The 60,948-nt window shown below is 31.4% G+C and overlaps 4 protein-coding genes and 1 long non-coding RNA gene across 16 annotated transcripts; 1 reads left to right on the top strand and 4 right to left on the bottom strand.

Annotated features, from left to right (window-relative positions):
* Positions 1–3,416: 3,416 nt before the first annotated feature.
* On the bottom strand, positions 3,417–14,717 carry LOC129311047 (ubiquitin-like-specific protease 1D). Of its 8 annotated transcripts, XM_054952996.1 has the most exons (16): positions 13,962–14,704; positions 13,148–13,213; positions 12,939–12,990; positions 12,743–12,829; positions 12,430–12,521; positions 12,080–12,339; positions 10,939–10,987; positions 10,724–10,803; positions 10,592–10,624; positions 10,396–10,491; positions 9,524–9,626; positions 8,252–8,349; positions 5,876–5,998; positions 4,458–4,572; positions 4,192–4,299; positions 3,417–4,109 (listed from the first exon to the last, which is right to left on the bottom strand). In XM_054952996.1, exons 1-16 carry the CDS (start codon positions 14,304–14,306, stop codon positions 3,987–3,989), a joined length of 1,830 nt encoding a protein of 609 aa, XP_054808971.1. In that variant the 5' UTR covers positions 14,307–14,704; the 3' UTR covers positions 3,417–3,986. The 8 variants fall into 8 exon arrangements, 5 of the variants coding, with proteins under 5 accessions (XP_054808971.1, XP_054808973.1, XP_054808972.1 ...); XM_054952998.1 differs by lacking the exon at positions 12,743–12,829 and having other exon boundaries at positions 13,962–14,703; XM_054952997.1 differs by lacking the exon at positions 13,148–13,213 and having other exon boundaries at positions 13,962–14,702.
* A 5,096-nt stretch (positions 14,718–19,813) lies between these two features.
* On the bottom strand, positions 19,814–22,400 carry LOC129311593 (uncharacterized). 5 transcript variants are annotated; one of them, XM_054953937.1, is made up of 2 exons: positions 22,243–22,400; positions 19,814–20,837 (listed from the first exon to the last, which is right to left on the bottom strand). In XM_054953937.1, the coding sequence occupies exon 2, from the start codon at positions 20,789–20,791 to the stop codon at positions 20,129–20,131; it is 663 nt and encodes a 220-aa protein (XP_054809912.1). In that variant the 5' UTR covers positions 20,792–20,837; positions 22,243–22,400; the 3' UTR covers positions 19,814–20,128. The 5 variants fall into 5 exon arrangements, with proteins under 5 accessions (XP_054809912.1, XP_054809915.1, XP_054809914.1 ...); XM_054953940.1 differs by having other exon boundaries at positions 19,814–20,810; positions 22,243–22,395; XM_054953939.1 differs by having other exon boundaries at positions 19,814–20,936; positions 22,243–22,394.
* A 6,298-nt stretch (positions 22,401–28,698) lies between these two features.
* On the bottom strand, positions 28,699–30,164 carry LOC129311595 (uncharacterized). Its single transcript, XR_008593327.1, has 2 exons — positions 30,025–30,164; positions 28,699–29,638 (listed from the first exon to the last, which is right to left on the bottom strand). It is a non-coding gene; the product is annotated as an uncharacterized LOC129311595 (long non-coding RNA).
* On the top strand, positions 28,849–30,490 carry LOC129311592 (probable xyloglucan endotransglucosylase/hydrolase protein 33). Its single transcript, XM_054953936.1, has 4 exons — positions 28,849–29,206; positions 29,301–29,401; positions 29,585–29,793; positions 29,889–30,490. The coding sequence occupies exons 1-4, from the start codon at positions 28,975–28,977 to the stop codon at positions 30,310–30,312; spliced, it is 966 nt and encodes a 321-aa protein (XP_054809911.1). The 5' UTR covers positions 28,849–28,974; the 3' UTR covers positions 30,313–30,490.
* A 1,310-nt stretch (positions 30,491–31,800) lies between these two features.
* LOC129311591 (benzaldehyde dehydrogenase, mitochondrial) lies at positions 31,801–36,039 on the bottom strand. Its single transcript, XM_054953935.1, has 11 exons — positions 35,883–36,039; positions 35,088–35,225; positions 34,731–34,873; positions 34,460–34,613; positions 34,138–34,367; positions 33,896–33,985; positions 33,355–33,528; positions 33,114–33,251; positions 32,827–32,964; positions 32,676–32,737; positions 31,801–32,316 (listed from the first exon to the last, which is right to left on the bottom strand). Exons 1-11 carry the CDS (start codon positions 35,953–35,955, stop codon positions 32,043–32,045), a joined length of 1,614 nt encoding a protein of 537 aa, XP_054809910.1. The 5' UTR covers positions 35,956–36,039; the 3' UTR covers positions 31,801–32,042.
* Between the last annotated feature and the right edge of the window lie 24,909 nt (positions 36,040–60,948).

Raw genomic sequence — 60,948 nt, 5'->3', positions numbered from 1 at the left:
GACAACTGTATAATATTATTATAATTGTCTTTTTTGTACATTAATAAAATTTTTACTTTGAACCAAAAAAATTGTTGCCCCCTTAGACTAGAGGAAAATTGACATTAGACATGCAGCCTCCACTCCATAGCTAATTGTTTGTGAGAACGAGTTAAACGAGTTATACTCTTGCTCGCAGCAAGAATGTTCGTTTGCAATTTTTTTTTTTAATTGGGAATACAAGGTCACAAAAAAAAAACTGTGTAAAAAGATACAAAAATCAAATTATGTCAAAGTTCAAGAGGATTCTACATTTTGAAGGTAGATGATTAAAAATAATATCTAAATTGTCTTAAGATACTTGGTGTGCGAGTATATTAACACATTTATTAGATTCTCTGAATATGTGATTAGAAGTGATCATCTAATCTTTCACAGTGAAGCCCTAATTTTCTTAATAGTTTTTGATAGTGGATGACTATCAAAGAATTTACCTTAATTGAGCAAAAGATCTTCCATAGAGTTAGAATGAATATTTATTTTTGTGAATTTAGCATTCTAACAAAAATTATAACCTTTTAAAATGCCTAAAAGTTTAGCAATGATATTGGGGTGATAATTAAGATATTTTGAAAATCTCTTAATTCAATTTCCTTTCTTATCACGAAGAATGCTACCACAAGCTAAAGCCTTGTTAGAACTAGCTAATCCATCTATCTTGAGTCGAACCCATCCTACTTCTAAATAATTTTATTTAGCTTCAAATCTAAGCCTACCTTTATTTAAAAGATTCATTTTGGATTGGAGCCTCATATTATTAATTATTTGTTGGGTATAAGAGAAGGCAATGTCTTTGTCGTGGTTATCCTCTTTTGAAAAAATCATCTTGCATCTCGCTTTCTAGATATTCCAATAGATATATGCAAAAAGCATCTACCATGAAATTCTTCTTATGCTTAAGCTACTAGCCTCATTCTTTACATTTCAAGTTAACCAATACTGCATAAAAAAGGAAAAAAAAGTATTAAGTTTGAAGGATTTGACTAATTTTAGCCAAACCTCTTGAGCTTCCTTACAGTCTCTCAAAATATGAATTGAGAAATCAGGAGAGTTACAACTAAAAGTATAGGGTCTTTGAAAGGGAGCACTTCCTTTGATAGTTACAAAGTTGGTTTGTCGTCTATCCCAAGCAACTTTTTAAAGAAAACACTAAATTTTCTCATAAGTAGGCCACTTTTGAATCTTAGACTAGATATCAAAATTGGTTCGATCTTTTTAGACCTTCATAGTTTTATAGGTATATTTGATAGAAAAGTTGCCATTAGAGGAAGGCCTTTAAAAGAAAAAAAAAACATCTTCATCTCCATGTAAGTTGGGGGGGTTGCATTAGTAGTATCTATCAAATCACATTAGGGTAAAGGTGGTGACTTAAAAGATTGAAATTCCATCTACCTGTAGATGAGCGAAGATCTGAGACTCTTGCATGAAGAATAGGTTTAGCACTTGGAAGGGTGTATCTAGCAAGAGGTTTAGGGATGGGAGACTATTTGTCATACTAGAAGGATTTTTTGTCCGCTTCATTCACTTTTCATCCGATGTGGATCATGAATTTATTCTAGATTTTACATATATTACTCTATGTATAACAAGAAAAGCTTTGGTTTACGAACCTTAGGAATAATGGGCTTGGCGTAATTGTATTTGTCATGGTGGATTCGAACCCAAAGCCACTTGGGTTAAGTGATGAGACCCAGGCAAAGCTTCATGATGTAGGTGATGTTTTGATTCATGATATTTTTAAGGCCAAGGCTTCCATTCATTTTATCCTTAATAACACAATCCCAAGAAAGAAGATGAAATTTTTTTGGATTCATTTGAAGAATCCCAAAGGAATTTTCTCAAGCATTTTTCAAGTTCGATTAGTACATCATCAAGGATGAGCATAGTCTGCATGGCACAACTAGAAAGGGCCAAAAGAACAAAATTAATAAGGGCAAATTTTTTGGCAATGTTATGAAAACAAATCTTCTAAGTATTAAAAGCTTGTCAAGTAAAGGAGTAAAAGTAAGCTTGGTAGCTTACTCATGAATCAAAGGAATTTCAAGATATTTTGCTAAGATTTCTTGTAAGTGGAATGCTTAATTGATCACTGATTTGAGTTGCTCTATTTATATTGACATTTTTGAAATAGAAATGTTTAGATTTGGCAATATTAATTTTTTGTCCCAAGGCATTGCAAAAATTAGAGAGACATTGTTGAATTATTGTAGCTTGCATAAGAGATGCCTTTGCAAACAGTAACAATAACCTTGAGTTGTATTAGCATCAATGATATTGAGTTCAAGTCTTGTAATTACAAAAGTGTTCAATACTTGGTCGGAGAGCTTTGTTACTCTTTGTGGCATTGCTTAGTTTGATTGGAACTAACTTAGACCTTATTAAGTTTTCCTAGTAAAATGACGCAGATCTAAGATATTAGGTTGTGTAAAAAAAATTAAATAGTATTTTTACCCTTCAAGTATTCACTTAAGAGTGTCTAGTGTTTTAAATTTACATATGATGCAACTTTTTCCTTCAAAATTTGAAAATAATGTATCAAGCACTAATGTTTTAAAAACCAAATTAAACGATAAACTGGAGAAGTCAATGGGTTAGGATTCTCATGGTTTAACCAATTGAACCGGTGGTTAAACTGGTGAGATAATAATTAAACAAAAATAATATTTAAATGAAAAAAAAAAACATGTTAAAACAATCAAACCATTCTAAATCTCAAGTTTTTTTTTTTTTTAGTCTTCATGAACTGCTTGAGTCAAAACAAACCAACTCTAGTCAATTGCCAGAACAAGCTAAATGGTTGAACCAAATCACTTTCTTCTCTAGGCAATAGCCTGACCATTCAGGTCGGTCTAGGTCTAAAAATGTTATCAAGCACCTTGCCGTTAAAAAAAAATTAATTTTAATCATTAGTTGAGCCAACAAATTACAAAAAAACCTAAAAATTATATAAAAAGAGTAAAAGACACATAAAATTATAAGTGAGTACCTTATAAAAAAATGAATATCGATAAGTTCATAAAATAATATAATAATGTATAAGCATTCCTACAAATAGTGTTCATGCAAATAGTATTACATGTGAATAAACACATTTTTACCCTAGTTGTAAACTTTTCAAAATTTATAAATTTTAAAAGAAGACTTATAAATTATCACACTATTTCAAAGACTTAATTGAAATTTTTTATAAAATATTTATGTATATTTTTTGGATCATTTTCTATACATTTTAAAGTCTTTTTTTTTTTTTGCAACTTTCAAGTCCACTAACATTTTTTTTTATTTTAATAGCAAAGTGTTCAATGCATCAGTTTTAAATGTTAAAATATAAAATTACATCACATATAAATTTAAAATATTAAATACTCCTGAGCAAATAACTGAGAGAAAGATATTCTTTTACCCTTAAAAAGACAAGCATCCAATTGTAGATCATTAAAGTCATCTGGATTCTATCACCCCGAAAACAAAAGGTCGATCTTCTAGATTCCATCAGAGCAAGTGTTGTTGAGTGAAGCAGCTTTCTAATCTCAATGCAGAAAGTTATGGGGCCGAATGGCCAGGAATCTGTTTAATGTCTACACGTTGATATATGAAGTAACATGTACAGTATTACTGATTTGATGTTTCTACTTTACAAGCTTGCCATTTCTCGTTGTCAACCCTGTGGTTTCCTCTATACATTTGAAGAAAGCTCAGCCCAAAAAACTAGGTCATGAAGGGGACAAGTTAGCATGTCATACTCAGGCATAGCAGACATGACCAATTTTTGCATGCAATGCCGCTAACAGGTCACAGTACACTCTTGATTCCAAAAACAATTTGCAAAATAATTGCTGTGCGGTATCTACACCAGGAGGCTGAAAAAAGCTGCATCAACAATGTGAACTATGGACAAATTGCTCAACTAGTGGAGTGAAGATTGCAATGCAGGTTTCAAGACTAGGTCATGAATCATGGATGGTCACCACAGGGTGCTTGCGTGCTTTATGAAATTCGATCTTAAGCAAAGCACGTATTCTCACTCTCAAAGCAGATGCCTCTTCAGGTTGGAACCACTGCCTCCCAAACTGTAGATTGAAATGAATCAACCAATAAAATTCATTAATCCAAAATGAAAATACACGCAACATTATATATATTGTCAACTACCATGGCCAGATCTTTCTTCTTCAATCTTTTAGGAGCCTCTTCAATGAAACGCTTGATGAAGTACAGCACAAAAAGACCACAATCATAGTCATTCTTCTGTTGAGGGACCTGGTGCAAAACGTGGGTGTATATTTAAGATATATATATCACCTTCCAAGACTTCAATAATTACCATCGTAGATAGTACAAAGGCAAGGAATTTGTACCACCAAAAACCTGACTGGTGATTCGACTTTTTTGGTTAAAAAGGGGAAGGGGGGACTCACCGTGATGATTCTTTCTTCGATCTTAGAGTCAAGTTTCTTCCATATTCCATCTGCAATAGGAATATCTGAACACGAAGATTCTTGGTCCAAATATCTCCATTCTTCTATCAAATATCTACAGCGCATAAGTTCACATCTTCTCAAAGCTTGATATACACATCAAAGGCAAGTGCAAAACACAGCAATCGAGAGACTATAATAAGAGATATAGCAGAGACTAAATAATTGGAAGTTAGCAAAACTTTATAGAACTCATGTCATATTATCAAGTTGCACAACCAGAAAATTTTCATCAGACTTGACAACAATGTAAAAAACTCACCCCAAACTATGCCGGGTTTCTACTTTCTATAACATGTATAACAGGATAAGATGCCAAAAACAGTTATAGTTTCAGAAGTTACTCAGATTAGACAGTGCAGTTCTGTCAAGGTAAAATGATATATGGGCAGGCCAGAAGAATGATCATAGAAAAATCTAATTAAGTGATTTGAACTATGTCATTGAATCATTCATCTCATTCTTGAACATGAGAGATTAACATGATATATTAACTTATCTCACTTAATTTGTGATGGAACCCTCTACTTTATTAAGCTTAAAAACAAGCTAAACAAGAAAATACACTTCAAATGGAACTAAAAATACTATTGCTGAATAACAGGGTCGCATTACGAGCAAAATAAGGACTGAACTACAATCAAATGATGATTACATAGTACAAGGAACAGCACATAATGCACTCCACAGAACAGCAACACAAAATATAAATCACTCAAACACACCAAAACAGAAGGAAAAAATGATAAAGAAAGATGATCTTCCTCCACCCCAAACCTGGCATTCCAGATGCCAGAACTCTCCTCACCACTCTCAAATATTCAAAATACTCCACACCCTCCCTCTGCACGAAAGTACATATTTAAAGAGTCAAAAAATAGTCATTACCCCTACCAACACTACCCATATCACAGGCTACATGTAACTTGACTTTTCTTTTATCATTTTAATTTTACAATCATAAACCTTCGGATAAACCTCTAGACCATTGGTCTTAGTCTTCTCTAAATCACCTCCCTTCCTAGATCGTCTACTGTAGGCCTTAGAAAATGACATCCGAATCTTTCAGGAATCACAAGCTCTATCAATTTGTCGATGGCATAAATTTATTAAAATGATTCCCGGTACTTGCAATGCAAACTGTCAACCCAGGCATAACATGCTTCCAAACTGCAAAGACATAATCATAGTTACCTCCCACAAAAACAGGTATAAATCTTGCCAATGTCCAACAACCAACACTAAGATATTATAACACTATCACAATAGAGCAGAAGATATACTCAGCTGATAAATTGAGTATATAAGAGCTCAATATTTCATATTTTAAATGGATAGAAGTGCTTCATCTCTCTCACCTTCTTACATTATGAAAAACTGATATACTTGAGTGAAGAGCCAAAGAATCCAAATGCAGTATGATTGGCCCCGATTCATCTTCCTTGTCTGGTATACATATAATGACCAGGCTCCAATGAAGACTAAATAAATACAAAATCAAAGACAAGTCATAAATCCGGAAAAAGATTGGAATCGCTGGGGAATATCTTAACAATAATCATACATGAAATGATTAGAAAGAACATATACATGCAGCAAAATTGATCAACAGAACAAAAACTACAATTTCAGATCATGCCATCAAGACTCAAACATAAAATATTTGTAACAAAAATTTTAAATTTTTATATATCAACCTTTTAATTTACTCTTCACTTCAATTGCATGATTAATATGCTTTTTCTATAGGACAATTTCAAAATTAAATACAGGAGAAAAGAAAAGTATTTTTAAAAAAAAAATCAGAAAAGGGCATGACAATCACTTTCACAACCACAAGTTCACCCCAACAATATCATGAGCTAAACACCACAAAGAAGTATAGGAAGTGCATTCAAGGATAAATCTGATTTCAGCACTGAGTCCACTAAATGATAGCATTCTGTAACATTAAATTTCCATCATTCTCATCCTAATTCTTCATTCTCCGTTTATTTATATATTGTATTAAAACAGCATGGGTGGTTATGTTTTTACACTTTATTAAAATGGCATGGTGTGGACAAATGTAAACATCATACACGCCAATTTCTAATCATAATAACTAAACATGTTTTACTAGACTAGTAGAATTTTAACAAAAAGTAGATGTCTGGGACAGAAGACTAACTGACAAGATTTTATAAAAGAACTACAAAATAGAGTGCAGTACATTATCAGTTAAGTAGCAATAGCATTCACATGATAGGATTATTGGCAGCAGATGCTCAAGATCAATAACTTGTTATTGTGTTTATCCATCAGTAACAACTTAAGATTGATACAAAAGAATAATACAGAAAGGAGAGAGAAAGAGAGGAAAGAGAGAAGGAACAAAGAGATAAGAGGAAAAGAGAGAAGAATAGAACAGAGAAGAGAGAAAGAGAGACGAGAGATTCTGGGTAATATGATCAATCCATTGGAATAGCCAAAAGCATAAGGATTACAAAGGTATCTCTAGTATTTAAAGGCTCCTAATCTTGTAACCACCTGAGGGTTACTTCCCTTAACTAACTCTAATTAACTAACAGCATCTAACTTTTCAATGTTACAATTAGACAATACCCCCCTCCCAAAAGAACTTTGCCCTCAAAGGTCATGCACAGCAATTTGAGGGAACTTATGCTGAAATATTGAAAAGAGAGCATTAAACTTCTTAGAAGCTACTGTTAACTGTTCTTTGTCACTGTGCATTGCCATTAGTCACTGTTGATGCTGAATAAATGGAAATAATAAACACCATATTTGAGCCCAAAAGCATTTTTAGTAATCCTCCTCTGTACCATAGAAGAACAAACAAGTGGGTAGGGAGGAGTTAAAGACAAAGAAAAGCCCAATAAGACAGATTTTTCAATGGGCTGATTGTAATGTCTGAGTGACATTGAGCCCACGCAATTACCCCAATTCAGAAGTTGGTTCAGGTTCAGTAAAGATAAAAGGTACAGCTTCTGTGTCTAAAGTTTCCACCTACGTGACAGATTAGGTTTTGACTTTTCAACCTTTATAGGACCTGGCCACATGACTTTCTGAGCAGAAAAAATAGGGAGTTCCTTTTTCTTTATTGAAACTTGAACCCATGTATTGAGTATTGTTGATAGCTGGCATCCACTAAAACTCCACCCACTTGACATAGAGGATAGCTGTCTTTGACACATGCACCCACGTGTGCCGACCCCAATAAAAACCCACTGAAGCTCTAATGCCACTGATACGAAAGAAAAATACGGAAAGGAGAGAGAAAGAGAGGAAGAGAGAAGGAACAGAGAGATAAGATGGAAAGAGAAAAGAATAGAACAGAGAAGAGAGAAAGAGAGACGAGAGATTTTGGGTAATATGATCAATCCATTGGGATAGCCAAAAGCATAAGGATTACAAAGGTATCTAGTATTTATAGGCTCCTAATCCTTGTCACCACCCAAGGGTTATTTCCCTTAACTAACTCTAATTAACTAACAGTAACTAACTTTTCAATATTACAATCACACAACAAAGATGACCACTAATAATTAAATGGATGCTCATTACTGCAAAAAGGAAAATGTTTAGAAATGTGGCATTACAGAAGCTGCCATGCTCTAGGTCTATTCTATATTTACCATTGTAGAAGTATGCTCAAATATTGCTTTGAAATATTGGACAAAGACTCTTTAGTAATCACTTGAAAGTCATGTTGCCAGATTAATGGAGAAACTTACTCCTCATGTATTGGAATTAGAACATATGCCTTCTGAAAAATATTTACACCTTTCCACCACCTTCTGAACTTCACAAAGAATGTCTCTCTATCACTTTGCTACAAAGTAACAATGGCATTTGAGTTAGTAAATATTCTGAATAAAGGACAAAGAGAAAGGTAGCAAGTGGCAGGGGGAGTAATGAACTAGAATGACAATTATATTTATTACCAATGTTTAGAGTGATTGATTTCAATGTATGCTCCAAAATGTCTAAAAGCATTATTATCTATTCGATTGCTTCATAAATAAATTAATAAAAGCAAGACTAAAGAAATATACAAAAATCCCTTCAACTTTTATCCATGTGCCAACAATCCCCTCAACGTTTAAAGCTTGACAAAAAATCACCTAAACTTCCAAAATTTAGCATATAACCCCCCAGCTATTAATTAGCATGTCATATCACTAATGAAGAATGGTGCATAATTTCTATATACAGCTTAAAACTTTTTTCTTTGTGTAAATATCCCCTTACATATAAACCCCTTAAACTTTAAGTCATCTACAGATAAATCCTTCATCATTACATTCAATTAGTGAAATAACAGCTATATTAAGGGAGTTATATACATAAATCTAAGAGTTTGGAATAATTCATTATCAAGATTTAAAGATAAAGAAAATTATATGTACATAAGCCAGAGATCAGGGGGATGATATAAAATTAGGCCTGAAAGAAATGCATACACGGATGTAATCTAAGTCAGTTCATTTTAAATAATAAAACTCTTATTTTTCTCTTCACTCTGCTTTTTTTAAATATCTAATTATTCACTTTCTGTTCTCACTTCTCCTCCTCAAACGCATTCAATGGTAGCCACAATTATATGTGGTAATGAAGAAAGCACTTTGTCCTAAATAACAACAGAACTGGGGAAAAAACACCTGATATAAAACTAAAAGATAACTATGTGTATGATTTACTATCTTTCTGATTCACACAAAAACTGTTACTGGGTTAGCAATTTACATTTTAAGCTAGGCTAGAACTGCCTGGGTCTCAAAATTTACCACAAAACTAGCAATCAGAAAGCATATTTAAAAGGAAAGCATTCAAAGAAATAATCAATGACACCAAAAATTCATCAACCAGTAATCAGACTAGTAAAACAGAATCAGGTTGGCAAGTCTTGAAATGAATCAAAACATTTGATTCCAAGGGCGTAAGTAATGAATAATCTGGCTGCATGCATATAAGTACAGTTATTTATGCAGGGGGGGAAACACCACCTCGTAGGAAACAGCATCCTGGAGCTTCTTGTAGAAATATGTATTAAGAAAAAGATAGTCAGTCACTGATCTGTTTGTCAGAGATGCTTGCTGCTGTAGGTATCTAGCCAACTCAGATTGAGTAATAAGTACAGAGCTTAAATACTATGCATAATAAATCAGAAGGATAATTGCTACATAATAGTTAGATTCAAGTTTCCAACAAGAAAAAACCTGAAAGGTGTAAAAAATAGGTTTCTCACATAATAACCAGCACACTTATAGATGGTGATTTTATTTGCTTCTGTCCCTCTTTAATTGAGCTTTCACTTGTCAATTTATTATTATTTGGGCCTATTTGGATTATATTTTGATAAGTAGACAATTTTCCACTCTAATGTTAATTCTTGCACAAGTCTGGCTTTTAATTTCTTAATTTTGCAACATTTTATAGTGCACTTTTTCCCACATGGTTCTTCCTATTTTGAGCAGATTTTCAAATGGGAATGAATGCTTTTATACAAGCAAAACTTTAGAGGATTTTTCTTGGCCATTGGATGGGGTTTTATAGCTTAAATCTTGAAGATTCGTTCATTTCTATACTTAACAACTTAAACTGAAATTAATTTTTGAGGCAGTATCAAAACCTCTATGACCAATTAATCAACAGTTCAAACCTTGTTACCCCTTTGTCTTAAGTTTTGGTAAGAGGTTTAGCGAGTTGATACTTTATCAATGCTTTAAGCCCCAAAAAGCTTACATGTGAGGAAGCATAATGGAGATTATAATGAGAATCTACACATATTTGTGGGCCTTCATTTAACAGCTTATGCCTTAGAGTTGAAATGGCCCTTGACACAGAGAGCGGTGAGGAAAGACTAAATCACACTTACCGTATGTAAAAGTTCATAATAGTTGATGTTAAATAACCTCCAGGGGCAAGGCAATCCATATCTGTGCAACAAATTTCGACAGATTCTGGATCATCACTGAGACATCACAAAGTATAGTAGCAAAGTCAGGTGAACACATACTTGATTAGAGAATTGAGTTGAAAGGTAATTTTCTAGCATCACTCTTTTATTGTACCTCGATGGATAAAAAATCCTAGCTTCTTTCAGGCTGAAGAAAAGGCAAAGGTTAAGTGAGTTACTATTGCATAGACATATTCAACTATACGTAAATTAGACCAAACAAACGAACATAACAAAACTCCCTTACCATTCAGCAGGTTTTTCGTCTTCATCTATTTCCTCCAAATTATAAAGTTTGTCCTCGTCATCAAGAACAATGAGCTGATCCTGTTTAAATCATCTATATATCAGCTATCACTTAAAATTAACCAGTGATGCTAAAAGGCAGAACAGATCATCTACACACGAGTAATGAAATTGGGACTTACATCACAAAGAATTAAGAACATATTACATACATACCTTCCTAGACCTTGAGCCATCTGATCGAATTGCCTTAAAAGCATCCTTCCTGCCAATTGGGACAAGGAAAAAAAATTCAGAAAATCCACTTAAACCAAAAAATCACGACGAACTACATATTTGCCATCTTCAACTCAAGACAAAAGGGTGCAGGAGGAGGGAGATTTTGACAATTACTTTCTCTTGATAATGATAATATAGCTAAAGCAACAGTGGAGGGACAATAATAGCAAAAGTATAATTAAATATTAACATTCACTGCTTATGTGACAGAGCATAGATGTACTGAAATAACTACAAAGCATTATAACCAAAAATAAATATAAGAAAAATGATCTAACAGTTAGGAACAACAACAACAACAAGTCTTTATCCCACTAGGTGGGATCGGCTACATGAATTGCAAGACGCTATTATCCTCTATCATTTACCAAGCTTTTAGAAATATTATTAATTAAGAGATCGCGTCCCACAACTTCTAAGAGTGTTCTTTTAGGCCTTCCTCTACCCCTCTTAACAAAGCTCAAAGTTATATGTTTCACTCTTCTCACTAGTGCCTCTCGCGGTCTTTTTTGTACATGCTCAAACCATCTCAAATGATTTTCTACTATTTTTTCCTCAATAGGTGCTACCCTCACTTTTTCGCGTACGTGTTCATTTCAAATTTTATCTTTACGTGTATGTCCGCACATCCATTGTAACATTCTCATCCCTGCTACTCTAACTTTATGCTCTTGTCCCATTAAAGTCCAACATTCACTACTATATAACATAGCCGGTCTAATAATAGTATGATAAAACTTTCCTTTAAGTTTATTAAGCACCTTACGGTCGCCAATGAATCCTTTAGCTTTTTTCCAATTAAACTATCCCCACTGATTTCGCCATCATTTTGAATAATGGCTCCCAAATATCCAAACTTTTCCACAGAGGTATAATTTGATATCCCAATTTCACTTTCAAATTACTGTCGATTAGTCTATTACCAAATTTACAATATAAATATTTCGTCTAACAATTAGGAAAATAAAATAAAACAAAACAAAACCTAATTCCTTTAGGTGCACACATTCACGTCAAAATCACATAGAAATTAACACTCCAAGGGTTTAAAAAACCATAATCAAGGCATTTAACTCACAATTTTGGAAGGCAGCCAGATAGTTTTTCCCCAATTTTTTGCAAAGAGAATGAGGAAGCAGCTCTGTGACTTTTATCATCACTTGGGGTTTTAGATCTGGAAATATTGCTAGGGCATTGGAATGGCAATTGTCTTGAAGATGATTGATCTCTCTTTCTTTTCTTCAGCAAAAAGTCTTCATTATGTATCATCTTGTGATTGTCACAATGCTTGAAATGTGATAACTCTCTACTAAATGCGTTGGTTTTCTGACAATCAATCTGCATAACAAATTAAAGTTATATTAAAAAAGGCTGACAAGTTAAAAAGAAACAATCAAAAATAATTTTGAGAGATGTAAACAACCTTACATCTTCCAATTTATTATTAAAACAAGATGCAAACGCGGATGGCGGCTCTGCTTTTGATGATTCATTTTCTTGCCTAAAGCCAATAGACCCACCTAAAGAACACATTCAATTTCTTCAGATCAGAATTCCAAAAACAGACAAGTTGATCTTGTGCAGAAGCCAGCTTTACATATGAATCATGATTCATGCAACAGATATCTGGTGTCCAAGGTTTATAATCATAATCTGATAATTATTTTCTCCCCTCTTTTATGAAGATGAATAAGATCCAAACATTAACACTAAAAAGAGCCCTATGGATCAACATTAATACCTTTTAGCCACTTCCCAGACGACATCAAATCATCAGGTTCCTTATTGGAATCAAGCTTAACTTTCAGCCCATCAATTTCTGCTCTCTCTGTTTTAGTTAACACAGGTATACTTTAAATTATGACCTAGATACTCCAGTGCCTACAACTTAGTAGGAATTGCTAGTTGAATTTAAGCAATCAAAACCAGAACCTCACCAACAGCACTTGAGCTCGTAGCTGGTCTTGCCTTCTCATTCACATCAACTTCCTTTGCACAAAACAAAAGGAGGATAAAATTTAAGTAACTAAACAGAGAATAAGTCCTGCATAATTAAAGGAAAAATAAAATGCCTTGTTAATTTTCTTTCTTTTCCCAACTTTTTGGAAAGAAATCTACCAAGAAATCTGTAAATATGAAGGCTTACCATGTGCACTATTTGCTCATTGGGAAGAGAAAATGGAACGAACGAACATTCACCAAAGAGGGGGAACTATTGACAGGCATAGGAGTTTCATAAAAATAAAAGAAAGGTGACTAAGGAAGTTTTTATCAGAAGATATATGGCAGGTGTACTGTTACCTGGCCTGCAATTAAAAGACAAATCATGTGGCAAACTAACTAGAAAAGAGCCAGTTTAATGTTAAATAAAAATATACCACTAATTTGAGTTTTTTAGCAATATAAAAATAAAAACTACTTCTAAGTTTAAAAATTCCTCCTCTTCCTTTTCCTGCCCCCGTTATGAGCAAGAAATAAGCATGATGAACAGAGCATTGAATTGACTATCAGAGCCTGTGTTTGAAGCTCCCCCGGCAAATAAGGAAATTCAGAGACGCTTCAAGGAGCACGACAATTACATTATCCGAGGCAACATCTACTTGATAGGACAAAAGGCAAGGCACTGAAGTGAAATACTGAAAGGTAAGCACATAAAGAAGCGGTTCGTTTTTTTTTTTTTTTTTTTAAGTACCGTAAGACAGCTACTTCATTCCGACCCAAAAAATTTAAAAAAAATAAATAAATAAACAGCTGAACAATTATCTCAGTTGAGCACAATATCGCTATGCAATATGCAGCCAAATTATCATCGTGTCAGAATTCCACAAAACCAATAAAGCGTAAAACAGGACGCCTAACTCTTACATTTCTAACTCTATCCCCATGCTCTAGGCACGAGATAGACGATACATTTAGTATTTCTAACAGCAGCCGCTAACAAGGCAAAAAAAGAGCCAGACCTTATCAAGACGTCTCCTTTTCCTGCGAGCCAGCTCATCTTCATATTGCTTGATAAGAGCTCGAAGTTTTTCACCTTTGTCAGGCAATTTCGGGCCAGCCGTCTCCAGGGTGCGCTTTTTCCTCTGAAGTAAGTCCGTAAGATCACGATCACTTAACCGTTCTAGGTTATCAGCGACTAGAGATTGCTGATCGAGACCCGAGGCAGTCAATTTTGAGGGTGTAGAAAGAGAATCGGAGAAGGAAGGCTTAACGATGAGCGTGGGTGGGGGCTCATCGTCTCGCTCGGGCAAGAGTTGATCCCAGTCCAGTTGAAGTGGAACCTTGTTACCATCATCGTGCTCCATGCATTCAATTGATCCTCTGGGCCGTCACAGAAGAGGACTGAACAGTGACTGTTAATAGCGTCGCCTCCTAAAGAAAAAGGAGGGAAATGGAGGAAGAAGAAACCAGATGAGAGGCAGCTAAGCGTTGATTGACTCGCTTGGGTACGACGCGTGTTCTGAAGTGTGTGCCCAATTGTCCCGCCCTTTTCACCATTCCATGAGCAACGGATGAATGCGGGTCTCGACTCTGCTTTCTCATGAACTCGGCCAATTTTTTTTTTTTTTTTTTTTGACCAGCAGCTCGGCCAAGTTCAGTATCAGGAAAACTTTCTGTTAATTTCTACCCCAAAAAAAAAAAAAAACAACTTCCTGTTAATGAGTCGTTTAAGATTTTTTTTTTCTGGCTTCCTCTTATTTATTTTTTTCAGCTAATCTCGATCCAAGTTTAAAATTTATAAAAAAATATTTCATTTTATTTTTTATGCTCTCACCTTTTTAAATTATATGATACATTTAGATAAAATTACACACACCGATAAGATTTATTAAATATACTTTACAACTATTTTAAAAAATATATATAAAAATTTTCATAAATGCTGTTTATTTAATATTCTATTTATTGAAGAATATTAAGGAGAGAAAATATATGAGAATAACAATACTAAAAAATTATTAATAAAACTTATTTTTATCAAAGTATTTTATATTTTGAGATACTAAATCTTTTTTTAAAATATTTTATAATTTAAGATAGAAGTAATATTTATTAATTTAGCTTCTCATAACCTTCTTCTTGATTCCACTTATCATAAATTGAAATTAAAAACATTTTTATGAGAATAATAAGTTTATTAATATGCAAATTATTATTAAAAGACTACTTACATTTTGAACTAAATAAGGTATTGTATTAAAATTTATATTTTATTTTATTATAATGTTGATATAAGTTCTATAAAGTAATATTACTGGCTGGGGGGAAAAAGAAAATAATATTGTTGGACAAAATTAATAAATAAGGTTAGTAACTTATTGTGATATCTTGGCTCATTCCATTTTCTTTTTCCAATTGGATATGAAGCAACAGATACATAGAACTTTTTTTTTTTTTTTGCCAAATAAAAATTGTTGGGGCTAAAAAATTTAGCTCCAAACCAAACTATTTGGGCTAAAAAATGTTATTTTGCCCCAAAACTCACCTAAAGTTTTTAAAAAAGAAATAGTTGAATAAGAAACTGAGTTAAACAATGCATCATTTTTGAAAAGTAAGGATAGAAAAAGTCATGAAAAAAGCTACAACTAATGATTTAAAAAAAAAACAGAGCATGAAATTATGAAAAAACTGTCACTTTATACCTATAAAAAAAAAAGTTATCAGATGTGTAGGAGCTCTTCAACTTTTCATCACTACACAAAACTCTACAAACAATTCTATACACATTTTTTCAGACAATTTCTCTAAACAACTCAAAATTTACTCACTCAATACAAAAATCTTAACCCCGTGTTATCCTACACTTCACCCACCACAGTTACTTTTATTCTTAAGCAAATTCAATACATTGTCTTTAGCATACCACACATTCGGCAAAAAGTATTAAAGTTTTCTAGAAACTAATAGAATATTAGCTCTTAGAAGAATAACAGTAATAGCGTGCCAGTGCTTTTTCCTTTATTAATTATCAATATGATGGATGCTCTCTGCATGTAAGTCTGCAAAGTTTTTCCATCTTTATTTCTCTATTCTTTTTATTTTTAAGTACTTGTATTCAAAGAAATTATGCTTATGGATCCTGATAACTCAAGGTTTGATTTTAGAAGTTGGGAATATCGCACTTTTTGTTATTACTATGCACTAATATGCAATTAAAGTATTAAAAATCATTTTAACTACAATAGCAATTTCTTTTTTCTTTTTTTTAACCAAAAGGGCAATGCCAATTTCAAAGATGCATTTACACTTATGTAATATAAATATTAGAATTTTTATTGTATGATATGACTTGACAATAGATAACAAAGCTATAAGGATCATTAGAATTTTTATCGTATAATATCACTTGACAATGGACAACAAAGTTATAAGGATTTTAGGGATATCAGGTTGATAATCAACAATCTAAAATCAAAGAACAAGAAATGATAAGGATCAAACCAAGGACATCGATTAAAAGGGGAACTACATTATGGCCCTGAAAACACATGATATTGCACTTTGAGTTTGAAAAATTCTAATATTATACTATAGACCTAGGAGGCCATGTTGCAATTTTTCGTAAGAATTAAAGTACATTTTTTTCCTTAATGAAAAGGAAAGAAATGAACTAAAAGTAGTGAGACTGATGACAAATACGGGAAGGTTTCTTAGTCGAAGGAATTAAAGGTTTATCAACTCTGATGATGAGAAGTAACTTTTGAGATGCGTAAATTTAAAAATCAGCCTGTCTTAAGTAGTGTTTTTGGTTATGAAATTTTCTATTGGGCTTTGATTAAAGGTGTTATCACCATTTTTATGTTGAAACAATAAAGAGATGAAAGTTGGACAACAAGACTTGGTGAGCAACGTAAGTTTTTGGCGTGTACAAGGTAAATCTAGTTATTATCTTTTAGTGCACATGCCATGTAACTTTCTAGCATCATTCTTGTTTATTGGTGAAGTAGTGACAAAGGTGATCTTGACTTATTTAATATGTAGTAGTTTCATTTAATGGGAGGTCTTACATGAGGTAGTAAAGTACATATAAGATGAACCTTTTATTGTATAAATTGTACTGTGATGTTGTTAGAATTGAAATTTTACTTGTAATTTTACAGCTAATATAAGTTAAAGGTTGTTGAATTATGTAAGTTGGTTGTAAAAGTTTTAAAATAGATTAGTTGTTATATAATAATGATGGATGACTTGATATTCATATTGGACTCTGACATGCGTATTGAATATAACATGATTCCCAATATAAAGAAAATCTGATGTCAGAAATGTTGAAATATTTGTTATGTAAAAATAAACTTTGAATTATTAGTATTGAATGTTGAATTGTGTAAAATAAAAATTGAGTATTTGTATGTAGACATTTACTTAGATTAATTTGTTCACTGTAAGTTAATATAAGAGTTGTCAAGTAGCTCTAGAAAGAAATTGTTCTGTTTCTTTCATTATAGTGGTAAATTTGTGAGAAGTGTTAATAGTATCATGAAGTATAAGGATGGAAATGTAGTTGCTAGAACCATAACAGAAGGATTGATGCATACAAAGCTGAGATCATTGATATCATTTTAAGTTTGCCATAGTGATAATGAAAGTGACATAAAATTTACAATTGAGATTGATTCAAGCACATTGATAGATCTTTGTGATAGTGTTGGAATGGAACAATTGTTTGAGTATAATGGAAGAATTGCTCATGTGCATGTTGCTAGACAGGTTGCACTTGAAGATAATCCTCAATAGTAAATGTTGACATTTATGTCAATTAAGTTAGAAAATATCTTGTCAAAAATACTGGATTATATGTTGTGCAAACTTGAACATTTATTTGTTTATATTAAATGTTCAATTGTGTAAAATATAAGTTATTGATGCAGAGCACTAATAATGTGGCAATATTTGTAGATGCAGGATAGACCAATTTTTACCATTTTCATTTAGAAGTTCGCTATCTCTACAGCATTAGGATATTGATTTGGAAGGCTTCAGCTTGCCCAATTTTAGAGAAAGCATTCTACTACCTAGTGCAGAAGATAATTTAGCCATTCAATGCATTCCTACCCTTATCCTAGAAATGAATGTTGGCAAGTGGATGAATTGTTTTGTACATATCAGACTTGAGATATGATGTCAAATTTCATATGAGTATTTATTTTAATAGTTAGGCTAATACTAACATAAAATTCTCCATATCTGATATAATTGTAATTCTTATTTCAATGAAAGCTTGTTGATTATTATCGTTTGCATAACTTGTATGGTTTATTAAACATATCGATTAACTGAACATGCGTGAACTTTTAGTTGAGAATATATGAATATTATGTTGTACATAATAAATATTGTACTGTACATTATTTGAGTAATCTAATACATTTTTAAGCCTATTGATCAACTGGACACATATAGCATTTCAGTTGAAAATATATAAACATTATGTTGTATATGGTAGATATTAAGTTGTACATTGTTTACATAACTTGGTACATTTTATCAAGCCCACTGATCAACTAAACAAAAATAGACTTTCAGTTGAGAACATATGAGTATTGTGTTGTGTATAATAAATATTATATTGTACATTATTTGCATAACTTGATACATTTTCAAGCCTACTGATCAACTAGACACGCATGGACTTTCAATTGAAAATATATAAACATGGTGTTGTGCATAGTGAATATTATGGTATATATTATCTGCGTAACTTGATACTTTTTATTAAGCCTACTGATCAACTAAACAAAAATGAACTTTTAGTTAAGAATATATAAACATTATGTTGTGCACAGTATATAATGAATATTATGTTATACATTATCCGCATAACTTGGTACATTTTTAAGCCTGCTGATCAGCTGAACACACATGGACTTGCAGTTTAAGCATTGTGTTATACAGAGTGGATATTATATTGTACATTGTTTGCGTAACTTGATACATTTTTAAGCCTACTGATCAAATAGACACACATAAACTTTTAATTAAGAATATATGAACATTATGTTATACATAATAAATATTGTGCTATACATTATTTGCTTAGTACATTTTTAAATCTATTGATCAACTAGACACGTATGAACTTTCAATTGAAAATATATGAATATTGTGTTGTGCATAGTGAATATTGTGTTATATATTGTTTGCATGACTTGATACATTTTTAAACTTATTAATTAACTGAACATGTATGAACTTTTAGTTAAAATATATAAACATTATATTGTGCATAGTAAATTTTCAATTAAGAATATATCCATACCAGCAATGGTAAAAAATGGTAGAGCGACTACTCCCAATCTCTCATTTCATATTCCTATCTACACGAACTTGAGTGTGGCAAGGCTTTGACCTTCAAAGGCGACTTTGCCGAACTCTGAAGACAACCTACCTTCTCATTCAAGTACGGCAACCTTTAAAGACAACTACTACTCAAACTTTCAACACGACAAGGGTCATATGGCTTTGTCCAACCCTTTTCTTTTTGTTATTCCTCCAAAGACAGCATTTAAAGATGAAACTAGAAAGTAAAAAGAAGAAGACAGAGAAGAGGCTATTGCTTTCATGCAGGTTGTTTTCAAATTACGAGCAAAATTGTACTTTCATTCTTAAAAAAAATTGCAACAAGAGTCCTTAATTCTGCAGTGTAATATCAAAATTTTTCAGGCCCAAAGTATAATAATGCAATTCTCCCTTAATTAAATAAAGGTTTAACGTGTGAGCTATTTGCTCATTGGGAACGAATATTCACCAAAGAGGTATATGACATCACTGTTTTCATCATGTTGTTGGCCAGCTAAGAAGAAATAAGAAATCATCAAAGCAAAGAATTTAGTATAATTTTACATTATAACACTTATATGTAGGTTCGTTCTCATGCTTCTAATAATCTAGTCCAATGGAAAAGAAACATAAAAGCTTACAAGCAAAACTAACAGCAATGCCGCAGCATATTTTTAATGTATACTTGACATATAGCTGAAACTGAGACGTCCAAAACTGAATGAAGGATATATCGATGCACAGCCACCTTCCAATAACTAATCCTCACCGGTCACCATGGTTTATATCAATGATAAATTAACAATAGAACAGAAAAAGATCCAATATTGTCTTGACTAAAAGAAGATCAAAACCTTTCAGCCAGTCTAACAGTCACTGCTCTAAGTTTTGAATATACCTTCCCTGCTGGTGATCCCAATATTAGGCTACAAAGAGAATCTCGAGCTATCTTAATGTTGGCAAAAGATCCCAAGATGTGAATTTTGGTATCAGCAATCACAATCCTTGTCTTTGTAGCATTCTCGATTGCAAACTTTGTTTTACCACCTTTGCCAGATAATCTTCCTATGGCACGAGACAGGTGGTCCCCTCTAAGTGTTTTAACATCCTTTATCTCAAAAGATTCAACATAGAGCTCATCTAACCGCAGAAGGGCAATGGCATCCATGACATCAAATCCCAGCATGAAAGCATGTACAAAGTCAGCACACTTTTGCAGGTTACTAATGTCCGGTGTATCTGGTCTGGTCTTCAACTCTACCTTCCGAGCCTTTAAATTCATACGGATGTCAATTTTCATCTGTTCATATACTGGAGTATATATATCCATCCAAGCTTTCTTGAGAGGAGTATAACGGTGCTGCGGAACAGACACTTTGCGGAACTGAACACGACCATCAGACATCTCATGAGGTTTCAAAGGCTCAAACTTAGGCTTTGGTGGCAAAGCTTTGGGTTCGGATGGGACGGCCTCAGCTTCCATGGAAGAAGATGCCTTGTTGGACTCCATGTTGCAACCGTTTCAAGAGCTACCCACAATAAAGTTGATTTAGAACCTACAGAAATACACATGAAGCATAAGTTGAGACGCCAAATCCACAGCTAAGATTAAAACTACTTTGGCAATTTTAATTGGTTCTTGTGCGGGTTCTCCCCTGCCACAAAAAATTAAAATTACTTCAGCAATCATATTTAATGCCATATCAAACAACCGTCAATTCTGATGTTGTTTCTCGATCTTAATTATGTTCTTGGCAGGCACTGTCAACTAAGACCTGTACTAACTTATATCTCTTCCACGAAGCCAGTCCTTCCGGCATTCAGCGCCTCCTCATATGCTAGACCACTCCAATATTTGAGCCTTTAGGGTTTTCACAGTACCATTAATTCCATTACGGACTAAGTTGAGTTCAAACTTCCTAGTACTACCATGAGACTAAATTTGATTTCTATAACCAACTCTGATTTTGCAAATTGCCTTGCACTATATTTTTACATCACGACAGAAACATTGAGATGCTTGGTGGAAATTATGTTTATTCAATGACAAAAACATTAATAATTAACGATATTTCAATAATCCAATTTTGGATTTAAGTTTTTTGTAAACCAAAATTTCAAAACTGAGTGAAAGGACTTAATTGAGCTCTTGACTATTTGTCTTCACCACTTCTAGCTTAAGTTGAGCTTGTAACTTGTGTCGACCTTCAACAGGCTTTTTAATGGACCAACCATGAAAAACTCACTGGAAGTTTAAAAAAGGGTTCAAGTGCATGGTTACCCATTAACTTTATAAAAGATGCCAACATTCACCAATCCTTTAAGTTCTATTCTTAGAACTTAAAGATTAAGGTCAGGTTATGTTAATGAATGGGAGAAGGTTGGCCTCTTTTATTGTTGACTCAATGCCGGGAGAAAAAGTTCATGGTATTTTTGCACCTTAATAATAATTAGGCCAGAAAAAATCCAGTAGGAATTCAAGTCCATTTAATTTAACATTTACACCACACAACCAAACTGAAAATACTCATAAACAAAAGGCGCCAAAAATTCATGGGATCCGAATGATAGCATACAGGGGGGGTTTTATTTCTCCCCCCTCTGATCCTCCAGTGGAGGATTCTACATAAAGATGACAGGTGGAAGAAAAATCCGTTGAAACCTATATGGGTGTTTGGAGTTTATAATGAAAGGACATTGCAGTATCTCTATGAAGTACGTAGCTAAACGAAAAACAAGGCATGACCCACAGAACAACAACTCTGGCCATGTAGGAGACACACAGATGTAGACCATTCGAAAAAGAGCATACTGCATAGCTCCTGCTCAATCTTTTGTTTTCCTCATTTAAATATTCTTAATTCGCCATTGTTCGTACTAGTATTAAAAGAAATAAAAATGCAAGAAGAAGAAGAAGAAGAACGAGAGTGGTAGACATACAAATCAAAAAGAACAAATCACCTGCGTCGGCCGACGGAGGACAAGAAGAACTCACGCACGAGTCTGCCTCACTCTAGTCACTCACGCTCGCGCACGACAAGTTGAGTGTCTATCCCGGTGAAGCTAGGACGACGAAGCAAAGCCGCCTGGACGCTTCACGCTAGGGACATAGAGAGAGACGAGTTTTAGGTTAGCTGCGATATTAAAGGATTTTTTTGTTTTGCCAAAAAAATTGGGCTGGGTTCTTAGACCTTAACAACTGGGCTGAGTTGGCCCATATTGATGCATCATATTGAAACATTTTACTATGATTATTATTATTTTCCAGAATGATGCTACGGTAAAAGTATTTTTAAACTTTAAGCAATTAATTAGAAATCAATCAGTCATGTCATGCGAAATATTTTGCCTTTTTTTGATATCTCATAGTTCACGACATGAAAAAATAAGGAAAAAAAAACTTATATACATAACCTCATATATTTAAGGTGCTTGTTTTTAATTAAATTAAAACATGTGTAATTTTTTACAGATTATTTATTTTATAACAAGTTCTTATTATTAACATTATTAATACATTAAAACTCATATATCTTAATTTGATTAGATAAAAGTATAAGTCTTACACAAAAAATAACCCTCTTAAAGGATCACATTAAAACTTGTTTTCCAAATTTATGAAAAGGATGCATATTTCCTTAAAATTATAGAATGAAGTAAGTGAATGCAACAACTTGGCATTGATTTGGTGGACGAGATTGTTTTTTGCTTCCTTAAGTACGATGACCCAAGTTTGACATTATGTGTACGCTTAAAAAAAAAAAAAACAAAACAAAACAAAGAAAGAAAGACCTTTGAAAGAATTCCTTTGATTTAGGCCTGCCAGAAGACGCTTGGACTTGTATTTGTTGTCGGCTAACTTGGAGGTTTGGTAATGCACCCATGAAAATCACGCAAACAATCAAAAGGGAAGAGCTAGAACAATTTATGTTGACCGTTGTAAAATTATCATATTGACAAACAGTCAAATACACGCCATATTTAATGCTGGACCCATGATTTAACAGATAAGAACATTGAATTACTCCCATTTATGTCGAAGTTGACATGAATATATTGTGATGTATTTATTGTAATTAATAATATATTCCCTCCATATTTAAATATAAGATAAAAATAATCAACTCACGTAATTTAAAAAACTGTTTAATCTTAATAATTGTATCCAAAATAGAAAAATTTATATTAAAATAATCTTGTAATTAATATTAACTTTTTTATCTAATTTACTAATACTATCAATTTATGAGAGGTAATTTGAAAAAAATGTAATAAATATTTTTTGAAGTTTGTATTATCATTTATAAAAAAAACAAGGCAATAAACAATAGTTTTTTTTTACAATTAAAAACGCAGATAGTATATCACATTACATTTCAGTGAATAGTGGCCCAAATTCATTGAAAAAAAAGGCCCATTAAGGCACCTTTGACATTGGGCCTGGTGTCTGACAAGTTGATTGGGACAAAAAGAAAGATGGCATTTTTTTTTTTTACTAAAAGATGCATATATTAATCAAAAGAGGTTACAAGCTTTGACGGTTAATAGCATGGATATTATCATCTTCCGCTGCCTCTTGAGGAAGAGGTAGAGGGAAATCATAAGTACAAAAATAGAAGTTAAACTATGAGCTAAACTCGCAAGATAATTAGTAATCGAGTTATAGTTCTTACTAATATAATGGATTACAATATTTCAATTTTTGTGATAAAGTAGTCGAGCATCCTCAATAATGCCCTTAAAAGGGTGCTCCTCAATAGACCCATACTGTAGTAATCGGATGGCTTGAATGCAATCACTGTGAATCTCCACTTCTCTGAAACCAATGGACCAGCAAGTTGAAGGCCTTCAATCATAGCCATAATCTGTGCCATTTCTGGAGGAATGTTAATTAGCTTATAGTTGAAACCCTTAACTTAATTTTCTTGCTTATCCCAAATAACGCCACTATAACCACTTTTACTACCAGCCTTCACGGAATCATCCACTTCAAGTCTAACCACATCCTTTCCTTGATGAGGTTTTGCTCGAGAAATTGTCTTATAATTTAAAAAGGGAGCTAAATGAATAAGATCAATGTCCCAAGAGTGTGATGATTTTCTACAAATTCACTATCAAAAATCTTCCTACATCTTTTAACCTAAATATCCTAACACATATAATTAAACAAGATATCTCAATTCACCTTTTTCATAAAGCCTTTTCCTGCATCTTTAGAAAGGTTCTAATCAACACAATAAGCTCCAGTAAGGGCAGTAAACATATTCTAGTGTCTCTCTTGAACAACTTCTTTCCATTTGTTGCGAGCATACAGACCATCACGTAACAAATGAATAGTCTTCTAAGGAATTACATCCAATTGGGCAGCTTTGCTCAATTTTTAGTCCTCTTCTTTATCTCAGTTCCATCGTATGAGCTCATCTGTGTGCAAACAACCACATAAAAGACTTGATCTTCTCAAGCATTGACCATCTACAAATTTTTTCCAAATACTATCATTGTTCCTTCTTACACCTATAGAAATAAAACAATACGTAGATTTAACATTAAAACAAACATCTGAAGACGGTTTTCAAAAGCATTTATCCTCTTTCCTCACTAGGTGGGTGGGCACAAGTAATGTAGGCAACAATGTTAGGCTGGAACAAAAATTAAGCTTTCATAAGTTCCACTAGCCACTTTGATCGACATAGTCCATTACCTTCTCATCTTTATCAACCATCCCCTCTCTTCTTGTCACAAGTTCAATAAGGGGTATATTTATTATAAACTAGTTTTCAAACCAAAAATATATGCTCCTACCATCTCCTACCTTTCCCCTCAAGCATTCCTTGAATTTTCCCCAAACCTCACAAAATCCCTTCTAGGTGTAAGAAGAATTTTTCCTCCTGCAGACCTTAGGTATGCTAGAATTTTGACACTTATATTTGGCTTTTAAAACTTGAACCCATAAGGCATCTTCATCATTAACAAGATTCCATTAAAGCTTCATAATGAAGGCCTTATTTTGTCGTCTAAATGACTCAATGCCAAGTCTTCCTTCCTTCCTTTCTCGTGTCACATTATCCCATAAGATAAGGTGGATTTTTTTTTTCAATCCCCTTCATCACCCCACAAGAAATTACAACTCACACATTCAAGCTCATTTAAGAGCTTCTTCAAGAGAAGCCTAGTTTGCATGTGGTATGAGGACAAGGTCGCCAAAACTACCTCGATGAGTGTTGCTCTACCAACCATATTAAGAAATTTCCCTTTCTAGGTCGATAGCCTTTTTTGACACTTCTCAATAATAAGGGCAAATAACACAAATGACACCCTTTTAAATAGGAGAGGGATGCCCAAGTATTTTCCCAAATCACTAGTTAAGATCACACACATTTGTCTACTTAAGTCATGAGCTTTAGAGAAGTGAACAGATTTGGAGAAACACACTCTAGTCTCTGTCTTGTCCATTTTTTGTCTCAATGCTTCATAGAACCTTTCCATACATGCCATAAGAGTCTCCACTTGGCTAAAATATGCTTCCTCCAAAATGATCAAATCATCCTCATAAGATAGATGGAATATTTTAAGAGCTCTTACAACAACTTAGATCGAGGGTCCAAAGTTGATCCTTAACAGCATCCTTTATAATATGATTTAATTTTTCCATACATAAACTGAAAATATGGGGAGATATGGGATTCCCTTGTCAAATTCCTCTAGTTGGCTTGAAGCTTTCTATAGGATTACCATTCTATAAAATTTGAAAAGTTGAACTTTTTATGCAAGACATAAACACCTTACTCAAGTGGGGATTCAAACCAATTTTACAAAGAGTGTCATTAATAAAGTTTCAATTCAACCTATCATATGCTTTTTCCATATCAACTTTCACCACCATAGTTCCTTTCTTCTTTGAAAGTTTTATTGTGTGAATAGTTTCGAGGACAATAATAATATTATCACTACTCTGTCTTCCTGTAATGAAGCTACATTGATGTTTTCCTATTAAAGTGTCCATCACCTTGTGAAGTCTCCTACTAAGTACTTTAGATAGGATTTTTTAGCTTATACTACAAAAGGAAATAGGTCTAAAATCTTTCATGGTTTCTAGTTTATCAACCTTTGGAATGAGAACCAAGTGAGTGGACTTGATGTTCTCCAACTTATCTGGATCCCTAAACATGTTCTTCACCAGTGAGCAAACATCATCACCAATAATGTGCCATAATTCATGATAGAAAAAAGCTTGGATCTTATCTAGCCTTAGAGCCTTGAAGGCACCTAAGTCAAAGGCAACCTCTTTAATCTCTTAATTACTACTTCAAGATGGATTTCCTTAACATTAAGGGCATTCAAACAAGGAAATTTATGTCTTGTTGAGAGAGTAGGAAGATCTAAGTTGTCCCCTTCAAATAGAGTTTTGTAGTATCTCACTACCAATTCTTGCAATTTTTATCAAAAAAAAAATATAATTTTATTATATAAAATTTTTATCTAAGCTATCCCCTTCAAAAGAATTAATATAAAATGTAAAATTATTATCAAAAATATATATAATAAAAAATTTACAATAAGTTGAATTATTTATAAGATAGTAATAATGTCATTCATTGAAATTTTATATAAGCACGGATCAAAATGTAAACTATATTTCAAAAGAGTAGAAAATGAATTTTTAATTTAATTTTTGAAATTTTTTAAAAAATACTTATTATTAAGTGGTTCAATTTTTCAGCATCTTAAAGATTAATATGTCCGAAATCAAATCAGAAATAGATGCTTTAGGACGACAGACCACATGGAGACAAAGAGATCAAATCCTAGTGATATCCTATATTTACCTTCCAAACCAATCAACTCAGATGGGCCATATATGGGGATCGAATCATCACCCATTAGTCATTACTTGTTGTTTCATTTAATGACAATTTACTTTATAACCCTTCTGATCTTTATTATAAAAATCTTTAACTATCTCATTGACATCAAATAGATTTGATTAAGTTTTTAATTTTATCTAAAAATATAATAAGCTTTCAATTTATTTAGATCAAGACATGTTTTTAAGCTCAAATAATGATTATAGAATGCCCACTAACAAGACAATTAACAATGGGATTTGAACCCATGACTTTAAAGGTTATGGGCTAAATCTTTAGCTACTAAACCGGTCTTAGTTTTTAATATGTTTTTGCACTCTAAGAATAAGTAAACAGAAACGGGGAAAGTAACCCGCGAGCTAATACATCATAATTCCATCTACTTTAGATATATCTTGTGTTCACTTAGATTGGTAAGAACTAAGAACTTTAGGACCTAAAAACAAGTAGGAACCTTTTCATTCCCAAACAAAACCAATAACCACCCCAAAGTTTGCTATTCCTTGTTCTCTTTCTCAAACACCACCTGAAAAAGAAATAAACGTGTCTGTCTGTCCATATCTGCACACACACATATATCTATATTACAGTACTCACTATTCACAAGTGTATAATTGTTAATATTGGAGAAAAAGATGATGATTGCCTGTGACCACCACGGCCTTCTCTTTCCTTTTTAAAATTAATGCGATGCATGCAACTTCTGGTGCACTAGCAAAAGAAAATAATTACATCTGACTCTGATGTCTCTCTTGTTTTTGTTTGTCATTGTCATTACATATATAAAATACTTCTGCATGCCAGCTAAGCCGGTCCTGGCAGATTTGGTCCTTGTCACGCTACAATATGGCACTTTGCTTCCTCATTACCAAAGCTAAACCCTTTTCTTAATCACCCTCCCATTAATTAAACCAGTTACATCAAATATTTAAGCTTCCAGATCCACTTTCTTGGTTCTCTTTATTAATCTATTTAGTTCTGATCTGCCTTCTAACGGACTCTTTCCGCATATTACTTTCTTCACATGTGACACGGGCTTCCAAAAACTATTGTTGTTTTATCAATTGTATCTTCTTTAATAATCTCCAATATTCCCCATAACATAAAGGCTTGAAACTCTTAAGTTGCTTTGTGTATAATCTAATCTTTAAGAACACTTGAATAGGATGAAAAAATGACAAAAATGATTATGGTCTAATATTTTTACATAAAGCCTTGGTTCAAAGTGGTACTTTTAAACCTTACTGTTTTGTATTTTGATGTCTTCTCTTTCCTTAACTTTTAAACTTATTAGTTCGGTTTTAAATATTATCTGACTTCGAATTTCAGCTTTTTAATATTGACCAAGTATACACACCATTACACCAAGGACTTCACAGTAATCAGCTCGCCTCCATCATTGGTTTGTTTTTTTTTTTTTTTTTTGGTGCAAATTGGAGTCTCCTTCTCTATAAAAAGCCGACGCGTTTCTAACTAACAAGCCTGCACTTTAATAGGCCATTTGAGATATACGACAGAAAACAGCCACTTAGAAAATGAAACATACAATGGATGTTACAACCTTACCTGTTGTATTCATTAAATGTCCGGTCCATGTTCCTATACATTTAGGGCTACCCCACAAGGCCAAACCTCAAAGAAATCAATGCACATGATTCTCTGGATCACTGCCTTGCAGATCCAAAGCACACATCGAAAGCGATACTAAGAAAGGAATAGCCAGCTACTAAACAACTAAGCACAAGATAACGATCCTCTAAACCAGTCTCCGTATATATAACCCAAATCTGCCATTCCTTTCTCTTCATCTCTGTATACAATTCTAAAGATGGAATTTTTGCAGAAAAAATTTCTATTTTCAGCTCTAGTCTCTATCCTCTGCTTTGCTGCTGAGGTTTCTTCACATAACAGGTTTTATACACCTCCAAGTCTCACGCCTTTGACTGGTTCTTTTCCTCGTGTTCCAATTGATCGTGCGTTTTCTAAGTCTTTTGGGGCCTCAAATATTCAGTATCTCATTAATGGGTCCACGGCCACTTTGGCTCTTGACAAAACTTCAGGTTCATTTGAACATGAATTTATATGATGATTCTCTTAAAGTTTGAGTCTTTAGAAACTTCTTATGATACCCTTTTGATTGCTTTTGCTTTTCAGGCTCTGGTTTGGTCTCACAAGGCAGATACTACTATGGATTCTTCAGTGCAGCCATCAAACTACCTGCTGGTCTATCATCTGGTGTTGTGGTAGCCTTCTATGTAAGCTTCAGTTCTTATCTCATGAACATGACACTTGAAAATTGCAGTGTCTGATTTGTGTTCACTATCTCTCTCTCTCTCTCTCTCTCTCTCTCTCCGCGCTTCTTCAGCTTTCATCAAAACCTGTTAAGGATTGAGATCTTCTGAATCTTATAATATGGTTATCTCACGAGGAAATATCAGTTGTCAAATGCAGATAAGTTCCCTCACAATCATGATGAGATAGACATTGAGCTCCTGGGGCATGACAAGAGAAATGATTGGGTTATTCAAACCAATATGTATGCCAATGGAAGCGTCAGCACTGGAAGAGAGGAGAAGTTCTATCTCTGGTTTGACCCCACAAAGCAGCACCATTACTACAGCATCTTATGGAACAGCTATCACACAGTGTAAACCACTTTAAATTATGTTCCTTTATCAAGTTAAAGAAATAGGAATCTTCTTTTAAATTAGCTGAAATCCTTTTTTAACATGAATACTTCAGGTTTTTGGTGGACAATATTCCAGTGAGAGAGTTCATCCACAGCAATTCATATCCTTCTATATACCCAGCAAAGCCAATGTCAGTTTATGCAACAATATGGGATGGATCAGAATGGGCAACACATGGAGGAAAATACCCTGTGAATTATAAGTATGCTCCATTTGTTGTGTCTTTCACTGAAATGGAATTAAGTGGCTGCATAGTCTCAGATCCTTCAGAAACACCATCAGCTTCTTCTACATGCTCAAAGTCGTCGTCGCCTTCTTCAAGTCCTTCAAGCTCGGACCCTGTGAATGGACCTGAGTTCTCTAAGCTGTCTCAGCAGCAGATTGCAGCCATGGATTGGGCAAGAAGGAAACTCATGTTTTACTCTTACTGTCATGATAAGCCCAGGTTCAAAGTCATGCCTCCAGAATGCCACTGAAGCATACACACCTATATTATCATTTAACTTTATATATATATGGATTTTTTAACAAAGTATACTTTTTCACCAACCCGGGGTGGGGCGGAAGGAATAATGTTGTGTGTTTGATTATTTGGCTCAAGGGTTGGAAATTTGGAATAAAGATCACTAAAGTAAAAGATCAATTCAACGGAAATTGTCTATCATTTTTTTAGTAGAGAAGGGGAATTATCTTTTTTTTTTTTTGGCTTGAGGACTAAACTAATATGGTACTAGTGGATTTCACCAAACTCTCTAATTTATACAACTAATCTTCTTTCGTTAGGGGAATTGTTGCTTCAGTAATAATAAACATAACACGCTAGATAGTGATTTTTCTCATCTTTAAGATAAATTTATGAAAAGTTTTAAAATTTTGTTTGGCTAAATTGTTAAAAAAAAAGGTCATATGCAAAAAATATTTTTAACTTGTAAACAGAGATTCTAAGTGTCAATAGGTGCTGTTATTTGGTTGGAAAAGAATGGGGACTAACTTATGCAAAACCTCTCAAATTGTTACTATCACTATTATTACTTTTAGACAAACTTTTAATTTTGGAGCATGGATAGTTGAGAATATGAAGTTCATTAAATTAAGATTGAATGAATAAAACTTAAAAATTCATGGATCCAGAATATATGGTGTTAATTTTTTGCGTTTGGGAGTTTATGATGGGTATCGAATTCCTATTCTGATTCAGTTTAGCTCGCTTGGTTCTCTTTGGAAAGCCACTTGACATTCATTGTTCCAATTTCAATTATATTGAAGAAAAAGTGTCTTTTAATGGAAGGTTGAGGCCTCTGGTGGGTATCAGAGGCACATGAAACTGAGAGGAAAGACAGAATATACGTAAAACCAAACAATCAATTCTGAGGGACATGGCCATGTGGCTCCAACCTGCCCCAGAGTTTCATTTCCCTGATGCTGTCGTCCACAGGCGTCAATGCCTCGTGCCTCAACTATACTATTCAAATAAAAACACAGAAATATTCTTGACTTTACCCCTCCCCTGTCCCTTTGTCTAAATTAATAACAAATCATCATTTCCAAACAAACTCTAAACTTCTAAACTTTAATTAACCCTTAATGCTTAAAAAAATCTTAGATGGTGACGGTGATTAAGTTGAGTGGAACAGACTGTTTCTCTTTAAGTAAAGGTCAATCACTCCAACCAGATCTCATATTCATCTTGCGACTCAAATCAACTCACTCTAAAAAATCCAAAGCAAGCTCAACTTCATTTAAGATTGATCATATCATGAAATATTTTAACTTCTTGGTTTTACCCCAACATAAATAGGTAAATGACAATTTACGAAACCAGTTTGCAGGATTTATGACATTCACTTTATCAAGGGCAAGTTGTCTCAACAATAGTATCGCCTTCCCTAATTGGAAGAGATCCCCAAAACAAACTTGACGATATGTTAGAATGCATTTGTATAATCTGATTGTATAAAAAAAAATCGATAAAACACACTCCACAGAATTAATATGCATTGAAACACAATAAGAGTGGCACAGAAAATATTTTGCTTCCGGAGGTAATGTTGGGAAAATAAGACTGGACCGGAGAAAATGAAAGAAAAAGAAAACTCTGGGAGACGTGTAGCATACAAGAATTTCGTCATCGTCTTCATGAAGAAGCTTATTTATTGGTCTTTGACAAGAGAAAAGGGGGAAGAAGAAGAAGAAGCTACATGCATGTTCAAAGCCATGCTGGGTTCTCCAAGGGAGTAACCACGGCCTTCACTTGCAAGTAGTTTTTAAGACTGTAAATCCCTTTTTCTCTGCCTTGCCCACTCATCTTGTACCCTCCAAAAGGAATTGCAGCATCAAATATATCAAAGCAATTTACCCATACTGTCCCCACTCGCAGTGCTCGAGTCAGAGTGTTTGCTGTGGCTATGCTTTTCGTGAACACTCCGGCTGCCAGGCCATAGCGTGAGTTGTTTGCTCTCCGAATCACTTCATCGAGGTCCCTGAAATCAACCAAGAAATTAGTGCGAGACACGGACAGAGATAACGAGTGGATGTGAAAGTCTTGATCCTTGAAGATGTCACTTTTCTCAATCAAATTCCTCATTTCTTCAAGTCCACATCGTAGTCCTTCAAATTGACTTCCATCAACATGACAGTACTCACATTTACTGAGCACAAGGACAATGTAACAATCGAACTATGAATTTCGTTTTGTTCTTAAGCCATGTCAGAATTGTGGACAACAATGAGATGCCTTAAAATGGATAATCAGAAGAAGAAAAATGACATCTTTGGATAACCAAAACTTCAAACTGCACCAAAAAAACATAGTCCGCTAAAGAGGGATCACTGCACTCACTTGTATTTCAAAATAGATTGCACAGGGCCAAATATCTCATCCTTCGCAATCGACATATTGTCCTGAATGATTCTATAATAAGTAACCCTTGAAACCATGTGTTCAGTTATTTATATCTTATATAAGGTAACTCTGCAAGTAAAAGATATACCTGAACATTTGTAAACACGGTGGGCTTGATATAGAAGCCTTTATCTCCTAGTCTCTCTCCCCCAGTTTCTAGAGAGGCTCCACTTTCAACACCAGATCTTATATACTTCAGTATCTTCTCAAATTGTTCTGAATCAATCTGGTTGTTTGGATTATACATGAAATTGTCAGTATGTGTGTGTTTGATTGTTCAACAATAAAACAGGACGAAATAACCAATTAATCATTTTTCTTCAAACCATCAAGTACATAAATAGGTTACCCTATAAAAGGTTCGTTGCAATATACCTGAGGACCTTGCTCTATTCCCCCCTTGAATGGATCACCAACAGCACGTTTCAAAGCACGTGCCTTGGCTTTTTCAACGAATTCATCATATATACTTTCATGCACAAATGTACGAGACCCAGCACAGCAGCACTGTCCCTGTAGTCAAATGGATGTTCGTCAATCAAATTTTAAGAATAATTCTGAGACATGACTGCTAGCAAGATGCCAAGATCCGACCTAACTATTACATGTTACACACCTGATTAAAGAATAATGCAAAGTGTGCTAGCTCTACGGCTACATCTACATCAGCATCTTCACATACAATGAAGGGGGATTTCCCACCAAGTTCCAGAGTTACAGTCTTGAGATTACTTCTTGCTGCCAGTTCAAGGACGATTTTTCCAGTATCAGTTGATCCAGTAAAAGCAACCTGCAAAAGGTATCAAAATTTGAGGCTCCACGGCCATCATCCTTATAATCCATGTGCAAGAGTTAATTATGAAATTAGCATTTGGAACTTCTTTACAAGACGAAGTCTGAGATATATCAATGTCAAATTAATAAAAGGATTATCATGAAAAATGTTTTTTCCTAAGCAACCGGTCTAACAACAGTCATCTTATTTTGAGATAGAAACTCATTCTTGGTGCCATGAAATACGCCACTAACCGTGAAAGGATTTGCAAAAGTCAGAGTTCCAAAACAGAGTGGAAAACGAAATACCACAAGGGAGGAGGGGATTAATGACTCATAATTGAAACAAACGAGTACTCTTACAAACTTGAGCATCTTAGTACCTTATCGATATCCATATGACTAGCAACAGCAGCACCAGCGGTTGGACCAAATCCAGAGATAATATTTAAAACACCAGAAGGAAGCCCAGCCTGCCAGAGTGATTATAAAATCAGTTTGATGATTGAATATACCTACCACAGTCTATTAATTTCCTCCATCAAAAAAAAAAAAGGACTCAGCTACATGAACAAGTGATTCGACAAAAAGTTTGGTGTACTGTGTATCACTCAATGTCACCCACCTCATGGAATAGCTTAGCTGCATATAAAGCAGATAATGGCGTTTGTTCTGCTGTTTTCAAAACGATAGTGTTGCCACATGCCAACGCAGGCCCAACCTTCCATGCAAACATGAGAAGAGGGAAGTTCCAAGGAATGATCTGACCGGCAACACCAATTGGTTCATGCAATGTTTGCACGTGATGTGGTCCATCGGCAGGAACCGTGAGGCCATGAATCTTATCAGCCCAACCTGAAGAATTCAGACATAGAAGTATTAGAAATTCGGAAGTTACAAAGAATCTATCATACAAGTTTAAGTTGTATATTAGTTGGCCCTCGTACCAGCATAATATCGAATTAGACGAACCAGCATTGGGACTTCAATCTGAGCAGCTTGGGCATATGGCTTCCCGTTGTCCCAAGTCTCAAGTGTCGCAAGCTCATCATTATGCTTCTCAATAAGGTCAGCAGCACGCAGCAATATCTTTTGTCTTTCCTGTAGTTTGCATTTGTAAGACAGGAAAAAACATTGAACAAAGTTCAGAACTTCAGATTTCATGGCTTTGTACGCAGTAAAAAAGCGAAGTTAGAAATTAGCGTAAGAGGTGATTACATAGGCTGTCATTCTTGGCCAAGGCCCTTCATCAAATGCCTTGCGTGCAGCTACAGCTGCTCGATCTACATCTTCAGAGTCACCCTCGGCAACATGTGCAATTACTTCCCCTGTCCTGGGGTCCAATGTTGGAAAAGTTTTGCCTAAAGCCAGAAGAATCCCAGCAGTAACCCAGTAAGATGCCTTTAAAAATTGAATATCCGCTCTGCTTTTTTAATCTCGTAATTGTTCTTTAAATCTTTCAAAGTCAGGTTTCAAACTGTAGATCCTAGTTTCTTGGAAGTATTGAAGGAGATAATGGGAAGGGCAAGTCAAGTTTGACCCCCCAAAAAATATTAAAAAAGGAAAAGAACTCACCGGAAGCAGCATCCACGAATTGCCCATTGATTAGGAGCTGAGTGTGTTCCACTTGAATCGACGGCTTAATCGGTTCTTCAAGAGCAGCAGAAGCAGTACTGTATTTACTCAGCCCTCTACTCAAGTAACCATTCCCACCTAAAGCGTTTGTTTTCAAACATTGATCAGAAAAGGTTTAGAGGCAAAACACGCAATAAACATCCACTAGGAGGGGAACTGCTACTCCAAGCATGTGCGCCCATATTAATATGATTTGTACCAGAAAATAACTATCAAGATGCTACACCTGAAAATAACATGTACTCTCAAAAGGTACTGGGAACTTGTAGTTTAGTCGAGACAAATACCAAACCACAAATCGGGAAATGATAAAGAAACGTTACTAACTGAGGGGGACCGAGGAAGCAATAAATGACAGAAACAGAGCATCGACTTTTCACTGCAATTAAGACCTCCTGGTACGATATTCTCCTCTTTCATATCCCAGCCAGTTACCCGCCCCACAATCCCACATCATTCCCTCGTATTGTTTACTTCCTTAGACTTTGATCCAGTACGATCCACAAGAAATTGAAGTCTAAACTATATCTCAAATCCCCAGTAAATCAACTTAACAGGAGAAAAGAAATTAAAGGAAAAAAAATGAAAAGCTGGGAAGAAGTCGCATCAACATTTGGTTCTGCTGAACAATAGGTTCTGACATTTTCTGAGAAACGAACAGCACCATCAACAAAACAATCAGATCAGCGAGCCGACTGATATGAAAAGATCATGGAAGTGATGAATAATTAATACCTCCTCGGGAAAACAGCGAAGCAGAAGCGAGAGAGCGAGAGAGCAGCCTTGAGATCCTCATCGATGAAGCCATATCTCCCTCTTAGGCTGTTCGTGCTCGCAGTAGTATTATTATTTATGGGAGGGATGACTATTATATACACGAAAGTGTCGGGATAGACTTTAATGAAATAATACAATATAATATTTCTAAATTCTAATTTGAATGAATCCCTTATTCATATCTGTGACTTTACAATAGTTCCAAAACTGAAATTCAAAATTCGACGCACGTCATAATTTTCTCGCCGATTAAAACCAAGTGTACATACATACACAGTGTCTCAACTCGCGAACGCGCACAGTCGCCCGCCCAGGGGAAGACGAAGAAAAGCAAAACGCATGGCATGGGCCAACCGATATGCGCTGCGCACCTACCACGAGATCCTGACGTGGGCAATTACTATTTACTAGTGAAAATCAAATTTATAAAAGGGCAATTGCTAAAAAGGACCGAGATCCTTCAAAGGAAATTACAGTCAAATGAAAAATTACTTGAAGGATCAAAGACCTTAATTCCGTGGTCCTTTTTCCCAAATAATTTCATCCCTGGGTCCTTTTTAGCTAGTTTTCTATTTATAAATTTGATAAATTTATTGTTATAAATAATTAATAAATATACATATCGCTTGTAATTGTCTTTTTTTCCCCGATAACGGCATGTGATAATCTTTTAGCCGCATGGCGTGGGCCTTCCACATTATAGGAGATTGCATGGCATTCATTGCTACAAATACAAAGTACAAACAACGTCACGAGTCTCACCATTTTTGCCTTCGGGTGCGCGTGCCTCATCATTTTTCCTACTTTAGCAGTGCAGAGTATGGGATCACATTAAATTAAATTAAATATTTTTAAAAATCAGATTTTTACCCCTAAATTATGATGTCACAAGGACTATTTCTATGCCAAAATAAAAAACACAAGACTACTTCAAATGATATGGATAATGGATAATGGCCAGATAAAATTTTTAAAATTTTAAAACTTAAGTATCATTTTTATTAGGAAATTTAAGATGTTTAACTTGTAAATGTATGAAATTTAACTTATTAATATGGTAAGAGGTCAACTTGTAAATGTAAAAATTTTGAGTAGTAAATCTTAAAAATTTACTTACAAATACTCCATTTCTTAAAAAATGTATAGCATTTTAACCGAATTTTACTCTTAATAAAGTAGTTACTTGTCTTCAAATTAACTTTATCCTTCCATATAAGTCTTTAATAGAATATTTTACTTTAAAATAAATGTAAAATAATTTATTTAATAGGGAAACTTTTGAAAAAAAAACAATGATTATATCTTAAAAAACTAAAAATACCTTACATTTTTTAATATTTAACTCTTCAAAAAAATATCTTATATTTTTTAACGAAATAAGTATGTGATATTTGATTTATAAATATCAAAAGATTCCTTTCAATCCGAAATATAAGTCTTTTTTTCTCACTAATATTGATTCAAAATATGAATAAATTAATTTTTTACACATTGTATTTATTAATCTAGATCTAGATTCCTGTATTCACTAAAAATTTATGACATTCTCTCACTTGTCATAAACTGAGATTAAAGATAAAAAAATATACATTTTTATAAGAATAAATATTTTATTCCTAAATGAATTATTGTTAAAAGTTACTTATATTTTGAATTAAATGTAGTATTAATATTTCAATACAAAATATTTCTTGATCGGTCAACAACCATTGTTGATCAATCAATGCGGGTTAATTGGTGTCAAAAGAATTGAGGACTTTTGTATTACTTTCTTCGTCTCAAATTATATAATACTTTTAAATAAAATTTCACAAATCAATAAATTTATTAAATATACTTGACAATTTTATTTTTTTTAAATAAAAATATAAACTTTTAAAAATACCCATCACTTGATATATTGGAAAAATAAGTGGTGAAAATTAATTATAGAGAGAGAAAGGGTAATATTAGAATTGGTGCATTTAATGAAATCTTAATCTACTCAAAGTGTCTTATATTTTAAAATAATTTTTTTTAAAAGTGCCTTATAATTTCAGACGAAAAGAGTATTTTATATGATAAATTAACTCTAACCAAATCTCATTGAATTTTAGAGTATTTTTATAAATTTATGAAACTTACTTATAAATAAGTCCCAGCCTATTTGTAATTTTCCTTTCTTAATATACCATTTCATGCCAATTTGAATTAGGATTTATTTATGATACTTTTAAAAATAAGGGGAATGATGTTAAAGAAACAAAGACAATTGAATTAAATCTAAAAAAATAGAAATATAAGATAAAAACATTAAAGGACAAAAATATTAAATTAAATTTAAACAATGACAAAATGTTTGAAAAATCTAGAATAAATACAAAAGTTCCCTTCGTGAATTTGTATAAAAGTTTAACACAATCATTTCATGGTTTGCAATCCACATAGCAAAAATGTGAGAGCAGAGATTCAATAATTTGAAGGGGGGGGGGGTGGAACTTATCAAATATGTCATTACTCGAAATCGTCTTCCCTTACGTACTGAATCTTGTTTGCAAATTTTTATTTTAACAATTTCAAATGATCAAATAAAAAATAATAAATTCTTAGACCTACTCAATAAATCATATTTCATCCTTATTTTAGATTTTAAATTTTTTATTTAACTTTAATTCAATATTTTAGTCTTCTAATATCATTCCCCTAATCTATCTAATGTCATATTCTAGAATTTTAAAATGGACTAAAGGGCAATCTATCTCATAGACTATAGGTCTAAGAGTGTTTGAAATTTTAAATTTATTTTTTTATATAATGTTATCTTTAACTTTTAAAAACTATATAATGTCACTCATATCATTAACAAATGTTAATATTAACTATTAGTTGATTTGAAAATAATAAAAGTTAATCTAAAAAATTACAGACAAAGATCCAAAAATATAAAAAAAATATTATTTTCTGTAATTTTTTAGTCAACTAATTATTAATGTTAATTTTTGTTAATTATGGAAATATCATTATACCATTTTTAATAATTGAAGCCTAACGTTGTGCTAAAGATGAGAGGTCAAATTGCTATTTAAACTCCTTTAAAATTTATCATGTTTCATACTTTTTTAATAAAAAATGTAAGGCATTTTTAACCGAATCTCACCTCCTAATAAAATAGTTATTTATTTTTAAACTAACCTTATCTTTTCATATTTATCCCTATTAAACATCTTACAATAAATATAAAGTCACTATCAATAGATACACTTAAAAAAAAAAACAACGATCACATGTCAAAAAGATTATAAATATCTTATATTTTTTAATATCTAACTTATAAAAAAATGTCTTTTAATGGAGGGAGTATATGGTATCGTGCGAATTTCTGCCTATGCTAATGCTACACCAATCGGTCGGTGTTGAACTCAAACAATCTATAACGCTATCATGAATGGTGGTGCTGATACACGACACCAAATTGAAGAAAACGTGGGCATGATGGATACAGATTTTGTTGCCAATTCAATGCACATGGATCCAATTTCGGAGATATGAAAAAGGGGTTTGCTATTTTTTATTGATCACAGGCAAATCAATCGGTCGTATATATGTTGGCGAGTCAACGAGTTTGAATTCATAGTTCAATAGTGGATGTCATTGCTTAAAGAATATAAATACGAATCTCTCGTATTTGGGGGCTCTTCAAGCTTTTTCCTGTCCGTGATAAGCTTGTTGACAATTACTCTTACTCCTCTTGTCGTTTTTACATGCATGATCTGTATCTACTATTAAAATATGGGTCAATCTGATTTCACTAATACACCATTGAATCAATGCTTTTACAAATTTAATAACATATTTTGTTTATAACTTATCTGATCATAGCTTGATTGTAATTTTGATTACTAACTGCTAACCTTATGCCTTAATTGATATAATGACTGATTTCATTCTCAATATATTATGTCTGAAAAATTTGTTCACTTACATTAAGAAATGTTATTATATTGCTTTATTTATTCAAAAAACATCACAAGTTTTTAACTATACTCTCATGACGTAAAAGAATATAAATATATAAATGTTATTGTGAAAGATAGAGCCAATAAAAACATTAAAAAAAAAAGACTCTCTGTTATCTGTACAAGATCATCATGTTTTTTCAAGTTTCAAGAATCAAGAATATGATTAAAAACAAAGGATAAAAATTGAACATGGTTTCAAAATTTTACAAGACACTTTATAACTGTGAACGCCTTTTGTTTTAGTAAAATAATGACTTATAAAAAGGACAAGGGAAGTATTAAATATTTGTCCATCAATTATTTCCAGCAAATTAAATTCATGTTTTTTATTTTTATTTTTAAATCTAATTATTGTATATTATTTAATTATTGATTAATTGATTATTCTTTTGCATGCTATTTACCTAAGATATAATACTGTAATATTGTCGGGCTTAATTAAGATGACACGCAACATAATTTTTTTCACCGACAAGGGCAAATGTAGGAGAATATGAGAAGGATAAGTCAACGTCATCGAAGAAAGAGGGAAATAAATATTTCTGAATTGTAAGATAATCTTCAAAGTCATCAACCTAACTTACGTCTACGAGGCTACTATTACTTCTACCGGACAAATTCTGAAGTATGCCAAAATGACGTGTCCAATAAAACATAATATTTAGATAATACTAAATACAAATTAATTATGATATTAATAATAAAGTCATCAACCTAACCTACTAGGCTACTATTACTTCTATCGGAGAAATTCTGCCGAAATGACGTGGCTAATAAAATATATTTCCGTTAAAAAGATAAAATATTTTTAATTAAATTTTACTGCCTAATAAAATAATTATTTATTTTTAAATTAATCTTATTTTTTCATTCTTACTCTTAAAAATATCCTATAATAAATATAAAGTTATTATTATTAGAGACATTTTAAGAAAAAAAGATAATGATTACACCCCGAAAGATTAAAAATACTTTATATTTTTTAAACATTTAACTTTTCAAAAAATGTCTTATATTTTTAAATGAAGAGAGTAATATTTAAATAATACTAAATATAAATTAATTATGATATTAATAATAATATAGAAAGAAAATATAAGAAATTAATACAAATTCTGTTATAAAAATAAAATTAATTAATATTAATGATAATTGATCTTTTTTTAAGTATAATAAGGTCCTCATTTTATATCACTTATTCCATTCTCTCTCCAGATTCTCTTCAAATTCAAAATGTCCCATTGGTCAAATATTCTATTTCATTCCAATTTTTTTAAACTTGTTTGTTTAAAATTTTAAAAAAATAAGTTATTTTTAGATAGTTTAAAAATTTTATAAAAAATATTTTGTAGAGATTTTACAAAAAAAAAAGACATTATTTAATGTTCAATTATAATAATAAAAAATGATTATTATGTATCAAAAAATAATTATTAAGTTGTTATTTTTAAATTTTATGATTTCATTGATTTTTATTTTAAAAAATAATTTATTATTCTATTATTTTAAAATTTTATGATATTTTTAGGTATTTCGCTTTTTTAAAATACTTTTTTTCATTTAATGTGTTAGATTTGTTTTTTGGAATAAATAAGGATATAATTATATATGATTAAATGCAAAAACAATACAATCAAAGTAAAAATAAGAGAACAAAGCCACATCCCAAACAAATTAATTTACTCTTTCATTATTCACCACTTACAGCAATCAGATGGGGGATAATCAAGAGCTCAAAAAGAGAATCTGAAACTATGAGAAAAAGTAACTAAAATATTAGCTAAGTCGTTAGCCTCTCGAAAAGTAAAATTAAAAACAAAAGTCTAATTTCTGTTAACAAACTTTTTGACCTTCAAAATATCTTTTCAAAAAGGATGGTCAATAATGAAATCTTCAAGAATCAAGTTGGGAGTTTCGATGCAGTCTGAGTAACTTCCACTTGTTTTAAGTCGAGATTGTAACAAAATTTCAGCCCCTTGGTCAATAATAAAATCTTTGAGAATTAAGTTAGAATATTTTTAAAAGCTACTTAAAGTAATTTTTTAAAATAATTAAAAATCTTTCTTTGTTTTTTTTTTAATGTTTTGCTTGGTGGTTCTGAAAGAAATCTCCTCTTAATCTTTCCTTGATTATATCAGATGTGTACGCTATCATTCCTCCAAGAATCCTCGAGTAATCAAGAAGGAAAAGTGGAGAACACTTGGATCATTAATAAATTAGTTCAGTACCAATTTCCTATCGGAAAAGTAAACCTTCTTTTCAACTTCATCTTGGAAAGTAAACCTCCGACAGTAGTGATCGATTTAATTGGAGGTAAACCTACAGTTGTTCCAAACTTCCAAAAAGTCAAGGGTGCTCCAATACACGTGCAAATCAATGTTGGATAGTTACTAACAACATTAAGTACAAGGCAGAAAAGTTTACCTTCCGTAGTAAGATGTTTCTAGACATGGAATTGTTTACCAAAAACCATAGCATGATTTACTACGTTGAGGAAAACTAAAACGTCTGACTAGTACAATTCAGTTCTTCAAAAACCATGAAAATTTTGTATAGTTACTTTCATATGTCTAATGACAAATTATTCATTCTCAAAACTTTTTGTAAATGCTGATTTCATTTTAATTCGTTATTGTACGTGCGGTAGATTTGAGACTAGATGCTTAAAATATAAAATCATTTATTAATATCAATATTAAAAAAAGATAATGATTATAACTCAAAAGACTGAAAATACTTTATATTTTTAAATATCTAATTCTTTCAAAAAATACTTTATATTTTTTAATGAAGGGAATAAGTTTTAAAGTTTTTCTTAATTCTGATAAAATATGTTAGAAGTGAGTTATAAATAAGATTAGATGAGTGTATCTAAAAATTCAACTAATCTATTACTTTATCCTTGATAAATATGCATACTTTAAAATAAATATTTCAACATTTAATAGGTAAAGAAGGGTAAAAATGAACACAAAAATTATAGAAGTATTTTATAAATAGGATCAAGATAAATATTTTATTTGCCATAAAAACATAGCAAGAAGAGTGAGATATAGCTCCCCAAACATGTCTTACATAATAACATAAACTTAAACTTGAGATGTTGTATTTAAATGACTACTCCTCCAATCCATTTTACAAGTTATTTTGTAAAAATAGTGATTCTAATTACAGGGTATCAAACAAAAAAAAAGAAATAATGTTGATGTTTTATCTTTTAATTTGAAAAAAATATTTGCACAAACAATATGACCACTCATAATTTTTCTATAATTAATAAGAGTGAAATTCAAAAATTGATTTGTTTTTTAATAAATGAAACAATACAATAAACTTTTTAAAGCACGTGATAAATGGAAAAAAAAGTCTCAGACACCTTACAAAAAAAATGTCTCAGACACCTCAAAAATGAAACAATCTTATATTTTTAATTGTTTATTTGTAAACAATTTCTTTATTAATTTATTAAATATTAATAATTCTTACAGACTGCTGGAATAAAAAACTTCACTATTGAATTTTGTTATAACGATTCCTTATATATATATATATAAATTAATAACCATTGATTTAACTATTGTGCACTACAACAGAAGTGAAATTGTAGTGGAAGAAAATTATTAATTTATATTTTCTTTCTATTATTTAATTATGAGACTTACACCATTAAAGGTCACCCGGTTTTACTCAAGTTATTTTGAATTGTTTTCAGTACAATACGTCCATCAGTCAACAATACATAACCTTGGAAAGAGGAGGCTACCCAAATTTGAATAATCATTTTAATGTAGACAAGCCTCAAAACTAAATTAATCTTAATAAATCATTAATTGAAAATAAAAAATCTGGATATTTTAATTCACACGCCCAGCACAATTGAATCAGTACAATTTTCCTCAAGTGAATCTGAATCCGATTTTTTTCCCGTCTGCTCAGCTGGCATGTTTGTATTGGAGCTGCTCCCAAAGAATAGAAGAGACGTACGGCTTCGCTTTGCGTGAACTTGCAAACTAGTACTCATTGGTAACGAGACAATGACCATTCGGCCAGCCGCATATCTTGGAACATGAGTGATTGATCAGAACTTTTCATTCCTTACAAGGTTTTTCCTTTTGTTTTGAACAAACATTCTTTATCAGCTTGATGGCCTAAAATTTTCCTGAAGCATGTGAAAAGGATCAGGATCGTCTTTAAAATTAAAAAATATCATACATATATATATATATATATATACACTCTATGTATGCATGTATATATCTCAACTGTTAAAATTCTCAATTCCATTATCTTACTATTCATTCCATCAAATTTTATTGTTATTAAAGCCCCACATTTAAATTTAAAAAAAACATACATTTAAATCTTTACACTTTACACATATTTTGTTATAAATCTTTTTATTTTTTAGGTATTTTAATTTTCTATACTTTTATTTTTTAGTATTTTAAGTTTCTAAATGAACAAAGTGTAAGGATTTTCGATGAACGTAAAATATTAAAAAAATAAAAATATAACGACCCAAAACGTTGAAAAAAAGTGTAGGAATTTATAACAAAATATGAGCAAAATATAGAGACCAAAAGGTATATTTTTTAATTTTTTAATATTTTTAGTAAATCCTACCATTTTTTATATGAGTAAGGATTTAAAATGCCCCTCAAGTAGGTAAAAAAGGTTAGGATTACCCCTAAATTCAATAAAAAGTTATTTATATCCTTTAATTGTTAATATTTTTGATTCTGTTACCCTGTCATCTATTTTGTCAAATTTCACCTCAGCTCACATTTGATTTTTTTAATATTTTAATGAGTCCCACCATTTTTTTTATATTTTAAATAGGTCTCATCAGGGCTTAGGCCACAACTCTAAGTGAGCCTCTGTTCAAATTTATAAGAATTTAAACTTTACACCATGAGTCTCTAATAGCTCTAAGCTTGATTTTTGTTACTATAATTTCTAATCTTGTCCTCAAATCTACTATTGTTAAATGGTGTCAAATTTTCACCAACCATTGCAGGAACATGGTTTCAATACACTCTTCAACTTAGTCATTTATGACGATAACAAAACTACAATTAGCGTAATGGGTGCTCCGTCATTGCTGCTCCACTTGCTTAAATCCAAGAATGAGCGAACAAGAGAGAGAATGAAGGAGAGAAAGAGAGGGAGGGAGGAGAGAGAGACGAGTATTTTAAAAATAAAAAGAAATATTAAAAAATGATAGGACTTACTAAAAATATTAAAAAATTCAAATGGAATTGACATAATAGATAGCAGGGTATTAGAATTAAAAATCTTCACAGTTGAAAGACATAAATGATCATTTCTTAACTTTAGAGGTCACTTTGATCCCTTTCACTTAGTTGAGGAGTATTTTAAACCTTTAACCTCAAAAAATATAATAAAATATTAAGTGGGTCTCACTACTATATATTATTAAAAATATTTTAAAAATTCATGCGGGCTCCACTAACAGATAATTAACGATAGGGGCATGAAAGATGCAAATTTTTGAGATTGAAAAATAAAATTGACTTCAAGTCAAGTTTATAATTATTTGTGAATTTCTTGTATAGTTTAAGAAAAAAGTGACCCTTAATCCTTATTTATATCTAATTTTTTAATTTAGAATTAATTTTAAATTTTTTTAAGATCTTGCTGTCACACTCATTTTCATATTTCATAAAGATTAATATGTTATTCTCCCAATTAATTATATGCTTAAAATATATTAATGTTTTTTACAAATAATAAAGTTATTATTATTCATACAAAACTAATAATTTTGCTCCTCTATTTTGTCTTGCTTAGCTAGGCATGGAGGAAAAAAAATTAGAAAGAATGACATTGAGGCCTTAAAAAAGAAAATATTTATAATAATGACCCATCAATTTTGTGTCAGATATTGTGTTATAAAAATACAAATGTGTTGTTGTGAAAAGCTGAACTTCAGCCTGTTAAATTTTTTAGGAAATTCTAACAAAAAAATATAAGTTAATATTTTGTTTTTTACAACAACATGTCTGTATTTTCACAACACAATATTCTATGCAAAATTGATAGGTCCTTATTATAGTAATTTTTTTTTAAGCTTTCAATGTCATTTTCCCAAAAAATTACATCCTCTAATTTTCTTTTCTCTTCTCCTCCTCCTTATTATTTTTTAAGTGAGTTGAGCACTGTATAAATTCTAATAAAGATCTCACTGGGCAAAAACAATTGTTTAGCTGCCCGACAATCAACATGGGACCTCACATTACCTCCCCCCCCCCCCCCCAAAAAAAAAGAAAAAAAAAAACACATTGCCTATGTTAAAACAGCTAATAAATATGTTACGATAAAAAGATTCATTTTTATAAAATTAATTATAATTATAGTTATAATATATAACGATAAATATTAGTTGTTGTTTTTAGATTATTTAAAAAGAAAACAAACTGTGTAAATTGACTACTCCTGCTTGTTGATCACCATGTCATGAGTTAATTCTGCACAAAAAATAACTTCCCCGCATGCAGTTGATAGTAACACATCGAGTCTCTTAAATAAAAATAAATATCAAGAGTAAGGGTGATTGTTGTTCAAATTTGGATCTCTGAACCTAAATTGTTTATTCACTCAATAAATATCTCATATGACATAATAATACTAAATCTTTTAATAAAACAACAAATCTTAAATTTTTGAAGGTGACAATGTACATAAAAAGTGATTTGACAGTGAATTGTTAATAAAATCTAATGTTCATAATTGAAATATTTATTGAATGGGTGAATTTAAGTCATTTATAAAAACCAATTGCTTATTACTTTAGTCCCCTGTGGTCAAGTTGATTGCATCCAAGTTTGTTTCCGTAAAACTCTGCATTTCTAAATCCATAATTCCAGCATAAATCTGGTCCTTTTGTCAGGGAAATTACATCTGGACATATCATATATTTTCAAAGAAGGTAGTAAATTGTTTGGAAAGCAATGGAGAGGATCTTTTGCTATCGAAAATTACTTAAAAATTGTTAAAAAAAAACTAAAAACAACTTTTAAAAAGTAATCCGACATTTGATAAACGAATTTTTAAAAACATTGCAAAAAGACTTTACAAAATAAAAGAAAAGCCATTTTGAAAATTTATCAAAGTAGTTTTAGCTTCTAAAAGTGGCAACTAAACATGCGCTATTTTTGCATTAACATCTAACCTAACATCTCCATGACCTAATGGTGCTTAGAAAGCTCTATTTAAAGAAAATACTAGTAGGGCAGCCTAAAATGTGCCAAGAGTCCTGGCAGTTAAAAAAAAGCTTGAATATTATCTAGGCAGGGCAATGTCTAGAACAATAATTAATGAACTATTCTTATTTTTTAATTATACTAGTAGACCCAGACAGTAATTAAGAAAGGTGAATCTTACCGAATTAAATCACTACTTATACAAGAATTATAGTTCAAACTCTCAATTATTTATTTAAGTGATGAGAGTTTTTATCATTCACGCAAATTTTAATTAATTTTTTATGAACTGTTCTAAAACATGTAAGCTAAGTGAAAGTAATCATGGAGATTGGATGACCATGGGAAGAGTAGTAAAATACTAGTAAAAAATGAATTTTCTTTTCACTTCTTAAGGCAGAAGTGGAGAGATGTGAATAGTTGACGCATACTTGAGAAATTCTTACCTGAGCTTGGTATATATACTACACCATTCATATTTTATTTAATAAAATTATATCAAGCTATTCAAATAAATTATTATTATTATTATTATTATTATTATTATTATTTTTAATGATTTTATTTTTTAATAAATTGCCTCTTTCATTTCTAATTTTATTCTCTCTGTATTACAATCAACGGCACACAAAATTAATTTATATTTACAATTACCTAACATCACATATTTTTATTAGACAGCATACGTACTCCATCTTAATTTATAAAATATTTTTAGACATATTTTGATGTTCTAAAATATAATATATTCTGATAAAATAAAATTTTATTAATCATACTTTTTAATATTATCATTCATTTCTTATTATATTTTATCTCTCTATTAAATACTTCTCAGACACTAAAGTTTATATTAAATGAGAGTATTTATGGAGATTTATATTTGTGTTTTAAAAAAATATTATTAAAAGTATTTAATAAATTTTATTGACATGTATTATAATTTTATTAAAAATATTTTATAAATTGAAATTGAAAATATATGACTGAAAGTTCGAATATCAACCATCTCCACCGGAGTATCAATTTAATTGAGAGATGTGTACTTAAAGTTAAACTACCAGATGATGCCGGCTGATCTAGTGCTTGTGCTTTAAAAATAGTAATAATAATTGAGAAGCAATCATAGAGGACCACGTGAAGAATAGTGAAGTAATTCAAAATGAATCAGCTTTCCACTTCCCAAGTTGTGGTAATATAATAATAAATAATGCATTATCAAAATAACAATGATAATAAATAACGACAATAACGTGAGGCCACATTGGCCCAAGAAAATTGAGAAGGGGTCCAATAAATGGGCGAGTACAAGTGGAGGATATTATTCTTGATGCCTGAAAATCAAAATACAACTAGAAAATATTCCAAAGCAATATTTATTTATTCTTTTGCCGAATATTTGTTATTTATGTGTTTATGCGGATATATGATTAACTGATTACACTCTTCCACCTTATTAATCAGCGTATACTTTTATACATGCAACTGTAAGCTGTTACAGTAACTGCATCACGCCGCTACTTTCCTCACTTAAAAAAGATCTCGACTTTAAACTAGGCATTAATATATTTATATGTTTATGTGGATCGTGGATATGTGTCTTTTTTTTTAAAATAAAGAAGGGCTTGGTTTAAAAATAAATTTTTTAAAAAATATTTTATCTAATTTTTTCATTCATATTTTATGTTTTTCTGATCAACCCGCACGCTGAGCCGAATGTTAGGATTCACGACGTCGATGCAAATAATCAAACAGTACTATTTCTTGACAATTTTTATATCAATTATATATATATATATATATTAATGCATGACATAAAACACAAAATACCTAAAAAATAAATCATATTTCCTCCGTTAAAAGATAAAAGAGATTTTTAACAGAATCTCACCTCATAATAAATTAGATACTTATTTTTCAACTAATCTTATCTTTTCATATATACCCCTATACAATAAATATAAAGTTATTATTAATAAGTGCATTTTAAAAAAAATAATGATTGCACAATGAAAAACTAAAAATATTTTATATTTTTTTACATATAACTCCTCAAAAAATACCTTACATTTTTAATAGAAGGAGTATTAATTATTACGTGTGAAAATAATTATAACTTGATATTAAGTTTTTATATTATTTGATATTTGATGATGTCATTTTATAAAGTGTAACGTTCATAATGAATTACACTATTAAGTATTGCAATTTATGTTTTAAGCACAGCGTAACAAATTCAATTGGGTGTATGAAGAGTAAATTTGATTCCCACAAAATAGTACTGTTAAATTCAATGTCATGATCCTATCTGGAATCGACTTTAGAAAGTACAGATGCCTCAAAGATGTGAGACTTTTATTTGGGTTGCTCTACATGATAGACTTCTTAGCAATAAAGGCCCTCACGCTTGGGCTTGTTACATGGGATTGAAAATTGGTTGGGAAAAAGGTTAAAAACGGAAATTGATCAAGAATGATTGTGCTGAAGCTATTGCTCTGATTCAATGAGAATGGGAGGTTGATTTAAGCAAAGTTGAAGGGGAGGTGCTGAATGATGCAGATTAATTACCTGGCCAAGCATGCTTTAAGCCATCTTCTGGGATTTTATCTACTCCCTGCTGAGATGCTAATCACTTTTCTCCTTCTTGGTCATCTGACTTAGTTTTCTTTTGTTTTGTTGCTTTAGCTTTCTGTTTTCATTTCTCTTGTATTAAAAAACACATTCAATGTCAGATGAAAATTAATTGATTATAATTTCATCAAATCAAAGTTAAACACTTAAGGGGGAAATCGAAAAATTAAAACACCAAAAAAAAAATTCTGTACTATTATTTTAGGACATTTTTTTTTTGGGGGCAACATTAGAACAATAAATTGAAAGTTGATAAACTAAGAAAATAAAATTATTAAGTAAATAGAATTTTAATTTACTCTATACTTGATTTTTAATCAATATTTTAATTATTTAAGTTAAATTTAACATCTTAAATTTATTATAAATTTTTATTTCTTTTTTTTTTCTCAAGGTATCTCTACTAGCAACCATGAGATAAATTCCTCAAATAATGTGAGCACAATTTAAGGAATTGTCCTATTCTAACTTCAAATGATGCTTTCTATACATATTTTTAAGAATTAAATTTCGGGATGATATTTAAAGGATCCATGTTATTATTATCTCTACCACACCCACTTAGTTTTTAACTCTTTTGTCATTTCCTTTTTTTTATTACCGGCTATTAAATTGCAAAAATTATTCAAGTTTTCCTTCTTCCTCCCCGCATCGTTAAGAAGCTTAATCCAAAAAACAAGAAGAAGAAGTAATTTTTGGCTTTTTTTTTATATAAAAAAAAAGTAACTTTACTGACTCGCCGTTCTAGCTTCTTGCTAACATGAGTTGTAGTATATTTTTATAATATATTTCGTCGTCAGCACTTTAATACCACAATCTATCTCTATCTATGTAAATTTAGGATCCTCCTGGAAACAGTATATGAACAATACTCCCCCACGCAAGCTGCTATGTCCATTTTTTTTTTTTTCCATCTTATATTTATTTTATCCCTTTATTTTAATCATGGATGGACTGCTGCATCACACCTGCGCTTCTTTATAATTTAAAATAAAAAGTTTTGGAACTGAGCGGGGTGAATTGGCGGGATGTTTATGCCATCCAATATATATATTTTTTACCTTCTCCAATTTTTTCTTTCATCTCAATGTCACTGTACTAATATAACGCTTGCCAAGGCCACATTGCCTTCTTTAATCATTACCAGCCTTGTACTCTGTACTTACTAAACCTTACCTTCGGACAAGCCCACTAATTAATAATGGTGTTTAACTTATATTCATTTTTACTCGATATCTTTCTAATCCAAAAATAATTGAAATAGAATTTTACAAGATGAGAGATGAGAAAAAGTTCGGAACGAAACGGGACATGAGATTATCATTGGGATGTCCCATCTCGAATATTATATATATAATTTTTTATTTTAAAAATATATATTGAATATATTAATTATATTAATATAATTTATACTTATATTAATTATATCAATTATGATTTTAATACTTACAATTCTTATATAAAACTAAATTTTTTTATATTGATAATTTTAATGAGATAGAATAAACATAACAATATCTTTCTTTATAATATATTAATTATATTAATACAATTTATTCTTATATCTATCTATTTAATAACTTTTATTTATATCACATTTTTCATTTTATTTTTAAAAGAGTAATTAACTTAGCACATCTCAACTAAAGTATGAGAATAATAATTTAATATTGTACCTGGCTTGCCTATTGTTGATACTTTTATAGCTTATAAATTACTTATAATTGTTATCATAATGTGTATTGTGATTAATATAATTTAATAATTAATTTTAAATTACTATGATTTATGAACTTATGTTATTTTAAGTTTAAACTTAATAAATTATATAATGTAAAATTTTAATGAATGTTATTATTTAAATATTTTTGTGATATTGTAGACAACTTTCAAGACAGGATACAAAATTAAAATTTAGTCTTGTTTTTTGTTCAAGATAGGATATGAGATAAGAGTATCTCAATCCTGTCTCATAAATATCCTTACTAGTTAATACGCGACTTCATTGGGCAACCAACGCATCCACATATGTATTAATTCCAAATTCATTTCTCCACTCTAATCTGACACACAGTGTTCAAACTTTCAAATCGATGCATTATCCACAGCTAGATTTTTATGTCCGTGCATTGCATAACATATTAACTCTTAGTAGCTTTCAAAAAGGTCAATTGAAATTTTAATTTTTTAAACATTTTTATCTTTTTAATTATATCTTTATTAAATGCTCTATATATATGCTTTAATAATAACATTTGGAATTTTAAAAATCATTACCCTAAAAAGTGTAATAAATAAAGTTTTAGTATAATTGAAAAATCATTATAACACTAACCAACGCTGTATATTTTAAATTCAGTAACACTTTCAAAAGATATCTCATACTATGATTAGACTCGATTATTTTTTTCGTATTAGTTTTCACATTCAGCACTTATTTTCCCTTTGACTCCCAAACTAACCTTTTTCTATTATCAAATATTTATAATCTTTTATTTTTTATTTACTATAAAAAAATTTAAAAAGAGGTGATAACTATCCGATGGCATTTGCAATAGACGATACATGATTCTCCTTCTTTATGAAGCCCATTTAAATTTTTTCAAAACTAAAATAGAGAAACAAAATCAACATTACAGTGACTATTGAACCATTATGTTTCACCCAAAAAAAAAAAATATAAACACAAAAAAAACTATAAAATTAAAATTTCATCTATTTGTAAAAGATTTAATATAATAACTTTGGAATTGAATGCAAATTCTAACCACATACATACGTACATGCACACACGAACAAATTCCCTTTAATAGACAGTTGATAAGGTCTCTTATAAGTAAACAGTAATTTTTGACAAATTTTTTCACGTGGACGTCACTTGTTTGCTTATTAATTTTCTTCAAAGGAGACTGGGTGGAGGCCTTCGGCCCCTGGCTAGCGCAATCAGAAGCCTGTCCATGTTTTGTTACACAAAAAAAAAAAAAAAAAAACAAGAAGAACAGGTTGTGTGCGTGTGTGTGTTTTTTTTTTAAAGTGTTTTTTTTTTCTTTAAAAAAAATAACAAAAGAGCAATACAAACGAAACCTGTCCAGGTTCGTTCACTCGCTACCATTGGCTGGGGTGTCTTCCATTTTAGGGGAAAATGACACAGAAATCCTCCAAATAAAAATATGATAGAAGGGGATCGCTAATTGAAGATTTCAAGTAATTAGTTATTTGAAGTTATATCCTTTTCTGACATAATTTTTCATTTTTTTGGTAAATTATTATATTACCCTTATTTAAATAAAATTCCTCGGTTGTTGGTTGCTGTAACTCCGACGATCAGCGGCCAGTTGGAAATTCGCTGTTTGTTATTGAAGCAATGTCGATTGAAAAATTATTTAAATAGTGTTTGTATTGGATAAAGACAACAATAATTAAAATAATGATTACTTTTTTTTTTTCAGTGAATGTGACAAAAATCACTTAACCAGAAAAAATTATGCCAAAAGGAGTTTATGAATCCCAAAAGAATTACTCCAATATGTTACCCCTTTGTGTTATTTGTCTATTTTGGAAACTTCTGGTGTCATTTTTCCTTCATTTTATGTTGGTTGGAGCAAATAAGATTTTGAACTCGTATTCAAAAATCGCTTTGGATCCTAAACTTTTAAAATAAATAAAATAAACCTTAAATTTTTTAAATTCATAGCAAAATAAATTTTAACCGTTAACTTTTTAATACCATTACTGTTTACGTAGGTACTGTTCAGGGTTTATTTTTCTATGAATTTAGCCTTGACTGTTACAGCATCTGTGTGGACAATAACGGTATTAAAAAAGTTAACGGTCATAGTCTGTTTTACTATGAATTTAAAAGTTTAGGATTTATTTTGCATATTTTAAGAGTTCAAGATTTAAGATGATTTTTGAGTAGTAGTTCAGGATTTTATTTGCTCATTAACCCTTTTATGTTTATCTCAACACACACTAATACAAAAAATATTAATCTAAACCTGTCTTTTAACTGATTTAGAAATTCAAGTACTTTCTAAACCAATTAAACAACCAGTTAAAAAAAATTTTTATTCTAAACCAGTTAAATAGTTATTTTAGATGAGGGTTTAAAAAAGAAATTAAGTCCCACCCTCGAAAAAATTAATTTCTAAACTAGTTATGATGTCACATATATCCAAACCAATTATGACCATGAGTGGTTTGGATATACACATATCTAAATCGATTATGATCATAAGCAGTTTAGAAACTATATTCTAAAAAAACTGTTTGTTTCTTGCATTTATCCCAATTATAATAAGTTGCAATTTAAAACTAATCTATACAATTAGCCAAAATATATTCCAATTCAATCAAATTGAAATCAAATAAATTGTACAATATTTACAATTTTATTCACATTCAATGTCTAAGTAACTCAAAATTTTTCCTACAACAATTCAACTACACAAATTCTAAACAATCACTATGAAAACTCACTCTTTCAGTGTATAATTTTTGTGAAAGTCTAACATGAACATTCCTCAATATTGTTTAATTTCTTAGATACCTGATTGAAAACATGAAGATGAATCGTTGAACATCTAAAAAGATTAAAAATAATAAAAATTAATTTAGCATATAATACCTTTAAAATTAAATTTAGCTTTTAATTGAGTCAAGTTGGTTGTGATGATATTGTATACATGTCACAATATATAAAAGCAGCACAAGTTAAAAAGGTGTTGATGGCTCTGTAGAATAATACAATATTATAAAAAAAAAAAAAAGGCACTTGGGAGGGAGTGTTAATCAAACACATGATTGGAAGGTGGAAACGAACAGATAAACACTCTCCTAATCAAAATACAATATAGTTACTTTGTTCTATAAATATAGTCGTAGTTGAGATAAAGATGATAACCACTACAATTTTTGTTTTCAATTTAGTTACTTCGTTCTATAAATAAAGTCGTAGCTGAAATAAAGATGACAACTACTACAATTTTTTTTTCAATATAGTTACTTTGTCCTATAAATATAGTCGTAGTTGAAATAAAGATGATAACTACTACAATTTTTGATTTGCAAAGTTTTTTTTAAATTATTACAGTATTTTTTATTAAGTTTTCAATAATCGCAATGCAGAAGAAAACTTTTTCTTAATCCTGTATTGCGTGGGTGGAAAAAATATAAAGTAGTCACATTCAAATTGTTTTTAATACGTACATTTTAGTCATCTATATATTTCCATAATAAAATTTCAAGCAATTTGTTCACCAACCATAGTTCCAAACAAAGTTTTAGGGATATCCTGCGGGCTTGTTTCCTTGTTTATATCAAAAGAAAGAAGGAAAGGGGAAGTTAAAATAAAAGGAACTCAAATTTCAATGAGATATTTCATATTTGTCAATACGAGAACCCTATGATCCAATCTCTTACCGTCATTCTAGTAAAAATACAGCATATGACAACCGCTCATATGGGCCGGCCCAATCATATGTGGGCTTGGTTTTCATGCAAACAAATTACCCGTATTAGCCCAGAAAGTTGGAATGACCAAAAAATTCAAAGCAGAATATAAAGCTAACAAATTGCTGTCTTTATATTATTTTGTAAGATGCATTGTGTCCACTAAAACCTAATCTGTCCTCCTTGTTGTAGATGGTATCCCAGGAACGTTGAGATTAATATTAAATTATAAAAATAGTAATGAAATATATCCAATGTTGTCTTTATTCTGCCGTTGATTGTGGATGCATTCCAAATTTCCAATAAAGTACTTGAATCAGAGATTCTTGAGCGCCAAACATGAAATGTCTATGATTCCTTGTCTGACATATATTTAACCAACATCGCAGTCTCCAAAAAATTCTTCACTCGTTGCCCGAAAAAAATTCTACTCTTGCTATATACTGCTCATTCGGTTTCATTAATATTAATATATAAAAAATTCCCTTTAATTTAAAATATAAAATATTTTTAATTATAATTCGAATACTAATAAAATTTAATTATATCTTTATTTTCAGTGAAAAATATCATAATTTTTTTACCCTTTTCTCCAACTGTTAATAGTAAATTAAATGAAAGAGCTAATAATTTTTTAATGAATTATTATAACATGAGAGAGCATGATTCTCCTTACAAAATAACAAGGTTTTAGCTATTATAAAAGGTGAGAAAATGTAATAAATACTACACAACGAACCAAATTAATAAATATAAGGGTAAAATAGAAAGAAATTTAAAACCTACCAAATGTCTTATATTTTGAATCAAGATGAGCTAAAAAAAATGTTTTATAATTTGAACCGGAAGGAGTATAAAGAATAAAAATATGTAAAATTTTAAATATATCTCTGTATAACAAATAAAAAAAGTGATATTATGTTATTTTTTCTTTCTCATGAAAGATAATTTTAAAAATATCTTTCAATTATTACTTAAAAAGTCGTACAGTAACTTATAAATGAGATCAAACAAATTTATAGAATGTTACTTATAAATAGGATCGAAAGGAGTACCTCCCATGCTTTTTTTTAATAAACAATTAATTTAATTAGTTTAAAAAAATTAATAAAGTAGAGATGGGTCTATAATTTAATAATTAGAGACCAGATTTAAAAAACAGAATTGAGGGAATCTATTTAAAACTTTTTATGAATAAAAAACATGATTTCCCATGCTCTAAATCTATCATTGATTTGTAGTTAGTTAAAAAACAAGTAGGAGATTTTTATAATAATGTGGGAGAACGACAAACAAGTCTCAAAGTGCCATTTTATCCCAATAAAATCAAGACAAAGTCCCAATCTCATATATCATTAGCTGGTATTATGATACATTGAAAAAGAGTCAAACACCTTAATAATTATAATAGGAATATTTTGAATATAAAAATTTGCAACTTATCCTCCTATATTTGCAACTCCATTTCCTTGGTTTACAACTTGACTTCCTAATTTTATTTATAAACACAAGATTTTAACATTTAATTTTGAAATTGTTTGCAACTCATTTCCTCATATTTGCAATTTCATCTTATTGAATTTGCAACTCTCCATCCCAATTTTATTTATGAACATATATCTCTCGACTCCAATGAAAACCAAATGGTACCACCACCACTTCCCGCACCATTTTCATCACACAACCCAAATGCTATACTAATGGCGAAAAAGTGAAGCCACTAGTGACGTGCTTGAGGTGGAATCTGACAAGATTGATGCTTGTGAGATGCAGAACAAGATCGAGAAGGAGGAGAAGCAGCACGCAACACAAACAAGAGCGAGACTAAATAGTTGAAAAGCTGAGGAGATTGGAGGTTGATGTTGACACTGTCAACTAAGGGGAAGGAGGGGAGACCACCAAGCTTCAAAGTTGGGTGGCGAGTGTGCCAAGTCACAGTGAGTATGAGACAACAAGAGAAGAATGAGCTGTCATTTAATCGGATGACTTCACCTTCCCCCTGTAAATAGTCTAGTGTTTGGGTTGTGTGGTGAGAATGTTGGAGGAAGAAGAGGTGATAACACTTGGCTTTTCATTGCTGGAATTGGGATTTGAAAAACGTGTTCATAAATAAAATCAAGATAGAATTAGAGGTGCAAATCAAGAAATTGGAGGAGTAGTAGTATTAATATATGTGAAATTGGATACAACTCCAAATTTTAATATCACCACTACTCAATTTAACTTTCTAGACTGGCACAAAAAATTCAAACATCTATTTACACATACATGCATGCGTCCATTATATTTGTATTTTGAGTAGTAGTAGTAGTATTAACATTTTTAGGTGAAATAAAACGACTACTCGTATACTTTTAACTTGAAGTTTTTGCAATTTTTTTTGTTATTTTTAATTTTCAAGTTCCATTTGTTTGCAATGTTAGTCATTTTTATTATTGACGAAGTTAAATATATTAATGTATGCATAACTTTGTTAAATTTATTACTGAGTTGGTAAAATTATGATGAATTATATTTTATATGAATGAGATGGTTACTGATTTTTATATCTTTCTATCTTATTTGTCACGTATTATTCCTTTCAAAACTTTTTCCCATCACACATTTCAAATATTTGATTTAATATCTTGCTAGTCGTCTTGCTTTGTACTCATTTTTTTATGCATCTGGTCATAATTTTAACTAGTTAACACAAGAAATGATAAACTTTATGTACGCGTTAATGATCATTAAGTTCTTATAATCATATTTTAAAATACATGGACCCACGTTGCAAGTGAATGAAACTATTAAGAGGCAAAAGGTAACGAAAAAAAGATAGAAATTAAAACTAAAACACACTAAAAGTAATAGTTATGTTTAACAATTAGTTATAGCAACAACATTTATCGTTAAATATATTTTTAAAAATCAGTTTAACAAATAAAAAATTGTTTAAAAAACAACTCAGACAAGCTTTTAATAGTAATTAAAAATTATTCAAAAGTCAAAAATAAATTTTAAAAAAAGTAACTTAAATCAACTGTTATCAAATGAACTTTGTAATGTTAAAAAAAAAAAAATCTAGATAACTTCTAATAAACGCTGGTTCTTCAAAAGTTCACTTGAAGTGTCAAGTGTTCTATCCAAACATGCCCTATATTGAATTATAATCCAACACACTTTTAAAATCAAAACGAAAAGATGACATTTTTTTAATAAAAAAAACTGATTTTTAAATATACTGCTAATCTGGCCATTTTTCCTTGACCTGAAATATAAGATCAGATTCGGAAAATATGCGCCCCACAGTAGTCACGGAGACTTCTTTTTAACAAAAGGATTCAAGAAAGAAGAATCAAACCAGAACAAAGTGGCTGATTCCATGTACGATGTACTAACATTCTTGGCCTCCAAAAAAAGAGCATTAATTATGAAATACTTTTCCGTCAAGCCAAGCAGTGAGCTGAAATTGTTGACCGCAAAAATAAGTGACATTATAAATTTGACCCCTCCTTTTGCCATCATAATCGAATGGTCGAAAAGGGTGGACTGCAAAGTGAGTTTTTTTTTTTAAAAAAATTAAACTACTATAAGATGAATATTTTATAATTTGGTCTCCTTTAGAATTACGGTTATTTTTTTTAAAGGAAATTTGCTGTTATTTTATTAATAGCTAGTGGATGGAAAAATTACTGGTACCGATTTTGTTATAAACATCTAATTTTTGCAGGACCAGCATTGTGAATGACTAAATCAAGAAGTATTTATATGCAAGAAACTGAATTGAGAGTTAATTCCATATCTAGATCAAAATGTGAAATACCCTATATTTATTAAAGGATTACTCTCTCTGAATTAAAATATAAGGTATTGCTAATTAATTCACGATTTTAAAAAAATGTTTGTAAAATCTTAATTTCTTAAAAAAATTTGTATCTTTCAAACTTTATCATTATTAAATACCTACTACAAGTACTTTTATAATGGTAATTAAAATTATAATGCATCTTTTTTTTTAAATATTAATAAATGATAATATAAGTGCATCATTTTACGATCATTGTTTTAACTATACCCGTATTCTTATATTTATAATTTTAAAAAAATTTAAATATAAGGGAGGGGAATAGTTAGAAAAACAATTATAAAAATTACTTAATATTCTATATTTTAAATTAAACAAAACTTTTAAAAAATATTTTATATTGTGGTTGGGAGGAAGTATATTAGTACAACAGTTTCATGAGAGATCACATTTAAATCCTACTTGTCTAAAAGAAATTGTATATATGTTCCTAACAGTCCCCTTTTCATTTACTGTTTATGCTAAAGGAAACAAATACCATTAAACAAACAGAATCCAAGATACAAAGAAAGTCTTAGCCAACACCAGTAAGTGAAAACGTAGCATCAAGAACCAAAATCTTAGCTAAAGGGGGTGGGGGATTAGACACCCAAGAAAGACACGCTCCCTTATCAGAATTACTAGCAAGCCAAAGAGCTGCTAGGTTAACAGTACGAGGAATCCATGCAAAGCGAACAAACCGAAAGGAAGAGCTAAGCAGTCTGATATCATCCAGAATGCCCTAAGAACGCCAATCTGGAGCTGCTTCATCAGCGTTGAGAGCTTGAATGAGGGCACGACAGTTCGATTAAAACGTGACTGAAGGTAAATTAAGGTCTGCTGCCATCTATACCCCTTTGCGAAGTCCTAATGCCTCAGATTGAAAAGCAGAATCTGCCTAGCGTGAGGTGCTACACCATTCCAAAGAGCCTCCTGCTGCATCTATGAAGATGACGTCCAAGCCAGCTTTCCTGTGCAAATTAAGCACGCCATCAGTATTACATTTAATATTAGGGGAAGTAAAAGCACGCCAACTTGGAGGAGAAGTAAGAGGCATCTCCTTTAAATCAGCATCAATTTCCTTAAAGCGAGTCCATTTATGCACTAACCAGAACCCTAGTAAGAGGGATTCAAATTGTCTAGCAACAAATATAGGATCATTAGAAGATTCTCCATATAAACAAGCACATATAATCTTTCAAATCTGCCAGCAAGTCATAGCAACTAATGCCTTACCAAAATCAAGAAGTTTAGAATCAACAAAACACCAATATAGCCAGCGATTTAAACTCTCAAAACACAAGAGATCAAGATTCAAAGTAAGAGAAGAGCTAAACTAAGTATGTCTAACCCGATCACAAGCTAGAAAGAGGTGTTCCATCGATTCAGCTTAAGAGTGACAGCATGGGCAAAGAGGCCAATTAACAATATTAAATTGAAAAAGTTTAGCCATAACAGATAAAGCATTCTTAAAAATTTTCCATATGAAATGTTTGACCTTTTCAGGAATTTTAAGATGCTAAATAATTTTCCAAAACTGTGCTGACAAATTAAAAGAACTCCTAGATGCATCCGATTTGTCAATCGAGGCTTCAACTCTTAAACCTCTATAACCCTCTTTAATTGAATAAAACCCTCTCTTAAAGCCTGACCAAAATAAATGATGAGGTTTGGAGCATTGAGGAATAGGTATTTTCTCAATGGTTTTCATTTCTTGCCTAGATAAAAAATCTTTTACAGGCTCAAGGTTCCAACAACCAACAACAACAGCAGCAGCAACATGCCTTTATCTCACTAGGTGGGATCGGCTACATGGATTGCAAGATGTCATTGTACTCTATCATTTATCAAGATTTTAAAAATATTATTAACTAAGAGATCGCATTCAATAACTT

The sequence above is a fragment of the Prosopis cineraria genome, unplaced genomic scaffold (assembly GCF_029017545.1).
Source record: "Prosopis cineraria cultivar Desert tree isolate PC_DT_omini unplaced genomic scaffold, ASM2901754v1 PC5, whole genome shotgun sequence".
Lineage (NCBI taxonomy): Eukaryota > Viridiplantae > Streptophyta > Magnoliopsida > Fabales > Fabaceae > Prosopis > Prosopis cineraria.
The sequence above is the reverse complement of the archived record's forward strand: the minus strand, read 5'-3'. Positions and strand labels throughout refer to the sequence as shown.

Excerpts from the sequence above, each read along its gene's own strand:
- LOC129311593 (XM_054953937.1), bottom strand. The coding sequence starts at position 20,791 with ATGGAGTCCAACAAGGCATCTTCTTCCATGGAAGCTGAGGCCGTCCCA.
- LOC129311047 (XM_054952996.1), bottom strand. The coding sequence starts at position 14,306 with ATGGAGCACGATGATGGTAACAAGGTTCCACTTCAACTGGACTGGGAT. Across the intron at positions 13,214-13,961 it reads AAAGGAGACGTCTTGATAAG|TTCCCCCTCTTTGGTGAATG; the intron begins GTCTGGCTCTTT and ends GCCTGTCAATAG. Across the intron at positions 12,522-12,742 it reads GTCTGGGAAGTGGCTAAAAG|GTGGGTCTATTGGCTTTAGG; the intron begins GTATTAATGTTG and ends TGTGTTCTTTAG.
- LOC129311592 (XM_054953936.1), top strand. The coding sequence starts at position 28,975 with ATGGAATTTTTGCAGAAAAAATTTCTATTTTCAGCTCTAGTCTCTATC. Across the intron at positions 29,207-29,300 it reads GGCTCTTGACAAAACTTCAG|GCTCTGGTTTGGTCTCACAA; the intron begins GTTCATTTGAAC and ends TTTGCTTTTCAG. Across the intron at positions 29,794-29,888 it reads TGGAACAGCTATCACACAGT|GTTTTTGGTGGACAATATTC; the intron begins GTAAACCACTTT and ends TGAATACTTCAG.
- LOC129311591 (XM_054953935.1), bottom strand. The coding sequence starts at position 35,955 with ATGGCTTCATCGATGAGGATCTCAAGGCTGCTCTCTCGCTCTCTCGCT. Across the intron at positions 33,529-33,895 it reads GTCATATGGATATCGATAAG|GTTGCTTTTACTGGATCAAC; the intron begins GTACTAAGATGC and ends TACCTTTTGCAG. Across the intron at positions 32,317-32,675 it reads CAATCTATTTTGAAATACAA|GGACCTCGATGAAGTGATTC; the intron begins GTGAGTGCAGTG and ends GGTTGATTTCAG.